At 44.3% G+C, this 63,472-nt stretch overlaps 4 protein-coding genes across 11 annotated transcripts; 1 reads left to right on the forward strand and 3 right to left on the reverse strand.

Annotated features, from left to right (window-relative positions):
- The first annotated feature begins 308 nt into the window (after positions 1-308).
- LOC124045488 (pepsin A-like) lies at positions 309-13,128 on the forward strand. Of its 2 annotated transcripts, none has more exons than XM_046364809.1 (9): positions 309-455; positions 2,105-2,249; positions 5,305-5,422; positions 5,831-5,949; positions 7,201-7,397; positions 7,614-7,730; positions 9,053-9,197; positions 9,498-9,596; positions 12,681-13,128. In XM_046364809.1, the coding sequence occupies exons 1-9, from the start codon at positions 397-399 to the stop codon at positions 12,816-12,818; spliced, it is 1,137 nt and encodes a 378-aa protein (XP_046220765.1). In that variant the 5' UTR covers positions 309-396; the 3' UTR covers positions 12,819-13,128. The 2 variants fall into 2 exon arrangements, with proteins under 2 accessions (XP_046220765.1, XP_046220766.1); XM_046364810.1 differs by lacking the exon at positions 309-455 and adding an exon at positions 1,846-1,864.
- A 1,120-nt stretch (positions 13,129-14,248) lies between these two features.
- On the reverse strand, positions 14,249-17,976 carry LOC124045489. Of its 2 annotated transcripts, none has more exons than XM_046364812.1 (6): positions 16,527-17,976; positions 16,169-16,375; positions 15,640-15,754; positions 15,394-15,503; positions 15,167-15,213; positions 14,249-14,910 (listed from the first exon to the last, which is right to left on the reverse strand). In XM_046364812.1, exons 1-6 carry the CDS (start codon positions 16,606-16,608, stop codon positions 14,725-14,727), a joined length of 747 nt encoding a protein of 248 aa, XP_046220768.1. In that variant the 5' UTR covers positions 16,609-17,976; the 3' UTR covers positions 14,249-14,724. The 2 variants fall into 2 exon arrangements, with proteins under 2 accessions (XP_046220768.1, XP_046220767.1); XM_046364811.1 differs by having other exon boundaries at positions 16,061-16,375.
- A 488-nt stretch (positions 17,977-18,464) lies between these two features.
- LOC124045491 (zinc finger protein 335-like) lies at positions 18,465-48,765 on the reverse strand. Of its 6 annotated transcripts, none has more exons than XM_046364816.1 (30): positions 48,631-48,765; positions 47,192-47,377; positions 46,533-46,673; positions 46,147-46,261; positions 45,905-45,988; positions 42,786-42,887; positions 42,539-42,672; positions 41,002-42,334; positions 39,665-39,808; positions 39,258-39,419; positions 38,788-39,043; positions 38,381-38,555; positions 38,049-38,161; positions 37,044-37,062; positions 36,600-36,740; positions 36,397-36,473; positions 35,703-35,863; positions 32,597-32,817; positions 32,333-32,432; positions 32,055-32,143; positions 31,828-31,914; positions 30,553-30,731; positions 30,196-30,322; positions 29,364-29,573; positions 28,985-29,127; positions 28,667-28,812; positions 28,302-28,474; positions 26,051-26,194; positions 25,801-25,906; positions 18,465-19,215 (listed from the first exon to the last, which is right to left on the reverse strand). In XM_046364816.1, the coding sequence occupies exons 2-30, from the start codon at positions 47,375-47,377 to the stop codon at positions 19,088-19,090; spliced, it is 5,196 nt and encodes a 1,731-aa protein (XP_046220772.1). In that variant the 5' UTR covers positions 48,631-48,765; the 3' UTR covers positions 18,465-19,087. The 6 variants fall into 6 exon arrangements, with proteins under 6 accessions (XP_046220772.1, XP_046220774.1, XP_046220771.1 ...); XM_046364818.1 differs by having other exon boundaries at positions 45,938-45,988; positions 47,165-47,377; XM_046364815.1 differs by having other exon boundaries at positions 36,600-36,716; positions 47,165-47,377.
- A 545-nt stretch (positions 48,766-49,310) lies between these two features.
- On the reverse strand, positions 49,311-57,843 carry LOC124045492 (matrix metalloproteinase-9-like). Its single transcript, XM_046364820.1, has 13 exons — positions 57,542-57,843; positions 57,004-57,242; positions 56,590-56,738; positions 56,134-56,262; positions 55,254-55,427; positions 54,550-54,723; positions 54,160-54,333; positions 52,957-53,112; positions 52,465-52,672; positions 51,340-51,479; positions 51,004-51,154; positions 50,451-50,554; positions 49,311-50,230 (listed from the first exon to the last, which is right to left on the reverse strand). The coding sequence occupies exons 1-13, from the start codon at positions 57,683-57,685 to the stop codon at positions 50,106-50,108; spliced, it is 2,067 nt and encodes a 688-aa protein (XP_046220776.1). The 5' UTR covers positions 57,686-57,843; the 3' UTR covers positions 49,311-50,105.
- Between the last annotated feature and the right edge of the window lie 5,629 nt (positions 57,844-63,472).

Genomic DNA, 63,472 nt, shown 5'->3' on the forward strand with positions numbered 1-63,472 from the left:
ATGTATTTATATAGCCCTTCGTACATCAGCTGATATCTCAAAGTGCTGTACAGAAACCCAGCCTAAAACCCCAAACAGCAAGCAATGCAGGAGTATATAGTGCACTACTTTAGACTAGAGTCCTATGGCACCCTATTCCCTATATAGTGCACAACTTTTGACCAGAGGCATATGGGTCCTGTTCAAAAGTAGTGGAGTAAGTTGGTGATAGCGTGTCATTTTGGGACGTATCCATTGCGTGATATTGTTTGCTAAGGGAAGTAATGGCATGGTCAATTGGCTGTGGATTTGAGTCTTTACTGGCAGTGGATTGGGTCCTGGTGTACAGGATAACTGTATATAAGGCCTTGGTTCTCCTACTTCGCTCCCTGAATCCAAGAAGAACAAGAAGCACCCATGATGAAGTGGGCTATCGTCCTGTGTGCCATAGTGTCCCTCTCCGAGTGTCATACCAGGTAAGTCCTGTTCCTCTCCGAGTGTCATACCAGGTAAGTCCTGTTCCTCTCCGAGTGTCATACCAGGTAAGTCCTGTTCCTCTCCGAGTGTCATACCAGGTAAGTCCTGTTCCTCGCCGAGTGTCATACCAGGTAAGTCCTGTTCCTCCGCCGAGTGTCATACCAGGTAAGTCCTGTTCCTCTCCGAGTGTCATACCAGGTAAGTCCTGTTCCTGTTCCAGGTAAGTCCTGAGTGTCATACCAGGTAAGTCCTGTTCCTCTCCGAGTGTCATACCAGGTAAGTCCTGTTCCTCTCCGAGTGTCATACCAGGTAAGTCCTGTTCCTCTCCGAGTGTCATACCAGGTAAGTCCTGTTCCTCTCCGAGTGTCATACCAGGTAAGTCCTGTTCCTCGCCGAGTGTCATACCAGGTAAGTCCTGTTCCTCTCCGAGTGTCATACCAGGTAAGTCCTGTTCCTCGCCGAGTGTCATACCAGGTAAGTCCTGTTCCTCGCCGAGTGTCATACCAGGTAAGTCCTGTTCCTCGCCGAGTGTCATACCAGGTAAGTCCTGTTCGAGTGTCATACCAGGTAAGTCCTGAGTGTCATACCAGGTAAGTCCTGTTCCTCGCCGAGTGTCATACCAGGTAAGTCCTGTTCCTCTCCGAGTGTCATACCAGGTAAGTCCTGTTCCTCTCCAGTGTCATACCAGGTAAGTCCTGTTCCTCTCCGAGTGTCATACCAGGTAAGTCCTGTTCCTCTCCGAGTGTCATACCAGGTAAGTCCTGTTCCTCTCCAGGTAAGTGTCATACCAGGTAAGTCCTGTTCCTCGCCGAGTGTCATACCAGGTAAGTCCTGTTCCTCGCCGAGTGTCATACCAGGTAAGTCCTGTTCCTCTCCGAGTGTCATACCAGGTAAGTCCTGTTCCTCTCCGAGTGTCATACCAGGTAAGTCCTGTTCCTCTCCGAGTGTCATACCAGGTAAGTCCTGTTCCTCTCCGAGTGTCATACCAGGTAAGTCCTGTTCCTCTCCGAGTGTCATACCAGGTAAGTCCTGTCCAGGTAAGTCCTCCTCCGAGTGTCATACCAGGTAAGTCCTGTTCCTCTCCGAGTGTCATACCAGGTAAGTCCTGTTACCTCCTGTTCCTCTCCGAGTGTCATACCAGGTAAGTCCTGTTCCTCGCCGAGTGTCATACCAGGTAAGTCCTGTTCCTCGCCGAGTGTCATACCAGGTAAGTCCTGTCCCTCTCCGAGTGTCATACCAGGTAAGTCCTGTTCCTCGCCGAGTGTCATACCAGGTAAGTCCTGTTTACCCTCTCCGAGTGTCATACCAGGTAAGTCCTGTTCCTCTCCGAGTGTCATACCAGGTAAGTCCTGTTCCTCTCCGAGTGTCATACCAGGTAAGTCCTGTCCCTCTCCGAGTGTCATACCAGGTAAGTCCTGTTCCTCTCCGAGTGTCATACCAGGTAAGTCCTGTTCCTCTCCGAGTGTCATACCAGGTAAGTCCTGTTCCTCTCCGAGTGTCATACCAGGTAAGTCCTGTTCCTCTCCGAGTGTCATACCAGGTAAGTCCTGTTCCTCTCCGAGTGTCATACCAGGTAAGTCCAGGTCAAATTCCTAGTACATGTAATTGTAGAATAACCGTGATTCAGATTTTGATTGTGTGTTTTCAGGATTTCTCTGATCAAGGGGAAGACTGCCAGAGAGACCCTGATGGAGAAAGGTATATGGGAGGAGACTAGGCAGAAGTACCCCTACAACCCTATGGCGAAGTTCATCCAGACTGGTGCAGATGAGGCAATGACCAACGATGCTGATGTAAGGCAGAGTCAGGAGCAGTATGGTCATATTCTGCATTAGCCTGGTGACTGATCTGTTTGTGCTATATAGCCAACGACCATGGGAGTTATATACCATTATATACAAACAGATGTGGTACCAGGCTAGTCACAAAGGCTGCATTGTAGGATTCTTCTGATTTATACTGAACAAAAATGTAAATGCGTCATGCAACAACTTCAAAGATTTTACTGAGTTACAGTTCATATAAGGAAATCTGTCAATTGAAATAAATGCATTAGGCTTTAATCTATGCATTTCACATGACTGGGAATACAGATAAGCGTCTGTTAGTCACAGATATATTTTTTTTAAAGGTATGTGCGTGTATCAGGAAACCAGTCAGTATCTGGTGTGACCACCATTTTCCTAATGCAGCGCGACTCATCTCCTTTGCATAGAGATGATCAGGCTGTTGATTGTGGCCTGTGGAAGGTTGTTGTCCCACTCCTATTCATTGGCTGTGTGAAGTTGCTGGATATTGGAACGTGCTGTCGTACACATCGATCCAGAGCATCCCAAACATGCTCAATTGGTGACATGTTCGGTGAGTATGCAGGCCATTAAAGAACAGGGACATTTTCAGCTTCCAGGAATTGTGTGCAGATCCTTGTGACATGGGTCTGTGCATTATCATGCTGAAACATGAGGTTATGGTGGCGGATGAATGGCACAACAATGGGCCTTAGAATCTCTTCACGGTATCTCTGTGCATTCAAATTGCCATCCATAAAATGCAATTGTGTTCGTTGTTCGTAGCTTATGCCTGCCCATACCATAACTCCACTGCCACCATGGGGCAGTCTGTTCACAACGTTGACATTAGTACACCGCTCACTCATATGACGCAATACAGGTGGTCGATAGTTGTGAGGCCGGTTGGATGTACTGCCAAATTCTCTAAAACTATGTTGAAGGAGACATTTGGTAGAGAAATTAACATTAGATTCTCTTGCAACAGCTCTGGTTGACATTCCTGCAATCAGCATGCCAATTGCATGCTGATCCACAACAAGGGGGCCCCTCAGGGGTGCCTGCTCAGTCCCCTCATGTACTCCCTGTTCACTCATGACTGCACGGCCAGGTACAACACCAACACCACCATTAAGTTTGCTGATGACACAACAGTGGTAGGCCTGATCACCGAAAATGATGAGAGCCTACAGGGAGGAGGTCAGAGACCTGACAGTGTGGTGCAAGGACAACAACCTCTCCCTCAACGTGATAAAGACAAAGGGGATGATTGTGGACTACAGGAAAAGGAGGACCGAGCACGCCCCCATTCTCATCGACGGGGCTGTAGTGGAGCAGGTTGAGAGCTTCAAGTTCCTTGGTGTCCACTTCACCAACAAACTAACATGGTCCAAGTACATAAAGACAGTTGTGAAGAGGGCACAACATAACCTATTCCCCCTCAGGAGACTGAAAAGATTTGGCATGGGTCCTCAGATCCTCAAAAGGTTTTACAGCTGCACCATCGAGGGCATCCTGACGGGTTGCACCACTGCCTGGTATGACAATTGCTCGGCCTCCGACCCCAAGGCGCTACAGAGGGTATTGCGTACGGCCCAGTACATCACCGGGCCAGAGGAAGGCCCTAAAAATGGTCAAGGACTCTAGCCACCCGAGGCATAGACTGTTCTCTCTGCTAACGCACGGCAAGTGGTACTGGAACGCCAAGTCTAGGTCCAAGAGGTTTCTCAACAGCTTCTACCCCCAAGCCATAAGACTCCTGAACAGCTAATCAAATGGCTACCCAGACCGTTGCATTGCCCACCCCCATGCTGCTGCTACTACTCTGTTATCTATGCATAGCCACTTTAATAACTCTACCTACATGTACATAATTACCTCAACACCGATGCCCCCCACACATTGACTCTGTACCGGTACCCCCTGTATATAGCCTCCACATGGACTCTGTACCGGTACCCCCTGTATATAGCCTCCACATTGACTCTGTACCGTAACACCCTGTATATAGCCTCCACATTGACTCTGTACCGGTACCCCCTGTATATAGCCTCCACATTGACTCTGTACCGGTACCCCCTGTATATAGCCTCCACATTGTACCGGTACCCCCTGTATATAGCCTCCACATTGACTCTGTACCGGTACCCCCTGTATATAGCCTCCACATTGACTCTGTACCGGTACCCCCTGTATATAGCCTCCACATTGACTCTGTACCGGTACCCCCTGTACATAGCCTCCACATTGACTCTGTACCGGTACCCCCTGTACATAGCCTCCACATTGACTCTGTACCGGTACCCCCTGTATATAGCCTCCACATTGACTCTGTACCGGTACCCCCTGTATATAGCCTCCACATTGTACCGGTACCCCCTGTATATAGCCTCCACATTGTACCGGTACCCCCTGTATATAGCCTCCACATTGTACCGGTACCCCCTGTATATAGCCCCGTTATTGTTATTTACTGCTGCTCTTTAATGATTTGTTATTCTTATTTCTGACTTTTTTAGGTGTTTTCTTAAAACTGTATTGTTGGTTAAGGGATTGTAAGTAAGCATTTCACTGTAAGGTCTACCTGTTGTATTTAGTGCATGTGACAAATAACATTTCATATGATTTGATGCTCCCTCAACTTGAGATATCTGTGGCATTGTGTTGTGTGACAAAACTGCACATTTTAGAGGGGGGGGTCTGATTGACACATGTAGGTAAAGTGACTGTGCATAGATAATAAACAGCGAGCAGCAGCAGTGTAAAAACAGAGGGAGGGGGGGGGTCTGATTGAAACATGTAGGTATTACAGACTCGGTCAGGGAGAGGTTGAAAATGTCAGTGAAGACACTTGCCAGTTGGTCCGCCCGTGTTTGAGTACCCATCCTGGTAATCCGCCCCGCGGCCTTGTGAGTGTTGACCTGTAAACGTTTTACTCACGTCGGCTCACATCTGTATAGAAGACTGTTCAGTATATCAACATACCAGACAAACGACTGTTCAGTTCATACTGCAGTACTCTTGACTTACAGTCCATCCCTGTTTCACCGTCTCCTTGCTGTTGTCCTACTATGGAGTGATTTCCATTGGAACACCTCCCCAGTCCTTCAAGGTCATCTTTGACACTGGCTCCTCCAACCTGTGGGTTCCCTCTGTCTACTGCTCCAGTCAGGCCTGCCGTGAGTATACTCCAGGGGTCTGCGTAGTCTCTGGGTAGTCTCTCTGGATAGTCTCTCTAGGTAGTCTCACAGTGTAGTCTCTGAGTTCTCTCTCTGAGTCGTCTCTTGTGACAGTGTTGCACAAACAGTTTCATATTAAGTACCTAGCCAGACAATGGGAGACTTGGTTATGGTTTGAGGTTTGTGTCTGAGGGGAGTACCTTGAGGTTTACTGCATAAGGGGGTTGGCTCGACACAATAAAACATGAAATTGGACAACGGTATTTACATTTTTTTCCCCTTTTATAGTGTGTATTGCAGAGAATAACTCAATGTTTGAAATACCAATGAATCAATTAAAGAATGTTCAGTTTTGCAATGGTATGGTATGTGCTTGATCTGTAATCAACATGTTCATAATTTGAATAGAGAACCATGACAAATTCAACCCTGGATTGTCCAGCACCTTCAAGTTGGGTAGCAAGACTGTTTCCATTCAGTATGGATCTGGCAGCATGACTGGAAAGCTGGCATACGACACTATTTCGGTAAGTATTGTGAATGAAGCTAGCTACCTATTATTGTCAGAAACGTCATGCCCATAGGGGGCACGTGCCCTCTCAGATTTGTCCTGCTTCAGTATATATATATATTTTATTTATTTATTTAAATAATCGCACTAGACTTTTCCCCCCCCGTACTAGCACTGACTTTGCTGATAGGTACTTTATTGAGGAAAAAAATGATTTCCTGTGAATGAGAAGTGGTTGTTCCATTTCATCTGAAGCTGAATGCACAAACTGCAAGTCACTTTGGATAAGAGTGTCTGCTACATGACTAAAATGTTAATGATAACATATGCCTTCTTCTCTGTAATACTACTAGCCACACATTTTAGCCACACATGTTATGAAGTTGGCTTTAGTTAGCCCAGACAGGTTCCCAACCTCAAAACTAGCTAATAAGAAGCCATTTCAGGTTATTAAACAAGTTAGAGTAGCTAGCTAGCCATCTTAGCTGGCATGCCTAATGGCAAGGTTGGCAGACTTTAGAAAAGCTAGCACCTCTGGCCTGCTCGCCTCCCTACCACTGAGGAAGTACAGCTCCCGCTCAGCCCAGTCAAAACTGTTCGCTGCTCTGGCCCCCCAATGGTGGAACAAACTCCCTCACGACGCCAGGACAGCGGAGTCAATCACCACCTTCCGGAGACACCTGAAACCCCACCTCTTTAAGGAATACCTAGGATAGGATAAGTAATCCCTCTCACCCCCCCCCCTTTAAGATTTAGATGCACTATTGTAAAGTGACTGTTCCACTGGATGTCATAAGGTGAATGCACCAATTTGTAAATCGCTCTGGATAAGAGCGTCTGCTAAATGACTTAAATGTAAATGTAATAACTAAATGTACTGAATAAGACTCACATTCCATTCAATATTTTACCCAGATTTGAACAGAGATACAGAGAAGCGTACATTACACCAGTTAGACAGCTTAGATATGCTGGGCATTTTTTACATGTCATTATTATGGCTCTAGTTTGCTGGAGAAAAAGCTGTTTCAGTTAAAAAAATGTATTACTAAATTATCCAATATGGCCGTAGGACCACACATCACAAAACAATTTAATTGGAATTTCCGTTCTAGTAGTTCTATATCCATGTTCCTCAGGTGCACTCAATATGGCAGACTCAATTTGGCCCATCACAGTACATTTGACTTAAATGGGGATAACCATTCTAGTGTAATTCTATTTCTACGGTGCCAAGTGACTGACGTCTGCTGTTGTGTGTTTCCAGGTGGGAGGTATCTCTGTCACCCAGCAGATCTTTGGTGCCAGTGAGACCGAGTCTCCCTTCATGTCCTACATGGTTGCAGACGGTATCGTGGGCCTGGCTTTCCCCAACCTGGCGGCCTCTGGGGCCACACCCATCTTTGACAGCATGATGACCCAGGGTCTCCTGTCCCAGTCCCTCTTCTCTGTCTACCTGAGCAGGTAACATAGTTACTGTACAAATACAACTGGACGGGAGGTGGCATTTGGATGGCGAGAGTGGCATTTTGTCTTAGTTGTGATAAAAATATCTAAGTACCAGTGCATTGATATTAAATACAATTAAACAATTACTTTAATGCCTTTGAAGGAGCCTCCATTTAAAAAACGTGTTGATGATTCAACAAACTTTTTTGACCATTTCTCCTCGACCAATAGAAACTCTGCAGAGGGTAGCGTGTTGTCCTTCGGTGTCATCGAGCCTTCCTACTACACTGGACAGATCACCTGGATCCCCCTGTCCGTTATGACCTTCTGGCAGATCACCATGGACAGGTAGGTACACTGGTCCACACAGAGCCTATATCCTTGTCCTTTTAGTCTCTACACAGAGCATTAAGTCCCTATATATCGCCTTTAGTCTCTACACAGAGCATTAAGTCCCTATATATCGCCTTTAGTCTCTACACAGAGCATTAAGTCCCTATATATCTCCTTTAGTCTCTACACAGAGCATTAAGTCCCTATATATCTCCTTTAGTCTCTACACAGAGCATTAAGTCCCTATATATCTCCTTTAGTCTCTACACAGAGCATTAAGTCCCTATATATGGCCTTTAGTCTCTACACAGAGCATTAAGTCCCTATATATGGCCTTTAGTCTCTACACAGAGCATTAAGTCCCTATATATCGCCTTTAGTCTCTACACAGAGCATTAAGTCCCTATATATCGCCTTTAGTCTCTACACAGAGCATTAAATCCCTATATATCGCCTTTAGTCTCTACACAGAGCATTAAGTCCCTATATATCTCCTTTAGTCTCTACACAGAGCATTAAGTCCCTATACATCTCCTTTAGTCTCTACACAGAGCATTATATCTCCTTTAGTCTCTACACAGAGCATTAAGTCCCTATATATGGCCTTTAGTCTCTACACAGAGCATTAAGTCCCTGTATATCTCCTTTAGTCTCTCGCAACCTTCCGGTTACTAGTCCAACGCTCTAACCACTAGGCTACCTATAGACCAGTAACCGGAAGGTTGCAAGTTCAAACCCCCGAGCTGACAAGGTACAAATCTGTAGTTCTGCCCCTGAACAGGCAGTTAACCCACTGTTCCTAGGCAGTCATTGAAAATAAGGATTTCTTAATAACTGACTTGCCTGGTTAAATAAAGGTAAAAAAAATAAAAATCATGGACAACTTTATCATTTTAGCTAATTATTAACTTTTCAACTACTTACTACTTTGCTACTACTTAGCATGTTAGCTAACCCTTCCCCTAACCTCAACCATTTGACCGAACTCGTAAACTTAACCTTAACCCCTAACCCAGCTAACGTTAGCCACCTAGCTTACATTAGCCACCTAGCTAGAATTCATAACATAATACGTTTGCAAATTTGTAACATATAGTATGTTTAGCAATTATTTTTTATTTTTTTACATATAGTACAAACGGCAAATTCGTAACATATCATACCATACGAAACGTAACATATCATACTAAATGGAGTGTCTCTTGGTACTTCCTGTCTGGAGCCTATGACTGAATCTTACTTACCAAGTTCAAGTTTATTTGCTCATTTAAAAAACACAATAACAGCAAGAAATGCATAGAACAACAGTTAAATCCAGCTAATATTTGTCCTTCCAGTGTTACCATCAACGGCAACACCGTGGCTTGCAATGGTGGTTGTCAGGCTATCATAGATACTGGCACCTCCATGATCGTCGGTCCAACCGATGACATCAAAAACATGAACTACTGGGCCGGAGCCACCATCAACCAGTACGGATATGTGAGTGACACGCACGCACACACACGCAAACACCGACCGGTACAGAGATGTGAGTCCAATTATAGGGCTTTTCAAACTACTGAGCCAAGCCGAGCCAAACTGCCTGGCCTTGTTAACTGTTGGAACTAACTGTGTTGTTGGAACGTGTTGAACAAGTGTGAACAGAAAATATCTGCGCAAGCATATTTAGGTTGGAGCCGGCATGGTATAAGTGTTTGTTGTTTTTCCTCAAATCACCGGCTCCCCTTTCATTAACCACAGAATGAAGTTTAAAGGGTAACGTTATTATTTCTCTCCTAGACCACTGTGAACTGCAACAACATCCCCAACATGCCCGAGGTGACCTTCACCCTCAACGGAAACACCTTCACCATCCCTGCCTCTGCCTATACCATCCAGGTAGAGTCTACTGAAAGACATGTGAAAGATTAGTGGAATCTGTGTGGGTGCTGGACAGGTAGGATGACTGACAGTGAAGGTGAACAGGTGGTCACGTGTCAGGTGACAGAGGAATGTATGAGACTGAGGCAGGAATTCCTTTAACCATAAAGTGGTATATTTACTGGTAGTGTGGATTCATGGACGCACAGAACTTCTGGATCAGATGGATTTAGGGAAGAGAAAGCAGCGAGATCAGGCGATGGCAATTTCCTCCTTTTATAGAGTTGAGATCTGTAGGACATTTCCACCTGACCTAATTAAAGCGCCCCTGGCCCAGCTGAGTAAATGGCAATTAATTAAAGGAGTATTCCACCAACTCCATGGGCCTTTTCTACACATGTTACAGACAATCTATTACATCCCAGGTAGAGTCTACTGAAAGACATGTTACAGACAATCTATTACATCCCAGGTAGAGTCTACTGAAAGACATGTTACATACAATCTATTACATCCCAGGTAGAGTCTACTGAAAGACATGTTACAGACAACCTATCACCTCTCAGGTAGAGACTACTGAAAAACATGGTGCTACATCAATCAAATTCAATCAAATGTATTTATAAAGCCCTTTTTACATCAGCCGATGTCACAAAGTGCTATACAGAAACCCAGCCTAAAACCCCAAGCGATGCAGATATAGAAGCACAGTGGCTAGGCAAAACTCCCTAGAAAGGCCGAAACCTAGAAAGAAACCTAGAGAGGAACCAGGCTCTGAGGGGTGGCAGTCCTTTTCGGGCTGTGCCGGGTAGAGAGGAACCAGGCTCTGAGGGGTGGCAGTCCTCTTCTGGCTGTGCCGGGTGGAGAGGAACCAGGCTCTGAGGGGTGTCCAGTCCTCTTCTGGCTGTGCCGGCCTGAGATTATAACAGTACATGGCCAAGATGTTCAAACATTCATAGATGACCTGCAGGGTCAAATAATAATAGTCACAGTGGTTTGTAGAGGGTGCAACAGGTCAGCACCTCAAGAGTAAATGTCAGTTGGCTTTTCATAGCCGATCATTCAGAGTTAGAGACAGCAGGTGCGGTAGAGAGGAGAGAGTTGAAAACAGCAGGTCCGGGACAAGGTAGCACATCCGGTAAATAGGTCAGGTATGTACGGCAGGACCAAATCGAAAAGATAGGAGCAAGCCCATGTAATACTTTGTAGGTTAGCAGTAAAACCTTGAAATCAGCCCTAGTCTTAACAGGAGGCTAGCACTGGAGTCAAGATTCTAGCAGCCGTGTTTAGCACTAACTGAAGTTAATTTTGTGCTTTATCCGGGTAGCCGGAAAGTACAACATGGCGGTAGTCTAATCTAGAAGTGGCAAAAGCATAGATACATTTTTCTGCACCATTTTTGGACAGAAAGTTTCTTATTTTTGCAATGTGACGTAGATGGAAAGAGCTGTCCTTGAAACAGTCTTGATATGTTCGTCAAAAGAGAGATCAGAGTCCAGAGTAACGCAGAGGTCCTTCACAGTTTTATTTGAGACGACTGTACAACCGTCAAGATTAATTGTCAGATCCAACGGAAGATCACTTTGTTTCTTGGTACTAGCATCTCTGTTTTGTACGAGTTTAAAAGTAAAACATTTTCCGCCATCCACTTCCAACACAGGCTTCCAGGATATAGGCTATAGGATATATAGGATATAGGCCAATAGTTTTTTTTTTTTTTTTTTTTTTGGGGTCAAGGTTTGGCTTTTTCAAGAGAGGCTTTTTTACTGCCACTTTTAGTGAGTTTGGTAATAATAATAATAATACACATCCGGTGGTTAAGGAGCCGTTTATTATGTTCAACATAGGAGGGCCAAGCACAGGAAGCAGCTCTTTCAGTAGTTTGGTTGGAATAGGGTCCAGTATGCAGCTTTTAGGTTTAGAGGCCAAGACTATTTTCATTAATGTGTCAAAAGATTTAGCATTAAAAAACTTGAGTGTCTCCCTTGATTCTAGGTCCTGTCTGTGTTGTGCAGACTCAGGACAACTGAGCTTTGAAGAGGAGTCAGTAATTTGCTTTCTAATGATCATGATCTTTTTGTCAAAGAGGTTCATGAATGTATTACTGCTAAAGTGAAAGCCATCCTCTCTTGGGGAATGCTGCTGTTTAGTTCGCTTTGTGACAGTATCACAAATACATTTTGGATTGTTGTTATTCTCCTCAATTAAGTTGGAAAAATAGGATGATCGAGCAGCAGTGAGGGCTCTTCAATACTGAATGGTACCGTCTTTCCAAGCTAGTCAGAAGATTTCGAGTTTGGTGTAGCACCATTTCTGTTCCAATTTTCTGGAAGCTTGCTTCAGAGCTTGGGGATTATTCTGTATACTAGGGAGCTAGTTTCTTATGACAAATGTTTTTTGTTTTTAGGGGTGCGACTGCATCTAGGGTATTACGCAAGGTTAAATTAAGTTCCTCAGTTAGGTGGTTAACCGATTGTTGTACTCTGACGTCCTTGGGTGGGTGGTGGGAGTCTGGAATGGCATCTAGGAATCTTTGGGTTGTCCGAGAATTTATAGCACGGCTTTCGATGATCCTTGGTTGGGGTCGCAGCAGATTATTTGTTGCGATTGCAAATGTAATAAAATGGTGGTCCGTTAGTCCAGAATTATGAGGAAAAAATATTAAGATCCACAATATTTAATCCACGGGACAAAACTAGGTCCATAGGATGACTGTGGCCATGAGTAAGTCCGGAGACATGTTGGATAAAACCTACTAAGTCGACGATGGCTCCGAAAGCCTTTTGAGGTAGGTCTGTGGAATTTTCAATGAGAATATTAAAGTCACCAAAAAAATGTGAATATTATCTACAAGGTCCAATAGGAATTACATACAACATATCACCTCCCAGGTAGAGTCTACTGAAAGACATGTTACATACAATCTATCTGATCTTTAATGATGATGTGTTTCAGAGCAAGTTCCTTCATCAGAGCTCCTGTACATCTGAGACTTTTCTTTCTTTAAGATCCTGGTGAAGCAAAGGGCCTCATATCTAAGAGGAAAAGTAATGGTATCAGAAAGAAATCCTGATCCCTCCCCCCTCTTCTCTCTCTCTCTAGGACTCCTACGGCTGCAGGACTGGTTTTAGTTACGGTGGATATCAGCAGCTTTGGATTCTTGGAGATGTCTTCATCAGGCAGTACTATGCAATCTTCGACAGGGACAACAACAGGGTTGGTCTGGCTAATGCTGTGTAAGAGATCTACTTCTCCCAGAGATCTTAAAAGATCCTTGAAATCCTGACAGCGGGAAAATCTGCGTAATAAGTGCGATTGAGCCGACATATACCATGAATGAAGTCTGGCGAATGCAGGAACATCACCTTTTACATTTATAGCGTGGTTTTCCACAGTCTGGATTTAATCGAGACCCTAGTTTTCCAGGTAATGACTAATATGTTGTATATGTGATTTATGCTCTTAACTGGTTGGGGAAATGTTGCAGATTGTTAAATGTAATCCAAGTTCTAATGTATTTTAACATTGCAAATAAAGCAGTTGTTTCGTTGTCAGTAGCTTTTCTTCCCTGAAGTGAAACTGTCCTCTTGTGGAGCCTCGTCATGTAAGAAAAGAATAGGGATAGAATATTGACCCACACATAGTGGATGCAGGTAGAACCCAGAGACATAGACCCAAACATAGTGGATGCAGGTAGGCCCAGAGACATAGACCCAAACATAGTGGATGCAGGTAGGCCCAGAGACATAGACCCAAACATAGTGGATGCAGGTAGGCCCAGAGACATAGACCCAAACATAGTGGAGGCAGGTAGGCCCAGAGACATAGACCCAAACATAGTGGATGCAGGTAGGCCCAGAGACATAGACCCAAACATAGTGGATGCAGGTAGGCCCAGAGACATAGACCCAAACATAGTGGATGCAGGTAGGCCCAGAGACATAGACCCAAACATAGTGGAGGCAGGTAGGCCCAGAGACATAGACCCAAACATAGTGGAGGCAGGTAGGCCCAGAGACATAGACCCAAACATAGTGGAGGCAGGTAGGCCCAGAGACATAGACCCAAACATAGTGGATGCAGGTAGGCCCAGAGACATAGACCCAAACATAGTGGATGCAGGTAGGCCCAGAGACATAGACCCAAACATAGTGGAGGCAGGTAGAACCCAGAGACATAGACCCAAACATAGTGGATGCAGGTAGAACCCAGAGACATAGACCCAAACATAGTGGAGGCAGGTAGGCCCAGAGACACAGACCCAAACATAGTGGAGGCAGGTAGAACCCAGAGACATAGACCCAAACATAGTGGAGGCAGGTAGAACCCAGAGACATAGACCCAAACATAGTGGATGCAGGTAGAACCCAGAGACATAGACCCAAACATAGTGGAGGCAGGTAGAACCCAGAGACATAGACCCAAACATAGTGGATGCAGGTAGAACCCAGAGACATAGACCCAAACATAGTGGATGCAGGTAGAACCCAGAGACATAGACCCAAACATAGTGGAGGCAGGTAGGCCCAGAGACAACCATCTCATATATGAATGGGTAGGGACTCTGTGTCTAAGGTTTTATCCAGAGGAAACTGATAAGGACATGGTGATTGGATGCCAGATAGTGTCTCTCAGCCAGCTTGTTGAAAGACAGTCAGAGTAAATCATGGTGTAGTTGAGTTATTTTATTTGTATAGTTCATAAGTCAAAAAGAATATTAGACAAATCAATCATCTTAAAGCTAGAAACCAAAGTTGAAACAAAGTGGCACCCCGCCGCTGTTTTGGTAAGAAGCGGAAGGATGGGCGTCTCTATCCTAGACAGAGCTATGGATAAAAGAACTGACCATCCATGATATCAACACTATAGTTTTAACCATGTGTTGAGGCTATAATGTGTTTGATTACATTTACTTTGTTTACAAACATTGGGAGTAAAACAAGCTTATATTTTGGGTTCTGATGGGGGTACGACAGATGAACTAAGCTCACGAGGCATTTATAAGTATATATCATTAATAATTTTTTTTTTTTAATGTAGCAACTGAGGATTATACAGATAGCCTGGTCATGACAGCATATCAAGACAGCACAAACAGATCTGTGACCACCAGGCTAAGAAAGATACAGATAAGTAACAATCCGGTTCAGCGTTGGTTGCTAGCCAACGTGGAGTACACCACCGTGCCAGCAGGCTCTCTGTGTGTGTCAGGGTCATGACCTCTGGGGCTGCTGAGTGTCTGTAGGTTAGCATACAGCTCTGTGGTATGGTTCTCCTGAGGTTTGAAGTCCACTGTGGCGTAGACAATACTGCTCTCCTTTTGAGGGACGTGCTGCAGGAGACATACATATTAAATATGATTTGGTAACACTTTATATTAAAGGTATATAACTATTATAATTTGTATTTATACATATGTATACGTGTCTTTAATAAACTGTTTATTACGGGGCCCACTGCAGAAGACATATCGACAGACATCACAGGGACGTCAAACTCAAACACTAGTATTACTCTTTGTTGTTTCTGGGACAAAACAGGACATTTGACAGTGAGTCACGGAGACAACGTCCAAGTTTAGCACTTACTGAGAGGACGTGGGCTGCTGAGTCACTGGAAGTTGCTTCACATTTCTCTGTGAAGAACATGAAAATGACATCCACTTAAAGAAAGGACACTGTGCGACAATGTCAGAAATCATCGAACGTCTACTGGCTAAAAGGTCGTAGCCTGTGTATTTGAAAGACGATTTAACACGAACAGCAAGTCATGTATGAAACACCGAAAGCTGTAACTGAAAAACGGGACCTCTTACTTTTTGCCCTGACTTTGCGATGAACCACAGCAACTATGATTGAACAGATAACGATCCCCATGGAGATGCAGAGACCTGCAGCCAGTGGTATACTAACACTCCGGGAAATACTAACAGGTGAATAGGACAAAGATGACAAAATACTGACATAAGCATTACACCACTCCCACAACTATTATCAACTACAAGGAATAATTAACCCGTGTGTGTGTGTGTGTGTGTGTGTGTGTATGAGAGAGATTGCACCTAGGGAAAAAAGGCCCAGAGGTGTCTGATGAGGATGATGATGAGGAGATGGAGGGTCTGATGGTTGATCTGACACGAGGGCGAGGGGGTACAGGACCGCTACGTCGACCACTATCTAAACAGAGACCGAATTTAATAAGCACTCATTTCAACACAGCGATCTGTTATTTTACAAGTTGACTTAGTGTAGGCCGTCATTGTAAATAAGAATTTGTTCTTAACTGACTTGCCTAGTTAAATAAAGGTTAAATAAACATAATCTTCCTCCTACTGTACATGCTTACAGATTTCCTTGGCCTTAACCCATTGGTTTACCTACAGTATGCATTCCAGTTTCTAATATCAGTTCCTAGAATAGAACAAAAATATTCTTTACTTCATTTTAAAAAGATGGTTTTGATTTATCTACGAGGGTTCTTACCAATCTGGAGGTGAAAGTCAGAGTAGATATGATTCACACTGCTGACAACACACCTGTAGTCGCCAGCGTCCACAGGTTTTAAATTCCATATCATAACGTACATCTCACCGTTGTATTCCGTTCTCGATATTCGTCCCTTGTACAAGTTGTTGACATATCCTCTGGTATTCACAACAGGAAATGGCCCAGGATATAGTTTAGAACATAACTTCTCATAACCATTGTAGAAGGGAGGAAAGATAAATCTCAGCAGAACGTGTCCGTGTACTTGTCCATTCACCTCCGTCCACTGTTGTGCTTCTATCTCAGGGTCATCTATCAAACAAACAAGCGGACACACACACACACACACACACACACACACACACACACACACACTTAGAAATGGCCAAATGTGGCACAAAGAAATCTCTTGCTACATTTATTTTTAATTTTTTATCTCAGACAAACCTGGATAAAATCTCACCTGATAGAAGAAGCAAGAGAAAGATAGTCATTTTCATCCTCAGTGAGATACTCACAGAGGCTGGGCAGCTGTCCCCATACATCTTTACTCACCCCCCCAAGTTGATAGCGGTTTGACTGCACTGTTCTGACACCAGCCTTGTGATTAACTTCCTTCATTTGAGGGAGGGGATCTCTCTAACTTGCAATTACAAGCATTTCGCTACACTCGCTTTAACATCTGCTAACCATGTGTATGTGACAAATTAAAATGTGATTTTTACAGGTTTTAGGACACGCTCATTATCGGCTTAGAGTATGAAGATGACAGGTTGTCACGGTACCAGCTCAGCCATCATGGGTCCAAGTAGTATCACAATACCTCTGTTTTGGTCTTTGAAAAACAAATGATCTGGACCAAAATAAAAACATTAAAAAACGAAATCACAAAATGAGAAGTGAAAGATCTTACACAATATATCAGTGATTTATTTGGTATCAGCTTTTAGTTATTCAGACATTTTCATTCAAGCATATCCTTGATCACTCTTTATCCACGAATCGCAATCAATCCTGTAGTCACACAGCCAGTCATCCGATCCTCCATAGGCATCGATTGGATGCTGTGCTCTATTCTGAATTATAAACTGGGTGGGTCAAACCCCTGAATTCTGATTGGCTGACAGCCGTGGTATTTCAGACCGTATACCACTCGTATGACAAAACATGTATTTTTTGTGCTCTAATTACATTGGTAACCAATTTATGTTAGCAATAATGCACCTCGGGAGTTTGTGATATATAGCCAATATACCACAGCTTACCGTGGTGTCGTGCCTAAGAACAGTCGTTAGCCTTTGTATATTGGCATAATACCACACCTCCTCGGGCCTTATTGCTTAAATATAAATCAGCCATTTAATTCCCTCTTCTTCTTCGTCTTGCAAGTCAAAGCAGGTATTGAGGCACACGCAGAAAGATCATTTTAAATAATTACAGAGTGGGGTTACGTACAAAATGGCAACCAGTAACTGATTTAGGGCACTACTTCTGACCAGGGCTCTGGTCAAAAGTAGTGCCCTATGTGGGGAATAGGGTGTCATTTGGGACTCACCCGAGACCAACCAACCTCTCGTGTAACTTTGTTCCTTAAAATGTACAGCAGCCCCTATGATCAACTTAGAATTTGCAACATTTTAGAATTTACAGAAGCTTTTTGTATACCGGTATGTATTTAACAGTGAGAGTTCATCTATTTGAACACTGAAAAGATGAGATAGCTAGCAGCCACTTAAATCCTCATTACTACGGTTCCTATCAACTCATATCTGAAGATACACCACATGACAAAAAAGTATGTGGACACCTGCTAGTCAAACATCTCATTCCAAAAATCATGGGTCTCTCTCTCTCTTTCTCTCTCCCCCCAAACCATTTCTGTATTGACCTCGCTCTGGGCACAGTCATGCTGAAACAGGAAAGGGCCTTCCCCAAAACAATTTTCACAAAGTTGGAAGAACAGAATCATCTAGAATGTAATTGTTGTATGCTGCAGCGCAAGTTTTACACCACTCCAGCTGACTCTGGATCTTAGGCTTGTGTGCGGCTGCACAGCCATGAAAACCCATTTCATGAAGCTCCCAACGAACAGTTCTTGTGCTGACGTTGCTTCCAGAGGCAGTTTGGAACTCGGTAGTGAGTGTTGCAACTGAGGACAGATGACTTTTACGCCCTTCAGAACTCGCCGGTTCCGTTCTGTGAGCTTAAGTAGCCTACCACTTCGCAGCTTAGCCGTTGTTGCTCCTAGACATTTCCACTTCACAATAACACCACTTACAGTTGACTGGGGCAGCTACAGCAGGGCAGAAATTTGACGAACTGACTTGTTGGAAAGGTGGCATCCTGTGATGGTGCCACGTTGAAAGTCGCTGAGCTCTTCAGTAAGGCCATTCTACTGCCAATGTTTGTCTATGGAGATTGCATGGCGGTGTGCTCGATTTTATACACCTGTCAGCAAAGGGTGTGGCTGAAATAGCCGAATCCACTAATTAGAAGGGGTGGCCACATACTTTTGTATATATAGGGTATCACAGATATCAGAGTAGAGCACCATGTTTGGTGGGGGGGGAATCAGCTTGAGCAAGGCGCTGCCCAGAATTGCTACTCCTGTTCATGTAATGTAGTTTTTTCGGATACAAGATGATTTGTAGCTTGGGTGCAGAGCCTTGCTCTGGCTGATCTTCCTAAACGATGGCTACTGGGGGGGGGGCGGCAGGTAGCCTAGTTGTTAGAGCGTTGGGCCAGTAACCGAAAGGTTGCTAGATCGAATCCAAGAGCTGACAAGGGGGGGAATAAAGCAGTTAACCCACTGTTCCTAGGTCAACATCATAAATAAGAATTTGTTCTTAACCGACTTGCCTAGTTAAAAGGTCAAATCAATCAAATAAAGTAAACAATGTATGTCACTGGCCCCACTGTCAGCTCATATGGTTCCATCACACTGGGTCCTGCACTGCAGGCCCGTCTCTCTGTCCTTTAAAGCAGTGGCATCACATCCAACATCAGTGTCTGAAGGTGATGACGTCATCTCTGCTCGTCGGTGAACGCGACGACGTCATACTGGATGCCCTGCTGTTGTAGCAGCTCCAGCTGTTCTTGTGTGGCCTCAGTGTAGACGGTCTGTGTCTGCTGCGTGGCGGCATCTGCTATGACTAGAACACAGATAGAGAGAGTAAGTACTGATTCAACTTATCATCTAGTCCAGGAGTGGACAACTCCTGCCCTCGAGGGCCTGATTGGCGTCACAGTTTTGCCCCAGAAAACACACCTGACTCCAATAATCACCTAATCATGATCTACATTTTAGAATGCAATTTGATTAATCAGGTGTGTTTGGATGGATGAGATGAGAGGGGTGGATAAGAGTGTGACACCAATCATGCCCCAAGGACTGGAGTTGCCCACCCATGATCTAATCCTTGATTAATTAATTTATTAAATGTTTATTTGAACGATGTACAGCGAGTGTACAGAACATTAGGAACACCTTCCTAATATGGAGTTGTGTGTGTTTGGATGATCGCCCTCAGAACAGCCTCGTTTCCTTGGGGGACATGGACATTACAAGCAAAGTTCCCTCTAAGCCGTGCACGCACAAGACTCCCCCCGGGACTGCAGCGAAGAAGAAATATCAGCCTGCGCAGAGAAACACGAGATTGAACACTCAACTTTCTATAGTTTTCTCCCTTCGTTGACACTATGAACGTTTCCCTTTACTGTGGGAATTGTGATCGATTCAACGCAATTAGTCTCTTTCAATGCAACATACCAAAACAAAACAAAAACTATGCAAGACTTATTAGTTTACAAGAGATTTTTTTGTGGCAGAACTTTTTTTATTTAACCTTTATTTAACCAGGTTAAAGCTGAGAACAAGTTCTCATTTGGAACTGCAACTAGGGTTGCAAAGGGTCGGAAAACATTCCGGTAAATTTCTGGAAATATTCCATGGGGCGTTAAGCCCGGGAATTGTGGGAATTTTTCTTAAATTCATAAAAAAATAAAAAAAAGTTTGCTTTTAACAGTGAACCTTTTTTGGGATACACATTAAGGTAATTCTAGGTCTTGGTTAAACTATCCCCAATTCAATGGAATTGCAACCCTCTGCATGCACAGTGCATGCACGGTGTGTTTACGGACATATTCAATCAATCCCTATCGATGGAACAGTAGTGGAGAGGGTAGTACGTTTTAAGTTCCTCTGCGTACACATCACAGACAAACTGAATTGGTCCACTCACACAGACAGCATCATGAAGAAGGTGCAGCAGCGCCTCTTCAACCTCAGGAGGCTGAAGAAATTCGGCTTGTCACCAAAAGCACTCAAACTTCTACAGATGCACAATCGCGGGCTGTATCATCGCCTGGTACGGCAACTGCTCTGCCCACAACCGTAAGGCTCTCCAGAGGGTAGTGAGGTCTGCACAACGCATCACCGGGGGCAAACTACCTGCCCTCCAGGACACCTACACCACCCGATGTTACAGGAAGGCCATAAAGATCATCAAGGACATCAACCACCCGAGCCACTCCCTGTTCACCCCGCTATCATCCAGAAGGCGAGGTCAGTACAGGTGCATCAAAGCTGGGACCGAGAGACTGAAAAACAGCTTCTATCTCAAGGCCATCAGACTGTTAAACAGCCACCACTAACATTGAGTGGCTGCTGCCAACACACTAACACTGACTCAACTCCAGCCACTTTAATAATGGGAATTGATGGGAAATGTAAATATATCACTAGCCACTTTAAACAATGCTACCTTATATAATGTTACATACCCTACATTATTCATCTCATATGCATACGTATATACTGTACTCTATATCATCGACTGCATCCTTATGTAATACATGTATTACTAGCCACTTTAACTATGCCACTTTGTTTACATACTCATCTCATATGTATATACTGTACTCGATACCATCTACTGTATCTTGCCTATGCTGCTCTGTACCATCACTCATTCATATATCTTTATGTACATATTCTTTATCCCCTTACACTGTGTATAAGACAGTAGTTTTGGAATTGTTAGTTAGATTACTTGTTGGTTATTACTGCATTGTTGGAACTAGAAGCACAAGCATTTCGCTACACTCACATTAACATCTGCTAACCATGTGTATGTGACAAATAAAATTTTATTTTATTTTCTTCCATCACATTTACAGCTGATTCTCAAGATCTTGTACACTAATGAGATGCTATTGAACCCACACTACTACACTGTCTGAGCAAAGGACTACATGCTTTCTGGGAAGTTTTGATTACAATACAGTGTGGCGTGAATATATTTTATGTGACATACATGATTATTTTGTTGGTAAATAGTAACCTATAGCAAAATGTGTTTAAATAATTTCTAACGTAACAATTTCTGCTAGTTAGTTTATGCTACAATGTGGGTTTGATCTTGTTTGAGCCTGCTAATGGAATAGTGTTAATTCACCTGTTTCCATACGTTTAATTTTAAAACAATTATCTTACAAAGAAGTTGTTTAATCTAACTGCTTAACTATTTATCTTGTACATGGAATTGTATTTGTTGTTTTTTTTACTCATTTTTCTCAAATCTTTACAAGAAAATGCCACCGGTAATATCTGATGTGTGGAGACTTTTCACTGCAGCTAATGTAGAAGGAAAAGCTGTGTACTTTTGAAAATACTGTGCCAAATCATATGTGAACAATGCAACAAAGATGCAGAATCATCTGGCCAAGTGCATAAAGTTCCCTCAGCGCTTACAACAAGCAACCTCTGACCAAAGTACCTCTACTTCTATTTGAGGTGAAAAGATGAATCAAGAAGACACCTTATCGATACCAACCGCTCATGGCCCTTCTGGAATCAGAAGTTTTTTTTGACTCAATGGAGGAATGAACGTAGTCAGAGAAATGCTGATGAATGTCTTGTTCGAGCTGTGTATGCAACTGGTTCATCTCTCATGACATAGCCAATAAGAGATGCTTTATCTATTCATTTGCTGGATGCAGAATTCAACAGAGATCAATTGAAGGTCTAGCAAATTATAGAGAAAGCAGACTGCATTGCAATCATCTCTGATGGATGGTCGAATGTTCCTGGGCCAGGAATAATTAACTACATTTCCGCCCCTCAACCAGTATTCTACAAGAGGACAGACACAAGGGACAACAAGGACACCGGTCTCTACATTGCAGACGAGCTGAAGGCAGTCATCATTGACCTTAGACCACAGAAGGTATTTGCACTAGTGACAGACAATGCTGTGAACATGAAGGGTGCTTGGTCTAAAGCGGTCTAGAGTCCTCCTACCCTCACACTACACCCATTGTCTGTGCTGCTAATGCATGGAATCTGCTTCTCAAAGACATCATGGCACTGATAACAATGGAAACACTCCACAAGAGAGATAAGGAAATGGTTAGGTATGTGAAGGGTTATAAAGTTATAGCAGCAATCTACCTCACCAAGGAAAGTGAGAAGAATAAGAGCACCACATTGAAGCTGCCCAGCAACACCCATTGGGGTGGTGTTGTCATCATGTTTGACAGCCTCCTGGAGGGGAAGGAGTCTCTCCAAGAAATGGCCATATCACAGTCTGCCAATATGGACAGCCTCATCAAGAGGATCCTCCTGGATGATGTATGTTGGGAGAGAGTGGTAACCATCCTGAAACTCCTGAAACCTATAGCAGTAGCCATTGCACGGATTGAGGGAGACAATGCCATCCTGTCTGATGTTCAGACTCTGCTTGCAGATGTAAGATAAGAAATCCGTACTGCCCTGCCCACTTCACTGTTGCTCCATGCTGAGGAAACTGCAGTTCTGAAATGCATCAAAAGTGTGAAGACTTCTGCCTGAAGCCCATACACGCCGCAGTGTACATGTTGGACCCCCAGTATGCTGGCAAGAGCATCCTGTCTGGTGCAGAGATCAACAAGGCCTATGGTGTCATCACTACCATGTCTCGCCACATTGGCCTGGATCAGGGCAAGGTTCTTGGCAGTCTGGCAAAGTACACTTCCAAGCAAGTGCCTTGGGATGGAGATGCAATATGGCAGTCGTGTCAACATATCTCATCAGCCACCTGGTGGAAGGGACTTTGTGGATCTGAGGCTCTTTCCTTTGTTGCCAAATCCCACCAACATCAGCCGCCTCAGAGTGCAATTGGTCCTTGTTTGGGAACACAAACACAACAGGCTATGCAATAGGAGAGTTGAAAAATTGGGGCTTTTTGAGCCTGACAACGAGCCATCCTCAACAAGGTTGGAAAGTGAAAGTGAAGATGGGACCTCAAGAGTCTGATATTCAAGAGGTGGACATTGAGGAGGTCCAGGGAGAAGACATGGAAGCCTGAGAGGGAGACAACCAAAGCTTTAGTTTCTAGACTATCATTTTACAGATGTATGTTGAAAATGTTTTTGGGAGATGCGATGGTTCATTGGGATCATTCAATATTCCCTGTCTTTTGTTGTTTAGTGAAATCATCCCATGTGAAGAGTCAAATCATTTAATTCAAGTTACATTCATAACAAATTATTGATATTTTTTTTCTATTGGAAGGATTTAACCAATTATGTCTACTTATGAAAAGGTTTATGTTTCTGTCTCCATATGATATGGTAAATATATCCAATGCAAAAAGCGTCTACATTTAAATGGTTTTAATATGCATATATTTCCGTTAATTTTCCCAGGCTTGAATAAGCCAAGTAGCCAATAGGCAGAGGGTAGCATCCTTTATCTGATTCTCTGTAATTATGGTATGGGAATAACAATGCATTTTATTTTGTAAAGTGGTTTCTTATGTCAAACAACAACACTTTCAGTCACTTCCTTGTCTGGAGGACAAGTGGATCGACAGGTTAATGTCAAGTCCTGCATGTTTATTTAAAAAGTCTCAAGGAATGTAGGCCTACATTGAACAGCACACATTGGCTGCTACTGTAGGCTGAATGATAGAACAGCTATTTCCATGTTAAAATGTTATGGGATGCATTTTCTCCATTGTTTTTGATGGTAGGCCACTCTAGTAGGCCTACATTATGATCAAATAGCCACATTAGCCTACTTTACTAATGTAAAGTGGGTACAGCCTCAGTGTTCAAAATAAACACATTCTGGAAGTCGCACAGAATTTTCACACCATTCAAGTTAGCGCTCAGCAGACTTGAAATTTGCTCAGTGACTAAAAACAATTGAGGGAACATTGCTTATAAGGTGTTGAAAGCGTTCCACAGGGATGCTGGCCCATGTTGACTCCAATGATTCCCACAGTTGTGTCAAGTTAGCTGGATGTCCTTTGTGTGGTGGACCATTCTTAATACACATGGGAAACTGTTGAGCGTGAAAAACTCAGCAGCATTGCAGTTCTTGACGCACTTAAACCGGTGCGCCTGTCACCTACTACCATACCCTGTTCAAAGCCACTTAAATCATTTGTCTTGCCCAATCACCCTCTGAATAGCACACATACACAATCCATGTCTCAATTGTTTCAAGGCTTAAAAAAAATCCTTATTTAACCCGTCTCCTCCCCTTCTACACTGATCGAAGTGGATTTAACAAGTGACATCAATAAGGGATTATAGCTTTCATCTGGATTCACCTGGTCAGTCTATGTCATGGAAAGAGAAGGTGTTCATAATGTTTTGTATACTCTGTGTACAACAAAAACACAAGTCTCAGTACAATTGAGAAATGATAGCTAAATCTGGTTTAATGTAACAGCTAATTTCCATCTGCAGTCCCCTGATAAGGTGAGCCAGGTGTCCTACCACTGTCATATCACATACTGCCTCTGATCAGGTGTCCTACCACTGTCATATATCACATACTGCCTCTGATCAGGTGTCCTACCACTGTCATATAGAACATACTGCCTCTGATCAGGTGTCCTACCACTGTCATAGATCACATACTGCCTCTGATCAGGTGTCCTACCACTGTCATATATCACATACTGCCTCTGATCAGGTGTCCTACCACTGTCATATAGAACATACTGCCTCTGATCAGGTGTTCTACCACTGTCATAGATCACATACTGCCTCTGATCAGGTGTCCTACCACTGTCATATATCACATACTGCCTCTGATCAGGTGTCCTACCACTGTCATATATCACATTCTGCCTCTGATCAGGTGTCCTACCACTGTCATATAGAACATACTGCCTCTGATCAGGTGTCCTACCACTGTCATATATCACATACGGCCTCTGATCAGGTGTCCTACCACTGTCATATATCACATACTGCCTCTGATCAGGTGTCCTACCACTGTCATATAGAACATACTGCCTCTGATCAGGTGTCCTACCACTGTCATATAGAACATACTGCCTCTGATCAGGTGTCCTACCACTGTCATATAGAACATACTGCCTCTGATCAGGTGTCCTACCACTGTCATATAGAACATACTGCCTCTGATCAGGTGTCCTACCACTGTCATATAGAACATACTGCCTCTGATCAGGTGTCCTACCACTGTCATATATCACACAGTGTAAGTGGAATGGTTGAAGACAGAGTAGAGCTTTGGGAAACACTGCTGTAATGTATGAAGCAGAAACTGGGTTAACATACCAGTCACAGCAGTGTTCAGCAACCTCCAATCTTCCAAGTGTTCAGGACTGACTATCTGCTGCCGCTGTTAATACCTACACCCTCCTGAACCTCCCAGGGAATACTTTATGCTACTGTCCTCCAGGCCCTCGACTGAAGCAGACGGTGTGTTATCATACCGGTGACAGCAGAGTGTTCAGCAACCTCCAAGTCTTCAGGTCTGACTATCTGTTGTTCTGAACTGACGGGAAGATACTGGATCTGGCTGTCATGACTCAGGGAAATCTGAAAAGAGAGCAGAGGAAGTTAAACACTTAACCTTCCATCTTACTAAAAACAGCAGTATTCTGGTTTGACTGTTTTGGGGGTTGAATATTTCTAGGAGTGATCGTTTTGTGATGGGAGTGTTCTTGGGATCCTCTCGCTCACCTGTTGCTCCTGTAGGAAGGCCCCATCATTCTCATATTGGATGATCTGTCCATCTGACATCTGGATGTGGTTCCCGTCTGCTAGCACCACGTACTCCTGGGGTAGGAAGTGTTGGACTCCATCCTGAGAGATGACATACTGGACCTGGGAGGGTGAAGGAGGAGAATTAGACCCCGGGAGGGTGAAGGAGGAGAATTAGACCCCGGGAGGGTGAAGGAGGAGAATTAGACCCCGGGAGGGTGAAGGAGGAGAATTAGACCCCGGGAGGGTGAAGGAGGAGAATTAGACCCCGGGAGGGTGAAGGAGGAGAATTAGACCCTGGGAGGGTGAAGGAGGGGAATTAGACCCCGGGAGGGTGAAGGAGGAGAATTAGACCCCGGGAGGGTGAAGGAGGAGAATTAGACCCCAGGAGGGTGAAGGAGGAGAATTAGACCCCAGGAGGGTGAAGGAGGAGAATTAGAACCCGGGAGGGTGAAGGAGAAGAATTAGACCCCGGGAGGGTGAAGGAGAAGAATTAGACCCCGGGAGGGTGAAGGAGGAGAATTACCACAATATCTTCACTGTCTGTCCAGCTTCTTTATAGTCAAAGTAAAACTTATTTGAATTATTATTCTATATTCTTTTAATCTACTTGAAAGTAATTTTATCTATAAGTATCTTTATTGTGGAAGGACCACTAGAGGGCAGGCTGGGCTCATGGATAGTAGCCCAACAAAGCATGGGAGATAAGGTAACCAGAGTCAATTAAGCACAGCTGACGGTACTAATGAGATACTCTCCTTCCCCTATAAAAGAGCGAATGGAACCAGCAGAGAGGGGGGGAAACTATCTCTGGAAGATGGCCACGAGAGAGAGAAGCTGTGCTGAAAGAACCACGAAGACAGTGACAAACCCGTGATTTATGTTTGTTGTAGTTTAAAGATTATCCTATTGTGTTCTTGTTTCATCTGGAGAAGAAGATGTGTTTTTTTCCTTGGAAGATTTTTCATTGATTATGTTAATGTTTTTGTTGACAAAATACCCTCAATAGAGAACCATGTTCAATCAGAAAAACCTACTCCTGACTCGTTTATTCCACCTTCCCGCTTTAGAGTGACGCCTAATTACTTGGTACGCTCACATTATGTTACTAATTGGAAATGTGAGGGGGATTGACGGGGGGTAGAGGACGGGGATGAGATCTTCATTGTTTACCTACATGGATCCATATTAAAAGTCTAAGTATCTGTACATCTCTGGCTCCCCGTGTACCTCAGTCGCCTGGTTGTCTCCTGTCATGTACCTCAGTCGCCTGGTTGTCTCCTGTCATGTACTGCAACGTCACCTGGTTGTCTCCTGTCATGTACCGAAACGTCACCTGGTTATCTCCTGTCATGTGCCGCAACGTCGCCTGGTTGTCTCCTGTCATGTACCGCAACGTCACCTGGTTGTCTCCTGTCATGTACTGCAACGTCGCCTGGTTGTCTCCTGTCATGTACCTCAGTCGCCTGGTTGTCTCCTGTCATGTACCTCAGTCGCCTGGTTGTCTCCTGTCATGTACCGCAACGTCGCCTGGTTGTCTCCTGTCATGTACCGCAACGTCGCCTGGTTGTCTCCTGTCATGTACCTCAGTCGCCTGGTTGTCTCCTGTCATGTACCTCAGTCGCCTGGTTGTCTCCTGTCATGTACCTCAGTCGCCTGGTTATCTCCTGTCATGTACCGCAACGTCGCCTGGCTGTCTCCTGTCATGTACCTCAGTCGCCTGGTTGTCCTGTCATGTACCGCAACGTCACCTGGTTATCTCCTGTCATGTACCGCAACGTCGCCTGGTTGTCTCCTGTCATGTGCCGCAACGTCGCCTGGTTGTCTCCTGTCATGTAATGCAACGTCGCCTGGTTATCTCCTGTCATGTACCGCAACGTCGCCTGGCTGTCTCCTGTCATGTACCTCAGTTTCCTGGTTGTCCTGTCATGTACCGCAACGTCGCCTGGTTGTCTCCTGTCGTGTACCGCAACGTCGCCTGGTTGTCTCCTGTCGTGTACCGCAACGTCGCCTGGTTGTCTCCTGTCGTGTAACGCAACGTCGCCTGGTTGTCTCCTGTCGTGTACCGCAACGTCGCCTGGTTGTCTCCTGTCATGTACCGCAACGTCACCTGGTTGTCTCTTGTCATGTACCGCAACATCGCCTGGTTGTCCTGTCATGTACCGCAACGTCGCCTGGTTGTCTCCTGTCATGTACCGCAACGTCGCCTGGTTGTCTCCTGTAACATCACCTGGTTGTCTCCTGTTATGTACTGTAACGTCTGTCCGTCCGCTGTGGTGATCTGCTGGATGTACGTGGCCTCCTCCTTGTCTTCCAGGCCCTGTTCCTGGGACACTTTAATGTGGTCCTGACCCAGGGCCTTCTGTAGCTGCTCCGGACTGATGGTCTGTCCTGCCTGCAGGGCTGTAACAAAGAGAGAAACAACAGCATCTCAGACAATGGCCAATAACAACACAAGTGGTTAACATTTCAAACAAACTGTAGCTGAAACAAAAATGTCCTCCAAATGGTATGGATGGAAATAGAGGACATCAGTGATTTATTCACCCAGTGAAATGACCTACAAGTTGGTGTAAACGTGTGTGTGTTCCTTACACTGTAGCATGGCGAGAGCCTCCTCGTCATTGCTGACTATAAAGGCCTGTTGCTGGGAGCCTCCTCCAGAATGGATCTTCTTTGTCGGAGGGTCCTGGCTGTGGAGTCGCTCCAAATGGAATTTGAGGTGGCCGTTACGATTAAACCTGATAGGTGGGACAGACCAGAATGGTTACCTAAGGTGCTTTCAAAACATATTCTGTACAACAAAGAACAAACACAAAACATTCTTAGCTGGCGTCACCATCCCAACACTTCATAACAAAGTTTATTCTCACAACCTCAAGATGCTCAAGATGTCAAGATTTGTTGAATTACCTCTGTCCACAGATCTGGCAGGTGAAGGGCTTCTCGTTGGTATGCGTCATCATGTGTCTCCTCAGGTCCTTCCTGTTTTTGGAGGCAAAGCTGCAGCTGGGGCACTTGTGAGGCCGCAGGTAGGTATGCATGCCCATGTGGGTCTGGGAAAGGAATGGTACAGTGATAACCAAATGATAGCATGCTTTGGATAGAGACAAACTGTAATTCGCTATTAGGGGTCAATGCTGCCTTTCAATACCAAAACGATGTAGAAGACCAGAGATCTGAGGGGAGGGTCCTCTACGCTTCCAAAGCCCTCCTCTAGAGAGGGCACAAGGAATCAAGGAAATATGGTTTTGAGATTTACATCCTGGCTGAGAAATGATAAAAGACCCACCTTGACGTCTGGCCAGGAGGAGGCAGTGAAGTCACAGTCAGGACACTTGAAGGTGGAGGGGTCGATATGGGCCCTCTTGTGGTTCTCCATGTCACTGCGGCCTTGGAACGACTCTGAGCAGATACGACAGGAGAACCTCTTTGGGTTGAGCTGGTTCTGGTCCAGGGGGGATGCCACCATGGAGGGGGAATCGGGGACCTCACTGCTTAGCTGAAGAGAGGGAGAGAGAGGGATGGAGGAAGAGACAGCAGATTACCTTCTCAGACATCTACAGTTCAACAGAACAGGGATGAGTTTCCCGAGAGTTTCAGAGCATTAACATCATCTTAGATACAGGAATTGTATTCCTGTGGAAACTGTTCTCTAACACCCCCTGCTACAGTATGTGGTATTCCTGTAGAAACTGTTCTCTAACACCCCCTGCTACAGTATGTGGTATTCCTGTAGAAACTGTTCTTTAACACCCCCTGCTACAGTATGTGGTATTCCTGTAGAAACTGTTCTCCACCACCCCCTGCTACAGTATGTGGTATTCCTGTAGAAACTGTTCTCCACCACCCCCTGCTACAGTATGTGGTATTCCTGTAGAAACTGTTCTCCACCACCCCCTGCTACAGTATGTGGTATTCCTGTAGAAACTGTTCTGTAACACCCCCTGCTACAGTATGTGGTATTCCTGTAGAAACTGTTCTCCAACACCCCCTGCTACAGTATGTGGTATTCCTGTAGAAACTGTTCTGTAACACCCCCTGCTACTGTATTTGGTATTCCTGTAGAAACTGTTCTGTAACACCCCCTGCTACTGCATTTGGTATTCCTGTGACTGGCTTACCTCTACCTGCTGTAGAACTCCATCCCCCACACCAGAGGTCAGGTAGTACTGGGTGTCTCTGTTCTCTTTGAGTGTTCTTGTTCCCTCCTGCTCTTCCTCCATGGGCTGGGGACTGCCCACGTCACTACTGAAAACACAACACATTGGAACACTGAAGTGGAAGTCAACTAAGTTGATTTATCTCCAAAAAAATGTTTGGTACTTTTTGTAATGGGAGAAGAAGCTTATTTCAGCGCTTCAAAAATCATGTTAAAATATCATCAACAAATGCAAATTGTATAGCAGATCAGACAGAATGTCGCTCATTAGCTAATGGCCAGTGCAGTGTTGGCCAGGTGAGGCCAGGTTCTACAGTACCTGTATCCAGGGCCAGTGCTTTGTTCCATCTGTTCCACCACACTGAAGCCCTCTGCCCCCTCATAGGCCTGGATGGCTATCTGAGTAATCTCTCCATTCTCATTGGTCCCAGCCTCATAGACCTCGTGGACCTCTTGCACCAGGGTCTCCCCATTCTCAGACATGTGGAACGTCACAACCTAAAGGACCACAGCAGAAATTAAAAAGATTTTACTTTTTACTCACAATTTTTATTTTATTATTATTATTATTACAAATGGTGGGGGGGGGGTACTTTTACATGTTTATTTATCCAGGGATGTCATTGAAAATAAGCGGGGAGATGGAGGGAAAAGGAAATGCAGGACAGTGGTGTGATTGGGATTAGTGCTCACACTGGGGGGGTTGGTACTGTATGTGCTTTAGGTGCGTCATTATCATCGCTGTGCGGTACGGGGGGGGGGGGGGGGGGGGGGGGGCGACTCAGAAACACATCCTTTTAGAAAAAGGAAAAGCTCTCGATATAGTGTTTTTTCAGAGACCCCATACTGCACAACAAGGATGGGGAAATTAAATAGCTGGGTGGGGTAAGTTGATACAACAACAACAACAAGTGTTGTGGGGCGGCAGGGTAGCCTAGTGGTTAGAGCATTGGACTAGCAACCGAAAGGTTGCAAGTTCAAATCCCCGAGCTGACAAGGTACAAAATTTGTCGTTCTGCCCCTGAACAGGCAGTTAACCCACTGTTCCTAGGCTGTCATTGAAAATAAGAATTGGTTCTTAACTGACTTGCCTAGTAAAATAAAGAAAAAAAAATGCAAAGTGAAATTTGGTTAAAAAAAAGAAAACACATTTCTCCTTTAATACAATTCTTCGGCAAAATTATTTGCAAGGAGATTCCTGCAAAAATACTATTTGAAGATGGGGTCATCTTTTTTGCTTTTTCCCCTTCTACTCAGACACTTGATTCAAATAATCAACTCTTCACCAAGCCTTTGATTCCAATCAGGTGTGTGAGTGCTAAGGCAATGACTAAAAACTTGCATCCCTTTGGTTACCCAGGACCAGGATTAAGAAATTCTGATCTACCGGGTAATGACGCTTCCTAAAGCACATATATACAGTACTAATCTCCTAAGTGTGCGTACGAAATTGTGTCTGGACCCTTCTATAACATGCAATTTACATACAGATTGGGATCTGGTTGTAAATAAGCCAAACATTATCCTTTAAAAAGAAACATTACACTACACCAGCCTCAAATAAATAAATAAAATAAATAAAAATAAAATAAACCTTTTGTGCTCCCCCAGTCGCCGAGGTAACCGCTGTCCAGGAGCCCGCTTTTAGAACCTCGGAGTCCGATGATTTCAACATCTGTACCTGAGGAGTACACACAGACAGACTGCTCATCCAATACACAACCTAGTCTGTCCCAATCACGCAGAGCTGTGTAGCAGTCCTGTAGGAATCATTACATAGGTCAGTAAAACCTATGAGCCAATGTGTGAACCAGCCAGTACCTGTAGTGAGTTTTCCACCAACTGTCTGGCGTTGCTCATATTCAACAGCAGATCCAGAGCATTCTGGGCTGACAGGTCCGAATTCCCGGCTGTGAAGATGGAAAGAGATGAAGACATTATTGTGTCATGCTTCTCAATGCATTATAAAACGTTACCATTGAGCTTGTTAGAGATCTTAGGCCATACGAAAGAGTCTGTTAATCTGTCCTTGGTGGGGCAGTTGGTCACTGAAGAAGGAAGAAAGAATATTGGAGAAGTGAAGACGAAAAATAACTGACCCTGTTCGTAAGTGATGGTGGTGTTTCCCATTGCATCTTGGGAGACTGAGGCGTTCTGCATTGTCTGCATGGCTTGTAGTGTGTCAGAATCCACTGCTACCTAACACGTGGGGGGAAAAACAGTCAAACACTCCCATATTATTCATTCCAAGTTACTAGCTTCTACTCTTCTTCCCTTAGAAGACCCACACAAACTCCTGTTCATCTCTGTATTTAGAGGCATATAGATATTTCAAGTACAATATATCTCTTCCCCAGGCGTACTATAGTGTTCTGTAGGCCCGCTGTGTCGTCGTGTTGCTGTTTGAGTTCCTCTATCTGTTGCTGGGTGAAGAAGGGTCTCCTCCTCCGCCTGACGGGCTCCTCAGGGTGCGTAGCGCTCCACTCCTCAAACGCCTCCGGGTGGCGACACTGGACGTGCAGACCCAGGTTCTTACGGTGCTTCGTCATGAAGTGGCACATCTCACAGGAGAACGGCTTTTCTCCTAGAGGGTGAAAGGAAGGCAGTGATCCTAAATGCTTCTGCTCCTAGTTACTCAACACCTTGAAGAGCTGAATAGGGGCGGCAGATATCCTAGAGAGGTTAGAGAAGAGAGCCATTGACCGAAGGGTCACTGGTTCAAATCCCAGGTTGTGGGGGGACTGGTGGAGAGTGAACCTGGCCTTGTGCTACCAACCCCTCAAGGGTGTGTTTGTCTCCAGGGGTTGAGTGGTAAACACTTGCAATAGCTAGTGAACTAAACTGATTACATTTACATCATTTACATTTAAGTCATTTAGCAGACGCTCTTATCCAGAGCGACTTACAAATATTGGGATGATTGGGATGGAGAAGATCATAGTGACATTACAGTAACTCACGTATGTGTTTGAAGGCCAGGTGAGAGACCAGGAAGTGCAGTATTTACAGTACTCACATTTAAAAGGGTTTAACCCAAATGAGTCCCACTGCAACGCAATTTGGAATTCTAATCCCTTTTAAACAGTGTGGCTTGTACCATAGGATTTGTATATTTCTTCTGCATCTGTACCATTAATCTGTGTGATTAAACGGAGGATGAGCTAGAGAGGTGTTTGTGAGACCCAAGGGCGGAACCCGAAGGGGCCCGGCGCCGTGTCTTTTTTTTAAATTACAAAAATGGCTGAGAGTCAAACACGCACATGTAACATGTCATGACGCTCACAAGCTACCGAGCTGTTAAACGTTAAAGGGGTTCTTCTACACAGAAGATCTTAAGAAATCTCATGTACATAGTCTATAATAAACTCACATAGTTGTCACCGACTAGTTAAGATTTTATGTCCTACTGAGCAAAAATGTCTGTACTTACAGCATTCATATAAATAGGTTTTTCCCTTTAGCGTTTAAAAAAATAAATACATTGACATTTGAATGTAACTGTTTATTATGGCTGTCCATGACTAAAAATGACTTGGTCGATCAAAAGTTGTCTGTTCTTTCGATCCAACCGACTGGTAGAAATTTAAAACGTGTATTTTTCCATACATAGACATACCCTATGTGTTAAGAAAATAAACCATGTATGCATTGAGCTTGTCTGATGCTTTAAGCGCACTGTTCGATGAAATAAGACAAATGACTCAAGAGGGAGCCAGAGATCTAGATAATCAGAAGAAAAACAATTTAACCCGACCCGGTTGTCACCCTCCTGCTCCTACTGGCTTTGGCAGATTCCGCCGTTACCCTCTCCTGAAGTTGCAGGTAATAGGCTACATGAGGAGTCTGCAACCTTTCTCATGTGGAATAACCATTTATGGTTTTATATATATTTTACATATGCACATTTTCCTGGAACAGTTTCATGTCATTTATAATAACATTTTCGTATCTGAAAAGCATTGTTGGGTGGTCAATCAAAATGTATATCCAAATCTAAATGAAAATGATGAACCTAGAAAAGTAACTTTTATTGCATTGCCAACTATGTAAAAAAATAGCCTTATAAAGCCAAAAATATATATATAATGTTAAACAGTGCAGCCTGCAGGTAGAAAACATCCCGATGAAAATAAATATCCTATAAATCACATTGGCTGCGCATGGCCTGTCTGCAACAAACTTAAAACATTGTATCAACTCTTAACTTGGATCTGGCTCAAAGCTCTCACTAGCAAACTTTATTTATTTTATTTTTATTTCACCTTTATTTAACCAGGTAGGCTAGTTGAGAACAAGTTCTCATTTACAACTGCGACCTGGCCAAGATAAAGCATAGCAGTGTGAACAGACAACACAGAGTTACACATTGAGTAACTTACAACATTGTATAAAATATTCTGGGCCTTCAGCATGTCCTGTGCCAGTGAGCTCAGGACAGACACAGCTGTAGGCTATTTGAGCAAAAGATCAGAAGTAATCAAGTAGGTCTATTTTATGACGTTTCCACTGGATCAGATCATTTCCCAACTTTTCACGCTGAGTGGTTATCGACAGGGGGAGAGAGAGATGGAAAGATTTTTATAATACATTGAGGAACTATTGTCATTCTCAATGGGATGTAAAAACAGACTTTGGTGTTTAAAATGAAGAAAACGTTACTTTTGAGAAGCTCCACAGCTCATTCGTGGAGATACGTTAGACCAATCAGAAATACTATCAGGGCACATTTATATGCCAAGATTTGCACGCAGGCTAGGTTAGCCTATAGGCCTACTGCTATGCGTAATCAGGTGTGCGTCCTTCCTCAACAAGTGTAGCATAAGTTGTGGGCTCTGTGAAAAACGTGTCATCTCCGACAAGGAGAACGATAAAAGACTGGAATAATAATACCTTGAATGCATTAACAGACATGAACGCAATCAAACATTGTAGATTAGAATTTATAGGAATTAACATGTAAATATACTACTGGTGATATATGGAATGGAGAATTGATAGACACGAACAATTCAAAAGCAAACAATTCACACAATAAGTTATGAAACGTGCACAAATTGGTCGGGAGAGAGCCCGTTCTGGAGAGTGAAGTACATTGTGCATCCACAATCCTCTTCTTCTTGGACTGTGCCGTCTCCGAAGCCTCCACTATGGATTAGTTCACTGACATGGGCGCTAATAAAACAATCTTGTGTGCCGTAAAAAAATAATATTTAAATAATAATAATATATACGAAATGTTGGTCGACAAAACAACTTATCCATCAAACAATCGACTAATTGGGGTCAGCCCTACTGTTTATGTCAAATTGTTTTGTAGCTAGCTCTGGTTGTCCTGAACAGAACATGGTAAAACACGTCATTGTGAGGATAAATATAAGGGCTGGACATGCAGATCAATGGAAGTCATAAATGACTTGGGGTCTCGGGACTGACAGGGTTTTAAGAGTCGGGATTAGGTGTAGAACTCACCTGTGTGTTTGATGGCCAGGTGAGAGACCAGGAAGTCCTCTTTAGAGGTTGAGTATTTACAGTAGTCACACTTAAAGGGCCGGTCGTTGGCGTGGGACAGCTGGTGGTTGAGCAGGAGCTTCTTGTTGTCACAGTCATAGTCACAGAACTCACACTTGAACCTGGTAGACAAGACACAGACAGGCATTAGAAAAGTTAGAGGATATTAACACTGTGTAGCGTATGATAAGGAGAAAACCTTTTGAAACAGGGAGGTACAAACTGAACTTCACAGTGCAAACTGATTTTGCTACAGTGTGTAATGAATACCACCCTGGTTTCACAGGACTGACTATGTCTATGTTCTGCTGAGACGCTATGTTCTGCTGAGACGCTATGTTCTGCTGAGACGCTATGTTCTGCGGAGACGCTATGTTCTGCGGAGACGCTATGTTCTGCGGAGACGCTATGTTCTGCGGAGACGCTATGTTCTGCTGAGACGCTATGTTCTGCTGAGACGCTATGTTCTGCGGAGACGCTATGTTCTGCGGAGACGCTATGTTCTGCTGAGACGCTATGTTCTGCTGAGACGCTATGTTCTGCTGAGACGCTATGTTCTGCTGAGACGCTATGTTCTGCTGAGACGCTATGTTCTGCTGAGACGCTATGTTCTGCTGAGAGGCCCAATGAAAATTGCGCGACTTCCTGTACTGACCTGCTGTTGTCAACACTCTGGATGTGTGTGAGGAGATGCATCTTGAACGTATATCTCTTCTTGAAGGACTTCCCACACTGGGAAGTCAAAGCACAAACAGATATTTATAAAGATTTCAAAGAAAATCAGGAGATTAAAACTAGAACCCTGATTGATTTGAGTGGATTATTGGAATTGTTAATCAAGGTCAGATGATGTGTTACCTTGTCACACATGTGTGGTTTCTCAGCACTGTGTGTCTTCATGTGCTGAGTGAGTCTCTTCTGCATGGGGTAGACTCTATGGCACACTGGACACGGGAACGACAACACCTTAGATACCTGCTGAGAGTCAGACAGACCACACTGGACACGGGAACGACAACACCTTAGATACCTGCTGAGAGTCAGACAGACCTGTGCAAATACATCTGGCTTGTACAGACAGACCATACGACTTCTATGGGCTAAAAAAACAAACAAGATATCTTACTGGTTTTAAAACCTTCAATACATATTTCATAAACCTGCTGTGGCATAAAAACAAGATATGGCACTAGGTTTATAACATGTTTTTACATGGGATGACCTGGATAGAAAAAGTCTATCTAGGGTGGCCAACTATAGTAACTCAACATTTTATAGATTTAAAAAGGTGAAAATACTTACAGACTCAGACTTTGTTTTCCTGTGAAAGAATGAAAAATAAGTTACTGGATCGAATGATTTGATTGATGAATTAAAATCGATTAAGCTTCGATCGGTCTCCAGCTTAAAAAACCCCCAAACAATTAAGGTTAATGTGCCATTTTGGTCTGGTGATGTGAGTTGTATGACGCTCACATGTGAATGTCCCACACATGGTGTCAGGAGAGAACATACTGCTCCTGGTTACATACTGCTGAGTGTATGATAACGTCCTGTGTGTGTGTGTGTGTGTGTGTGTGTGTACATACTTGTCCTTGTTGTGTATTGCAGAGTGTCTGATGATATCCTGTGTGTGTGTGTGTGTGTGTGTGTGTGTGTGTGTGTGTGTGTGTGTGTGTGTGTGTGTGTGTGTGTGTGTGTGTGTGTGTGTGTGTGTGTGTGTGTGTGTGTGTGTGTGTGTGTGTGTACATACTTGTCCTTGTTGTGTATTGCAGAGTGTCTGATGATATCCTGTGTGTGTGTGTGTGTGTGTGTGTGTGTGTGTGTGTGTACATACTTGTCCTTGTTGTGTATTGCAGAGTGTCTGATGATATCCTGTGTGTGTGTGTGTGTGTGTGTGTGTGTGTGTGTGTGTGTGTGTGTGTGTGTGTACACACTTGTCCTTGTTGTGTATTGCAGAGTGTCTGATGATATCCTGTGTGTGTGTGTGTGTGTGTGTGTGTGTGTGTGTGTGTGTGTGTGTGTGTGTGTGTGTGTGTGTGTGTGTGTGTGTACATACTTGTCCTTGTTGTGTATTGCAGAGTGTCTGATGATATCCTGTGTGTGTGTGTGTGTGTGTGTGTGTGTGTGTGTGTGTGTGTGTGTGTGTGTGTGTGTGTGTGTGTGTGTGTGTGTGTGTGTGTGTGTGTGTGTGTGTGTGTGTGTGTGTGTATACTTGTCCTTGTTGTGTATTGCAGAGTGTCTGATGATATCCTGTGTGTGTGTGTGTGTGTGTGTGTGTGTGTGTGTGTGTGTGTGTGTACATACTTGTCCTTGTTGTGTATTGCAGAGTGTCTAATGACGTCCTTCTTATACACACTGCTGTAGTCACACTCCTCACACTTAAAGGGCTTGTTCCCCTGGTGGTTGAACATGTGTTCCTGTTTAACACAGCAGAGACAACAGGCTCTTACCATTCCACTGTGGTTATTACAGACAGTACAGGGAATAGACCAGGCCTGAGATAAAAGAGAAAAACTGAAGACTGATTCAATGATAAAAAAAGCAGTGTAATTAATTTGCAATAAAGATGATTCTGTAATGAAGGCTATATACATTTGACTGACTGATCGGACTGTATGCCCTCGGGCCCCACTCACCTTGAGCGAGGACCAGCGTTTGCAACGGTAGTTACACTGCAGGCACTTGAAGCACTCTGGGTCGTTTCCTTGGTGAGAGTCTACATGGAACCTCAAGTCATCCTGGGACAGGAAGCGAGAGCCACAAATCCAACAGTTGTGAGGCCTCAGGAGGGGCTTCAGAGACGTGTAATATCTGGCGATACACACCGGTAGGGGGAGTGAAGGTATTTAGTTAGAAGATCTCTGTATGCGGCTACATCATGTAATATCCTTTCCAACAGTACAGATCTGTGCCATACACAATCACCATAGTTGCTGGAAGGGACAATGTAAAATGTTAAAATCCAGGCTATCCCAGGACAATACGATACAGGTATTCAGAGATACAGTAGTTCGTTTCAGGTGTCAGTAACAATGAGTCTTACTTCATGTACTTCTTGCATTTCTTGCGGAGAAACCTCTTGGAGGGTCGCCCTCTTTTCCTGGGGAAAAACTCTGCCTCCTCCGGCCTCCCATTGGGTGACGGGTCTTTGTTCTCAGAGTCTGACTGGCTGATGCCGGCTTCCACTGCTTTTCCATTGGCCAAGGAATCTGGTCCGTTGCCCAGGTCTGAGGAACTGGCTTCCTCGGAGCCTTGAGGGTCCACACTCTCGATACGCTGCTTGAATGCACCCTCAGCTTCTGCACTCAGCCGAAACAAGGAAAATGCAGAGCAGGGATAAGAAACCTATTCAATAACAGCTTAGTGAATGAAAACAGCACACAATTGTCTTCTTGCGGTGATCTTTGGAAAAGGCCTTCAATTAAAAATTGAGAAGACGTGCAGAAACAGCTGAGTGTATTTGTTCAGTGAATGTGAGCATGGTGAGTGTATTATTCCTATAGTAGTACCCACCCTTGCTGTTGTAGCTGCCCTCTGTGTAGGTGAACTTCCTGGGGCGTCCCACCCTGCGTCGGGGACGGTCTGTGGAGGAGCAGGGAGGAGGGGCAGGTTGTCTAAGCAGGGCAGGCTGTCTGCCCCTACAATCCTCATCTGCTGGGTTATAGTCACTGTCCTCTGGAGAGAAAAGAGGGAGAGAGCGAGTGTGTGAATCCCAAATCGACCACTAGCCGCTACACCCAAGTAACCAACCGACTGACTGACCGACTGCCCAGCTGACCGGCCGATTGACCGGCTAACCGACCGGCTAATGGGCTAACTGACCGACCGGCTAACCGTCCAGCTGACTGACCGGCTATCGGCTTCATGTGACAAGTGCTTATATATAAATAAATAAAAACTTGACATGGATCTCAACGTACTTTCAGAGTCATGGAGGGCCCCAGCATCTACGATGTCTTCGTCCTCTGGCTCCTCAGGCTGTGGCTCTGGTTTCACCTCAGCCTGCTGACGGGCCAACGTATCACTACGCCTGGGCCGACCACGCTTCTTAGGAGGGGGGCCACCTGGAAGTCACAGCACACCACCAATCAGATCATTGTATTCCATACAGGACCATCAATAAGCTCAATCAAATCCAATTTTTACCTTTGGGGATTGATTTAGGCATATTCATTTTAGTTTCTAGTGGAGCACAGAACCTCCGTTTAGGAGTTAATAAAGCACTCTTGTTTTATTTTATCATATTCCATACAGGCCTCGTTGGCAGAGCGCACGTTCGGTAAATGATAAAAGGGTTGTATTAGTCCATTTTCCCCAGGGGGATAAATAAAAGTTGTAACCTATTTTATTCAGCTGAGGATAAATAGTTTTAATATAATTGTTTCAATTGAGGATGAATAAAGTTTGATTCCATTTGAATTCAGTTTCTGCCCTCAGATGTGTCTAGGTCTAAACCGAGGATCAATACTAGTGATTCATTTATAGATGGCTGCCTCCTGCACTGTATGTTTATGTGTCTTTCTTCCCTCAGTTCTATCTAGATGGAATGGGGCTACTGTACCTGTGGGTTTGAAGTGCCCTTCTCTCAGTTCTCTCTAGATGGGATGGGGCTACTGTACCTGTGGGTTTGAAGTGCCCTTCTCTCAGTTCTCTCTAGATGGGATGGGGCTACTGTACCTGTGGGTTTGAAGTGCCTGTCTCTCAGTTCTCTCTAGATGGCATGGGGCTACTGTACCTGTGGGTTTGAAGTGCCTGTCTCTCAGTTCTCTCTAGATGGCATGGGGCTACTGTACCTGTGGGTTTGAAGTGCCTGTCTCTCAGTTCTCTCTAGATGGGATGGGGCTACTGTACCTGTGGGTTTGAAGTGCCTGTCTCTCAGTTCTCTCTAGATGGCATGGGGCTACTGTACCTGTGGGTTTGAAGTGCCTGTCTCACAGTTCTCTCTAGATGGCATGGGGCTACTGTACCTGTGGGTTTGAAGTGCCTGTCTCTCAGTTCTCTCTAGATGGGATGGGGCTACTGTACCTGTGGGTTTGAAGTGCCTGTCTCTCAGTTCTCTCTAGATGGGATGGGGCTACTGTACCTGTGGGTTTGAAGTGCCTGTCTCTCAGTTCTCTCTAGATGGGATGGGGCTACTGTACCTGTGCGTTTGAAGTGCCTGTCTCTCAGTTCTCTCTAGATGGGATGGGGCTACTGTACCTGTGCGTTTGAAGTGCCTGTCTCTCAGTTCTCTCTAGATGGGATGGGGCTACTGTACCTGTGCGTTTGAAGTGCCTGTCTCTCATGTGGTTGATGAGGGTGTCTTTGGAGACGCTTTTGTAGGGACACATCTTGCATTTGAACTGCTGAACGATCACAACCTCCATCATCTCCTCCAGTTCAGCCATGGTGTGGGGGACGGTGACCCCTGGTCCTCTTCCAGCCCCGGCCCCCCCCTCCACGGCTGAAGTTCTAGACCCCCCCACCACGCCACCCTCCTCTCCCCTGAAAGGCCTCCCCAGACTGGGGGACCACTGAGGCTCAGGGGCCCCCTCAACCTCAGGCTCCAGGCGGAAGGAGTAGGTCCCACTGCTGCTGATGTAAGGGCCAGGCTGGCTCTCTGTGCACTCCATAGCATCTGCTGAGCCCGCTGTGTCTGCCTGGGGGTGGTGGTGGACTGATCCTACAGTATCTGCCTGGGGGTGGTGGTCTGTGCCTGATCCCACAGTGTCTGCCTGGGGGTGGTGGTGGACTGATCCCACAGTGTCTGCCTGGGGGTGGTGGTGGACTGATCCTACAGTATATGCCTGGGGGTGGTGGTGGACTGATCCCACAGTGTCCGCCTGGGGGTGGTGGTGGACTGATCCCACAGTGTCCGCCTGGGGGTGGTGGTGGACTGATCCCACAGTGTCCGCCTGGGGGTGGTGGTGGACTGATCCCACAGTGTCTGCCTGGGGGTGGTGGTGGACTGATCCCACAGTGTCTGCCTGGGGGTGGTGGTGGTCTGTGGAGGAGCCCTCGCCTCTCTCCCCTATCCCAGTGTACCACCCCGGGGAGGCCTCTGGGCCAGTGCTGCTGCTGGTGGTCTCCATGTAGTGGGAGTGCTGGGGCTGCTGCTGGTCAGAGTGCTGTGGCTGGTCTGGGTCCTGGTTCTGGTCTGGGCTCTTGTTTGGGTCCTCCCTTTGCCCTTCCCGATCCTGGTAGTTGGAACAACCGGGCTGCTCTGAATCTGCAGCAACAAACTCCACATACTGCTGTAGGGTTCGGTGACCCTGGGAGTGGTTAGACAGGGTTCGGTGACCCTGGGAGTGGTTAGCTCTGCTGCTGCTGTCGATGTAGCTCTGAGAGTGCTGCGGCCTCAAATCCTCTTCACACTCCAGGTACACCTCCGTCCCCGCACTGCAGTCCACAACATAGTGATTGTGGCGTCGTCGAATGCCGGGGGACGAGGGGTTGGAGTCGGCGCCTCCGCTACCCTCCACGTACCCCCGCAGGTCCTGGTCAGAGTTGTCGACTACACCGTACTCCGGGAAGCGGGACAGAGACCGGGACGAGATCCTAGTCTGGTCAGATTCCTCGTCATCTACATACGAGGAGGACGACTCTCCAGTCTGGTCAAATCAAATAGTCAAACTTTATTTAAAACTGCATTTAAAAACACACTTTACCGTAGAACAATGGAATAAAAGAAAGTGAAAAGCCATAAAGGAGATAAAACAAGAACGATTTCTAAAATAACAATTAAATCCTTGATTGAAAAGGTGTGTTTTCAAACGTGACTAAAAAAAAAAAACTAAATTGTGTCTGCCCCTTACCTGGTCAGGTCCGTCTGCATCTCCACCGCTACAGTCCATGTACTGAGATGCGTGGGAGTGCTGGGGCTGGTTCTCCTGGTCCTCATGGTCTGGGTAATGGCTGCCAGAGGGCTGGTCTGGCTGGTCAGGGTTATCTAGCATGTCATAAAACATTTGATGAAAAAAAGAGGGACAGCGTTCACTTGAAATCTCTATGTTTCAATGTTCTGTCATGGCAACCCATTGGCATACGTTGCATATTTCATACCCTGCATGTCTCCCTGGTCGAGGCAGGTGGAGGTAGGACCCTCTCCCAGAGCCTCTATGGTGATGCGGTGATGGCTGGACAGGGCCGAGGACGACGTGTGGGCTACCATAGGAGAGGGAGAAACCACACTGGTCAGACCTGGATAACTCTAGTTTTAACTCTGCTTTGTGGAAAGTAACTCTCTGTCTGGGTCTGGTACAAACCTGGATAACTCTAGTCTTAACTCTGCTTTGTGGAAAGTAACTCCCTGTCTGGGTCTGGTACAAACCTGGATAACTCTAGTTTTAACTCTGCTTTGTGGAAAGTAATTATCTTTCCAGGGGACAAATAGTAACTAAAACTATCTGAATACAGATGTCAGGAAGTGACTCCTTTTCTGAAACTATTGGATTGGCTGCCTTCAACTAATGGCAGGGCTGTATCTGGAACTGCATGTTGGATTGGCTGTCTTCAACCAATGGCAGGGATGTGCCTGGAACTGCATGTTGGATTGGCTGCCTTCACTAATTGCAGGGATGTATCTGGAACTGCATGTTGGATATAGAAATAGAATGAATAGAGCACCTACAATCTCCCATCTTGACAGTTATAGTTGATCTACGCAATAAATGTATATCTGAACATTGTGTAAATGTCCATTCTCTTGAATGTCCATTGCCCCAGGTGTACATTATCAAGTCAAACCAATTAACTAATGATATTTTTGTACAGAGAAGAATAAATAAGTTGTGATGCTCAACTATTCCAATCTGACAGTCATTTCTTTAGCGCTTCTGTCCAAAGCGCAACATACACACATTCTTCCCATTTGTGTTTTTTAAATCAGAAATAATTGCTTATGCGTACCTTCACGTGTGTATGTGCAAAATACTACCGTACTGTTCTCAGATTCTTAATATGATAGATTTTAGATATAAACATGGGGTTTGGTTGCAAAACGCTATATATCAATTGTGTGCTGAAACGGAATGTGCGTGTCCTGTACACACACAAAACAATGGTTCTAAATAGTATCAGATAGGGGTTCTTCGGCTTGTAACTATAGCGGAACCCTTTTTGGTGCTTTATAGAACCCCTTTGAAGGTTCAATAAAGAACCATTCTCATAAGTTTATATATGGAACCTTTGATTTGTGGTTGTTTCACCAAGCTATCTTAAGATAAATGCACTAACTAAGTCGCTCTAGATAAGAGCATCTACTAAATGACTCTGTATTCATTTAAAAAAAATCTCATATATACACCGAGTGTACAAAACGTTAAGGACGCCTTCCTAATATTGAGTTGCATCCCCTCTTTTCCACTCAGAACAGACTCCATCCGTTAGGGCATGGACTCTACAAGGTGTTGTAAACGTTCCACAGAGATGCTGTCCCATGTTGATTCCAATGCTTCCCACAGTTGTGTCAAGTTGGCTGGATGTTCTTTGGGTTATGGACCATTCTTGATACACACGGGAAACTGTTGAGCGTGAAAAACCCAGTAGCGTTGCAGTTCTTGACACAAACCGGTGCGCCTGGCCCCTACTACCATACCCGGTTCAAAGCCACTTAAATTGTTCTTGCCCAATCACCCTCTGAATCACACACGTACACAATCCATGTCTCAATTGTCTCAAGGCTTAAACATCCTTCTTTAACCTGTCTCCTCCCCTTAATCTACACTGATTGAAGTGGATTTAACAATTGACATCAATAAGGGATCATGGCTTTCACTTGGATTTGCCTGGTCAGTCTATGTCATGGAAAGAGCAGGTGTCCTTAATGTTTTGTATACTTAGTGTATATTGATGTCACAAAATGTATCATTTGTACAGTTCTTTATTAAAAGTGTAGTTATTGTCACATTTGACTGTAAAATAAACCCATTTCTCTGCGAATGAGGTGGATATATAACGTTTTGCAACAAAACATGATTATTTGTCTCTGAAAGAAAACCATCAAGCGACATATTTCCAACTAACAACAACTTTGTCATTGAACAACACCATTTTTTACCTTTATTTAACTAGGCAAGTCAGTTAAGAACAAATTCTTATTTTCAATGACGGCCTAGGAACCATGGGTTAACTGCCTGTTCAGTGGCAGAACGACAGTACCTTGTCAGCTCGGGGGTTTGAACTTGCAAGTCCAACACTCTAACCACTAGGCTACCCTGCCGCCCCAGTCCATGATAAGATGGTGAAAAAACATCTCTTTCATAAGTTCTTTAAACAACAAAAGCTAATTTACCAACATTTCCTAATATATAGCTTTTTGAAATTAAACTTAATTTGATCTACACAATACATTTCTATCTTTACATTCTATAAATGTCCATTCTCCTGAATGTCCATCGCTCCAGGTGTACCTAATCAAGTCAAACCACTGACCCAAATATATTTTGTACAGATAAGTGTTCTTGATCCAAAAACACACTATACCATCTTCAAAGGGATAGTTTATTCAGATTACAAACATGATGTTCAACCTGCCTTGGCTGCGTCTGCTTCTGACTTCTTGACTTATGAAATATACTTATTAATTTCACTGAGGGAAAGGTGGGGAATGTATAACGTTTACATTCTGTCAGGATATGTTATTGTTAGCCATCAGGGATCCTCTGGGAGGAGAACAGACACAGTCTGGTATCAGTCACCATATCAGCCGTGAGTTGGGGAGGAGTGTTGCACTTTGGAAGTGAGGAAGAACGGATATCACGAAAGGTTCTGTCTAGCAACAGAGATGCATTGGCTGTTCAGACGTGTAAGGAGGAGACTCAGCATAGGAGAAAGGGTTAAATATCAGTGCTTGTGTGAATATGTCTTTTGTCTGTTCAGCTGTTCGACCCTTTGGGGTGAATAAACTTGATTTATGCTTTCATAGAGTCCGTCCAGTTCTTACTCTGACATTTAGACCCTAACAGCTGTATTAGCTGCACTCTCGCTAACACTTAACATTAAAACACTATTGTGTCTGTGTAAAAAAAAATGTATTTACTTTTGAAGCAACATTTTCTTAGCGTGTTCTTCCATAATACTTTAGTAATAGCATTTTAATTGTCGAGCAATGAGCGGAGAGTTTTTGTAACTACTGTACACAAGCGGAATTAGTTACTGTAGCCTGTGAGAGAAAAGCTCACCATCATCTGATCCTTGTAGTATCAAATACTGACCCTCACTGGTCTCTGCAGCTCCGTCCTCTGCACTGGTCACTGCTAAACAACCTGGAGAACAAGGATACATAGATATTGACTGATGGACAGACTACATTACCTGAATGGAGTATGTTGGTACTGACATTGCTTGTGTCTAATGTTTTATATATTTTCACGATTGACAGGAATCAAATTTCCTTCGGGGGAAAATATTTTCATTCCCTCACCATTCATGATGTCGGGTCCGATGGTAGACTCTATGATCTTGTCTATGGCTGATCCCAGATCTGAGGAGGTGGAGGCTGTCGAGTCAGACACCGCCGCGCTGGAGTGAACCATCACCTGTAATACAATATACGATATGACGTTTTTAAAAATGTATGTTTTAACCTTAATTTAACTTGGCAAGTCAGTTAAGAAAAAAACACATCATTCAACTAAAGTAGGTAAAAATAACCATATATCAGTCAATCCAAGTCAAACCTAAAAGAAACACCACAGCTATTAGCTAAATCAATGCTAGTAAGAAAAGAAAATAATGTTGTTGTTTTTTTTTTTTTGGGGGGGTACTATGGGCTGAACCAAGGTGTGCTTGAATATTAGAGATGCTCACCTGGGCTGACCCAGACACCAGGATGGACTGTGTTACAGTGGAGACGCTGGTGGACTGGGCCACAGAGGAGGAGTCTGGGAGGTGGACGGTGGCCCTGTGGTGGGTGACATCTGTACTGGAACTAGTCTCTGGTAGGAACACCTGGAAACAGAAACACGGGTGAGAGGCATGGACACGGTGACTAACTAAAACATTAAGGTCACTCTGTGGATGGTCCCATATAGATGCTCTACAGATGGTCATACTGTCAACAAACTATCTATTGATAAGCAACTGCTTGTTATGGCTACAGTTATAGGGTTAGGTTGAGAATAAGGGTTAGGATAAGGGTTAAGGTTAGTAGATAGTTAGTTGACATTTATTGAACATCTATAAACCATCTATTTGGAACTGTCCAAAAATAAAATTGTTACTAAAACACTAGAGCCCCTACCAGGACAACCAAACATAGACGTCTTTGGATCCTTGAAAAAGTGCTTTATAAAATGTATTATGATTATCATTACAAACACACAGGCTTTAAGTGTATTACTTTTGACTTTATTACACTGTACCATTAAGTATCTCTTGTATGTTACATAGCATTAAAGTTTGCTGATCCTGAACAGTTCAGATAGTGTTGTTGTTAATACCGGGACCCCCTCTGAGCTCTGTCCTACGTGGCAGTCTGACTCTGGGGCAATGCCGTGGTGGTGCTGGCTGTGATGGTGGGATGCTGCATCACTGCTGTCTGCCGACATGGCCTCTGAGGACTCCATGCCCATACCGCTCTCCGACGGCTCCTCCATTCCGGACCCCGACGGACCCACATCACTGCTGCTCTCCACCTCTATCTCCCCTTCCATCTATAGCATAGAAAATAATATGGTCCATAGCAGAGCTTTTAGAATAGAATGTTCATTTTCCCCAGAGGGAACTTCAGTATCCAAAGAGAGACTGGGTGACATGTTCAGTGTGTGAGGGAATCAAACCCACAACCTTGGCAGGTGTTGAGGGGCGACAGGGTAGCCTAGTGGTTAGCGTGTTGGACTAGCAGCCGAAAGGTTGAAAGTTCAAATCCCTGAGCTGATAAGGTACAAATCTGTCGTTCTGCCCCTGAACAGGCAGTTAACCCACTGTTCCTAGGCCGTCATTGAAAATAAGAATTTGTTCTTAACTGACTTGCCTAGTTAAATAAAATAAATTGTCAACATAATGCTGTAACTCTTGGGCCATCTGACCCATTTCCATGCTTAGGAATGGTCACACACTACACTAGAGATATCTATATTGATGATGGACACCAGTTTTCAACTGTCTATCGAATATCCATCCATCTTCTGGCATTAGCCTATTCTTTCACAGGGAGTGTACTTTTAATTGGATATTGATTGTGTGAAATGCCCTTAAAAAGTAATTGCAGTTTATTGCATATCAGTTTAGAGGTGTTTCTCTAGAGTAGCATTCGTGAGGGTGCTTTGTTGAACGGACTCCTTTCTGTGGGTCGTTGAGTTGTGAAGGTAAACAATACCACTGATGAACATACAGTAGCTATCGAGCTAGTTAGCTAGCTCCATGGCTAACTGTAACTTAACCACATTGGACGTGGTTTCTTCTTCTTTGTGCTTAGATAGCCAAAGTGAAAGCCAAGTTTACTAGCAAGTAGCTAAACTAGCTAATAATAGTAGCTTTGCTAGGAAGACAGCAAGGTTAGTTAGCCAGCTAACGTCGAAAAGCCAGTCAGATCCTGATAAAATAATACTGCTGACACGAGGTTGCACAACACATGCAACAAGGTCGGGTGGCATAAACAGGTCAAACATAGCCATTTATTATCGTTTTTTTTTTTTTGACGGCTATAGCTAAACACACCTGGAGTCGAGCGTGTAGCTAATAACGACCCCACTCTTTCTGATTTAAACAAGCCTAGCTGCCCTCCCTCTTGCCTGCTCCGCCATTTTCCCATCCTTGGTTTTGCATTCAGGCATTATAGAACCTACCAAAGCGTGGGGCCTCAAGGGCCTCAGCAAAAACAGATTGTCCAACGCTCGTTCCTGAAGAAAATGTAATTAATTTATCTCTATAAACACGAGATCCTGTGGGATATTTTTTCACTTACCGCGTATTGCGAGTTGAATTCGTTTATGACTTAGTAGACACGACAAACAGTATAAGAAGTTGTACGCGATAATTGCTACTCCATTCTAGTCGGGCGCCATCAGTATCTCCTCGCTTCCTGTTCGACAAAAACCGGATCTTATTTCTCTGTTTTGCTAAAGTGGAAGCCGCTTTAGAAGGTGCTCCTTGCATTTTTATTATGTTAAGGACAGCTTCCCCCTCCAATTAATCGTATTAAACGATTCTATTCAATAAAGAGAATGAAGAGTATATTTAGATGTTTGGGGAAAGTATATGATTATTGTTTCCAGAGGAATAATTACAGAATTTGACTACGAGCAGCGCAGTTCATTTTCAAGTGTAATATCGAGGTTCTTGCGATGTTGCATCAAGCTGCTTCTTACGATTGTAAAATAGCATCTTGATGATTGTATAACCATGGTTAGATGTTACAATGTATCTATTTACTTAGATTTCTTATAATGTGGCTGTGGCACCTTAATAACGCTGGATGTTTGGCTCTGTCAGCTGTGTGGACATTCAACAACGACCAAAAACCAGGCATAGCTCCCAACTATTATGCGGAACCTTCATTGTGTTGACAGCAGAGAGGAAGAGGCCTGGTGACCGCTGCACAATATGATTAGTTAGCTATATAGTTAAAATGACAACAACTAATAATGAAGTGCGATTTGTTTATTGAATTTCCAGTTCTAATACAAAACATTGATTTACTTACGAAATAACTTAAACGTGATGGAGACACCATTGCGTGACATCCAGTGCAAAAATACATGGCTTTTTGAGCCAGTTCAGAAATATAAAATAACACCAAATAAACCAACATTGCATTGTTGAACACAATAATAAGACTAGAGGGTAATAATACATACAAATTCATGGCTCATCAAAAAATATCTGCTCCAGGCAGATAGGCTTAAGCACCAACAGATTGTGAATCGGATCTGCTGGTGCTGAAATCGTTATTTCAGGGCAGTGGTTATGTGTCTCTAGACCCTACACTAGAGGACAATAAATCCATTTACTCACACAGTTAGAAGGAAATTGCCCGTACATGTGTATCATTTGGTTTGACCTGAATCAACTGGACGGGGGGCAATAATTTCACCGTCTTAAAAAGCACACAAAGTGGGGCATCGTTTCAACTTTACAAACGGCACCCCATACACCAACAGTACCACAATCACGCATCTGCATAATTCTCGCGTCAGATATCCCCTTTTATAGCCTCAGGAGAGACAGAGAGCATAGCAATACGTTGGCAAGACAGCACAAACAAATCTGTGACTCTAAGAATGAACATCCTGTTGGAAAGGTTCTTAAAATATTCAGCCCAGAAACAGTGCCATAGAAATATTTATACTAGAACCAAGATGGCCCCTTAGACCCGTCACGAAATACTGACTTGAATGGGGATACTCATTCTAGTACGTCAATTTCTATGGGTAAAGTAGCTCAGTAGCGGAAGTTGGAGGAGTCGGTACACTTCAGGATGTCATACTTCACGTATCCCACACGGTCTACCTGTCTCCTAGAGTTCATTCGCCAGTAGAAACGATCCCGACAGAAGTAGATGTGGCCTAGAGTAGGAACAATCACAATAGGTTATGAGGAGTTAAACATGATTGTGAGTTATATCGTGATTGTGAGTTACTACATGATTGTAATGTGTCTAACTTTGATAAGAAAGTACATACTAAACTGACAGTTGCTGTAATATTTTTTTGCTTTGTGTAGAATAAAATATAAGGCCCTTTTTAAAGGTCTACACACAGAGTAAATTAATAATTTAATATTTACCCTTGAAGTGGAAGACATCATGAGCATCATTGGGAACACCCCCGAAGACGATGTCTGTGAAGCGGGGATATCCCTTGTCGATATTCTGGCCCTTCACATCCAGCCTGTAAGGATCAGATACATTTGGTTTGGTTATTACAAAACATAGACCTACAGATACAGTAAATAGTTAGAGGTTGAACCTTGATCCTTGAGCTCTTCTGATCCTCTTCATCTTCTAGTTACTTTTCAGGTCAGTATTCTCTAGGTTATGATAATATATCTTACAACAATATTCTGCTGCTTAGCAGTCACTTTTATCCAAAGCAATTTACAATACAGTGAGTGCATGCATTTGACGCGATGACGATCCCTTCAGAACTTGAACCCACAACCTTATCTCAACACCCCCTACTTCCTAAACTCAGGCTTTTATTTCTCATGTGTTTTTGTTCTACCTTATGTTCTTTTTAGTACTACATTGATATTGATTACTGCATTTTTTTTGTGTGTTTTAGAGCTTGCAAGAAAGGTATTTCACTACTTGTATACGGGACATTGAAACTTGACTCACCTCCAGTAGTTCTCTCCACTGAAGAGCAACACCTTGCCTTTCCCTCTCTGCAGTGCTCCCTCCACCTTCTCTACAGTAGAGGGCAGACCCAGTTTGTCAATGCTGCGGGGTCCCAGGAGACTCTGTCCTGTATACACCCAGAACCTGGTGCCTGTGGGATAACAGAGACAAAGCTTAGAGTCTGTGTGTGTGTGTGTGTGTGTGTGTGTGTGTGTGTGTGTGTGTGTGTGTGTGTGTGTGTGTGTGTGTGTGTGTGTGTGTGTGTGTGTGTGTGTGTGTGTGTGTGTGTGTGTGTGTGTGTGTGTGTGTGTGTGTAAAAATCAGAATTCTGTTTACCTGAGAAGAAGTAGATTTTCTTTGTCACAAGGTCCTCAAAGGCCGTGTCAATGACGGCCGGCAGAGCTGGCCACCTCTCAGACATGGAGAACGGACCCTTCAGTCCACCGTCAGTCTTGCTTGACAACCTCCAATATTGCCTGTTGAATCAGCAAAAATAAATCACAATTATGAATTTAGCAACAATGTATATATATATATTTTTTTACATTGTAAGATAATGGGCTACAATTTCATAAGAAATTGTCACTATAATGATTCAATAAGTATTCATGAGCGCTTATGGTCCTTGTGGTGTAGCTGTTCTTAGTAGTGAAAAGGTGATCCAGTGTAAGGAATATGTGAATCCTTGGCTTGTTTATTTACATTCTGTCCTGTACTCTTTCATTGTATATCCTGTTTTTATCTCAGGTTATCTCTCCCTTAGCCCATAACTCTATCTTGTATCTCTCTCCAGTTATCTCTCCCTCAGCCCATAACTCTGTCCTGTATCTCTCTCCAAGTTATCTCTCCCTTAGCCCATAACTCTATCCTGTATCTCTCTCCAGTTATCTCTCCCTCAGCCCATAACTCTGTCCTGTATCTCTCTCCAAGTTATCTCTCCCTTAGCCCATAACTCTATCCTGTATCTCTCTCCAGTTATCTCTCCCTTAGCCCATAACTCTGTCCTGTATCTCTCTCCAAGTTATCTCTCCCTCAGCCCATAACTCTGTCCTGTATCTCTCTCCAGTTATCTCTCCCTTAGCCCATAACTCTGTCCTGTATCTCTCTCCAGTTATCTCTCCCTCAGCCCATAACTCTGTCCTGTATCTCTCTCCAGTTATCTCTCCCTTAGCCCAAAACTCTGTCCTGTATCTCTCTCCAAGTTATCTCTCCCTTAGCCCATAAGTCTGTCCTGTATCTCTCTCCAAGTTATCTCTCCCTTAGCCCATAACTCTGTCCTGTATCTCTCTCCAGTTATCACTCCCTTAGCCCATAACTCTGTCCTGTATGTCTCTACAGTTATCTCTCCCTTATCTCACAACTCTTGTTGTGAGGAGCACAACACCCATTTAACATCAAAGCCCTCAAAAAGGTTCTACTGTCGGACCGCAAAGCAAACTTCTTTTTTAAAAGGTTGCTCACCCATCCTTGAAGAAGTGCAGGTCTCCATCGATCTCTGTGATGGCGTCGAACTTGTTGATCTGGCAGGCGTCCTGGGATGGGTCCACAGGGTGTGTAGTGGTGGGGCTGGTAGTGGTGGTAGTGGGGGTGTTGGGCTCAGGCTCATCGCTGGGACCAGGTGTAGGGATGGTGGGCCCAGGGGGTGTGGGGTCAGGGCCTGTCTTGGATCCTGGGTGGGAAGATAGTGGGAAGGAATGCAATGAATTAAATGAATAACACTTAACTATTGTCATTGTTGTTCCATTACCAACGGGTCTCTGTTGTGATAGGGGGAAATACTGCGTTGTTGTATGTATGTTGTGAATTCTGTGGGATCACATGATATTGCAGCCTGGTGCAAGGTCTGTTTGTTTCACCAACTCCTATGGTAGTTGTCAGTCAAGAAAGCGTGAACAGATCTAGGACCAGACTAGGGATATTGTGTAATCATGTCATATTGTGATAATATCATACCATAGAGATACTGAATGCCCTCAACATCATCTTCATGCAGGGAGAAGTCTTCCACGTAGCTGTACATGGGATACATGAGGGCGTCTCTGATGTTGGAGTGGTCCAGACCCAGGGCATGACCAAACTCGTGGGCCGCAACCAGGAACAGACTGTAGCCTGAGAGAGGAGAGGGTGAGTAGAAACACATCATTAAGTCAGTTGTGGTGTGCACCTATGACCTGAGTGTCAGTCTGCTATCATGCCAACTACCCGTCAATCATTGTCACGTTTGGCTGTAAAATGACAGTAATGGAGTTGGCTCGAGCACAAACAGATCTGGGATTAGGCTATAGAAGGAGACAACAGATCTGGGACCAGGGTATAGAAGGAGACAACAGATCTGGGACCAGGCTATAGAAGGAGACAACAGATAGAGATAACTGGAGAGAGATACATGATAGTGTTATGGGCTAAGGGAGAGATAACCTGAGAGAAAAACAGGATATACAATGTAAGAGACCAGGCTATAGAACGAGACAACAGATCTGGGACCAGGCTATAGAAGGAGACAACAGATCAAGGACCAGGCTATAGAATTTGACAACAGATCTGGGACCAGGCTAGTGCACCTACAGTAATATACATTTTCCACACTATTGAACCAAGATGAGCTAAACTGCATTAGCCTGGTTATGTATATACCTAGAATCGTGCTTGAAAGGGCAATTTCAAAGTAAATGATCTGAGCCAGCAGTTTGAGTCAGCATGGTAGGTGCCCTGATGTTGTCTCTGACTGTCAGCCAGCAGTTTGAGTCGGCATGGTAGGTGCACTTACGCTGTCTCTGACTGTCAGCCAGCAGTTTGAGTCGGCATGGTAGGTGCCCTGATGTTGTCTCTGACTGTCAGCCAGCAGTTTGAGTCAGCATGGTAGGTGCCCTGATGTTGTCTCTGACTGTCAGCCAGCAGTTTGAGTCGGCATGGTAGGTGCCCTGATGTTGTCTCTGACTGTCAGCCAGCAGTTTGAGTCAGCATGGTAGGTGCCCTGACGTTGTCTCTGACTGTCAGCCAGCAGTTTGAGTCAGCATGGTAGGTGCCCTGATGTTGTCTCTGACTGTCAGCCAGCAGTTTGAGTCGGCATGGTAGGTGCCCTGACGTTGTCTCTGACTGTCAGCCAGCAGTTTGAGTCATCATGGTAGGTGCACTTACGCTGTCTATGTCACTCACCCCTATCTGGGCAGAAGCCCCATTTCGTGTCTGCGTCAAAGTCGCTGGTGGTAGCGCACCACAGCCTGCCGTCTCCCCGTCCCTCGCTGGTGCATGAGTCATACTTCTTCCCCAGGAAGACAAAGGGGAACTGGCACGGCTCTCCTTCAGAGTTTCCACCAATCACAGCCGTATCTGTCATAACACAGACACAACACTATTAGGGAACATGTGTTACTCTAGCTGTACTTGATTGTGGTTTCCTGGAGCAATGGAAACATTGGAATAGTCCCAAAAATGCAAACCCCGCCCATCTGACTCTCCAGACAGGATCAATAAAACATTCAAAGTATTTGAAAGAAAAATAATACTGTTTGAACCCAGGTCTGGTAGTGGTGACAGTGACCTCACCTCTGTTGGGACAGAAGCCATACTTCTTATCCTTGTCAAAGTTGTCTGTGGTGGAACACCAGCGGTATCCATCACTGCGACCCTCTGTCGTGCAACCTTCATATGTCTCCCCCAGGAACACGAAGGGGAACACACATTCTTTGCCGTTGCTGTTTCCGTCAAATGTGTACAGAACTGTGCGTGAGAAAAAGGAGAGAGGGAGCGAGAGAGAGAAAGAGGAGAGAGGGAGCGAGAGAGAGAAAGAGGGGAGAGAAAGAGGTATAGAGAGAGAGAGAGAGAGAGAGAGAGAGAGAGAGAGAGAGAGAGAGAGAGAGAGAGAGAGAGAGAGAGAGGGAGAGAGAGAGAGAGAGAGAGAGGGAGAGAAAGAGGGGGAGAGAGAAGAGGTAGAGAGAGAGAGAGAGAGAGAGAGAGAGAGAGAGAGAGAGAGAGAGAGAGAGAGAGAGAGAGAGAGAGAGAGAGAGAGAGAGAGAGAAATAGGAGAGAGGGAGCGAGAGAGAGAAAGAGGGGAGAGAAAGAGGTAGAGAGAGAGAGAGAGAGAGAGAGAGAGAGAGAGAGAAAGAGGAGAGAGGGAGCGAGAGAGAGAAAGAAGGAGAGAAAGAAGTAGAGAGAGAGAGGGGCATATGATTAGAGGCATGTCAAAGAAAACTCGGTCTAAAATACTTTCTGACCAATCATTCCTCTCAAGTATTAACTGTAAATCTTACGTTCACTTGGACAGAAGCCGAATTTCTTGTCTCTGCCGTAGTCGGCTGTGGTGGCACACCAGGGCAGGTTGTCAGAGCGCCCCTCTGTGGTGCAGGTGGAGTACTCTTTGCCCTCGAAGGAAAAAGGGAAGTGGCACAGAGCACCCTCTGCGTTGCCAAAGCTAGTCTTCACAGCTGGAACAAAAAAAGTGATGTTTTTATTGGGAGCAATTGTGAACAATGTGCTATGTCAAACATGATTAAATACATATAGGAAGATGGTTCACTGGAGCTCAAGATTTCAATCCTACAGATGACGTGGAGATGTTGGCAGAGGCACATAGTTCAGTTCAATCTCAGTCAATAAGATGCTTCAAATGGGCACTACGGGGTGACCTAGCACCATGAAGCACTGACTGACAGGGGTGACCTTGCACCATGAAGCACTGACTGACAGGGGTGACCTTGCACCATGAAGCACTGACTGACAGGGGTGACCTAGCACCATGAAGCACTGACTGACAGGGGTGACCTAGAACCATGAAGCACTGTCTGACAGGGGTGACCTAGAACCATGAAGCACTGTCTGACAGGGGTGACCTAGAACCATGAAGCACTGTCTGACAGGGGTGACCTAGAACCATGAAGCACTGTCTGACAGGGGTGACCTAGAACCATGAAGCACTGTCTGACAGGGGTGACCTAGAACCATGAAGCACTGTCTGACAGGGGTGACCTAGAACCATGAAGCACTGACTGACAGGGGTGAATTAGCACCATGAAGCACTGACTGACAGGGGTGACCTAGAACCATGAAGCACTGACTGACAGGGGTGACCTAGCACCATGAAGCATTGACTGACTGAAACAGCCAGGATTGACTATACAGCTCCATGCTGACCTGCTCCTTTGCCGAGGGTCCAGTTTTCGTCGTCGTCAAAGTGGGCGTCTCCCTGTATGCCCTCACCAGGGGGGAAGGCGTGGGCCAGAAGGCCGTCCTTACCATCGAAGGGGTAGCCGTCTCCATGATCTGGAAAATAACAAGGCAATGAATTAATGCCATTAATTTCATGCAGGGTTCGGGTTAATCCTATTTCAATTTGGTCAGTTCAGTTCCTTCCTTTCATGTTTCTTCAATAAAGATTAATTTGGATGTGTATTCTTCAACTTAGAGATATGTATTAAAAATGTAAATGTTTTGGGAGGCCCGAGGCTGTTTAATTGATGCTTTCAGAGATTGTATAGCCTTGAAATCCAAAACTGACATACGCCGTTTCACTGAAGTGAAACAATGGGTGAAAAACAGCGCGTCCGTTTGAATCTCAGGCTGCGTACAGTTCCTGCCGCCCTGCGTTACCTGCTTTTCCAAATGACACCATGATGTCAGCGGTGCCGTCGAAGAGTCGCGTGAAGGTGAGAGGGGTGACATCACTCCACACCTTGAATGCTCTGGCGAAGGCGTCGTCTATCAGAGAGGCTTCCATGTCTGGAGAGTAGTTCAGGATCCTAGAGAGAAAAGCAAATCACCTATGAAGGACACTGAGGCTTCAACGACCACATGTTTAGCTACTTGCTCTGTTTGCTATAAATCATATAGTATTTCCAGGCCATTGTTACACTGTGCACACCTGGCTTTAACTTCTCCACACACTATACTTGTAACCCTAACCTAGTCCACACGCTCAATTGCTACCGACTGGGTGGATGAGATTAGCCTCAACCCTAATGCTTAGAACCCTAAACCAGTCCCACATAATCCCCTTCACAGTACCTGTATGTAACATCATGATGATCCCATTTCAGGTCCCCGTCAAAGGTCTGGTAGGAGCGTATATCAGGGACCCCACAGCGAGGTGCCTTCATGGCTGCTACCGTAGACTTGTCCAGCGTCCCTGTCTCCTCCAACCCCATCTGCCTCTGCATTCTCATCAGAGCCTTGGAGGTGGACACCATAGACTGGAAACCACTGCGGTGCTGAACATTCATGTAGCCAAACCTCTTCAAGTAGCTCTGGAGGTAGGAAATAATGAATGCAATGAGATTTAATAGATAATTAGATCATTGTAAATAATGAGATAGCAACTGTTGAGATTATTGCATATAAATAGAAATGACTCCATTTAGATTGATTGACTTTAGGTTTATATTATGTCATGACAATGAGACACGATGGACAATTCGCCAAATGTATTTTAGCAATCCTCCACACACAGCCCAGGCTGTATGTTTTATTTTCAGGACAAATTCAATCTGTTTATAGATTTAAAAAGCTAGAACATTTAATGCGTCTCTATGCATCTGCTACTCACTTCTGCCAGCTCCATATCCGTCATGTTCTTGAGGACATCTCCAGGGAAGGTGACAGACACGGTTTTCTCCAGGGGAACGCACCATCCACCTACCGTGCACATTGCCAACACTAGGAAAACCAGAACTCTATGGTGAGATCTCATGGTGAGACCAAGGTAAGATGAAAGTTGCCCAAAGTAATAGAGAAGATACGATGTGATGTGCCAGACAGCCAATGAAGAGACTCTCAGTGACAGTAACAAAGCTTGCAGTGGATCACTGTTCCTTGAAGTTTAGTGGATAGGATGTTCTTTGGTGCTTTGTGCTTTGGGTTCAGTATTTATGCTCTCAGTCTTAGTCACCCTCTTAACCTCCACCCCCTTTCTCTCTCTCTCTCTCTCTCTCTCTCTCTCTCTCTCTCTCTCTCTCTCTCTCTCTCTCTCTCTCTCTCTCTCTCTCTCTCTCTCTCTCTCTCTCTCTCTCTCTCTCTCTCTCTCTCTCTCTCTCTCTCTGTCTGTCTGTCTATCTCTCTCCCAGTCATTACTCCTCCCATGGGAGTGAGCATTATGTTATTGTTCAGGGGGTTTCCAAAATGTAGTAATCTACAAATGTATCCCAATATCTAACTTTTTTTGTTCCGTTTTGACATGTACAAGGATCACAGGAGATTGGTGTAACCTTAATTAGGGAGGACGGGGGCTCGTGGTAATGACTGGAGCAGAAATCAGTGGAATGATATCAAATACATCAAACACATGGTTTCCATGAGTTTGATGCCGTTGCATTCACTCTGTTCCAGCCATTATTATGAGCTGTCCTCCCGTCACCAGCCTCCACTGATGAGGATAACATACACAGTTGACTCCTGAACAGGTAATCAAATGGCTACCCGGTCTATTTGCATTGTGTGCCCCCCTCACCCCCCCAATCTCTCTTTTTAAGCTGCTGCTACTCTCTGTTTATCATATATGCATGCATGTTTATCATATATGTGCTCCCGCACATTGGCTAACCGGGGTATCTGCATTGTGTCCCACCACCCGCCAACCCATCTTTTACGCTTCTGCTACTCTCTGTTCATCATATATGCATAGTCACTTTAACCATATCTACATGTACATACTACCTCAACCAGCCTGACTAACCGGTGTCTGTATGTAGCCTCGCTACATTTATAGCCTCGCTACTGTATATAGCCTGTCTTTTTACTGTTGTTTTATTTCTTTACTTACCTATTGTTCATCTAACACCTTTTTTTGCACTATTGGTTAGAGCCTGTAAGTAAACATTTCACTGTAAGACTGTACACCTGTTGTATTCAGCGCCCGTGACAGATACACTTTGATTTGATTTGATTTGAACAGGGTATGCCGTAATGTCCCAGAAATCCATTGTTTTCATTTCCTGTACGAGGTTTATGGGAAAAGCACCTGCTGACATGTTTATTCAATGGTCATATTCATCTGTGAGGTTTAACCAGAGGTTTGTGTAACTGTGACACATGTGGAAGATAAATGTAAAATGTAAAATAATACACACACTTCTGTTATCTAAAATAATACATTGTAGCCTCAAAAAAAAAAAAAAAAAATCGTCTTTAAATAAAGATTGCTTCCACTTTTCTATTTTCAGACTTGGAAAACTGTGACTGACTGGGTCAAGCTATAACTACTGCACTGTCTAAGATATACAGGTGTAGCCTAGTGGTTAGAGTGTTGGACTAGTAACCGAAGGGTTGCAAGTTCAAATCTCTGAGCTGACAAGTTACAAAAAATCTGTTGTTCTGCCCCTGAACAAGGCAGTTAACCCACTGTTCCCCTGAACAAGGCAGTTAACCCACTGTTCCCCTGAACAAGGCAGTTAACCCACTGTTCCCCTGAACAAGGCAGTTAACCCACTGTTCCCCTGAACAAGGCAGTTAACCCACTGTTCCCTGGTTCCCCTGAACAAGGCAGTTAACCCACTGTTCCCCTGAACAAGGCAGTTAACCCACTGGTCCCCTGAACAAGGCAGTAAACCCACAGTTCCCCTGAACAAGGCAGTTAAACCCACTGTTCCTAGGCTGTCGTTGAAAATAAGAATTTGTTCATAGCTGACATGTCTAGTGAAATAAAGGTAAGAAATAACATTCTCTGTCTTTCCCCACAGATCAATGAGGTAAGGGTCATCATGATATGACTGAAAGTTGTCATTGAACTAAATCCAAATAATATGATACAAACTTCATAAATTGTTACAGAAAGTCATGTTTTTTATATATATATATATATATATATATATATATATATAATACCCAAATAAAATGCTTCTAACAACACAATTAATTTCACAACACGGCTTACTAACCCACAGGCAGTTAACCCACTGTTCCTAGGCCGTCATTGAAAATAAGAATTTGTTCTTAACTGACTTGCCTAGTAAAATAAAGGTAAAATGTATTTATTAATTTTTTTAATTACTGAATATGTCCATGTAATAACGACGTTGCAATACGGTCTGTGGTCAATTTGTTTTAGGTAACGAGCTACATTAATGTCACCATAACAGGTGACAGGTCATCACCTAAATCATTGTGATCAAACTGCCCCATATTAGGTCATAGGAGTATCAGTAGTGTGTCTTTCCCAACTAAGGAGATCTTTCCTCATTCAAGAGTGGTTTTTATTTCCAGTCCGAGCATCCAATAATCTTACATAGGCCCATGTAGTCTCAGTGCAACAGCTTTACACATACAGAGTAGAGTATTGGTTTGGTCTTCTGCTCTCCAAAAGAAAATGGAGACAATGACCCCCGAAAGACCAGATACAACGTAACCTATTATTATGATGTGGTTATGTGGTTAATTTATTCTGTATATAGCAGCATTTCAGTGAAGCAGGAAGAATGACTCAAACCTGCATGAGGAGCTTTTTTTTCTATGAACACAGCTGACAACCCCCCCCCCCCCCCTCTGTCCCCATATACACTAGACCAGATGTGATGAGAAGCGGTCTACAGCGGGGAATGATCCAGGTGAGGATACAACTATAGACATTGAATCACATTCGTTCTAGTTCTGTAGGCAGGACGTGAGGCAAGGGACTGATGGGAAGCGTTGTCCTACTTTCTGCCAGTGGTTGGTGACAGGCTGGTTGTTTTTTCTCAGAATTATTGGTAAAGGGATATGACAAACAACACCAAAGAAAAGTTGCCATATCCCTTAGGATATTGTATGAGCATATCTTGTGTCTTATCTTGATAGCTGTCCAAGATGAAAAAATATATTTACTCGATCAACATACACAATTCACTTCAGTTTACAGTATATACAGTAGCTTTGATGCATCTGGTATACACATACAGTAACAGCCTAAAAAAAATATACTGCTCCAGTCAATATACTGCTCCAGTCAATATACTGCTCCAGTCAACATACTGCTCCAGTCAATATACTGCTCCAGTCAACATACTGCTCCAGTCAATATACTGCTCCAGTCAACATACTGCTCCAGTCAACATACTGCTCCAGTCAATATACTGCTCTAGTCAATATACTGCTCCAGTCAATATACTGCTCCAGTCAACATACTGCTCCAGTCAATATACTGCTCCAGTCAACATACTGCTCCAGTCAACATACTGCTCCAGTCAACATACTGCTCCAGTCAATATACTGCTCCAGTCAACATACTGCTCCAGTCAATATACTGCTCCAGTCAACATACTGCTCCAGTCAACATACTGCTCCAGTCAATATACTGCTCTAGTCAATATACTGCTCCAGTCAATATACTGCTCCAGTCAACATACTGCTCCAGTAAACATACTGCTCCAGTCAATATACTGCTCCAGTCAATATACTGCTCCAGTCAACATACTGCTCCAGTCAACATACTGCTCCAGTCAATATACTGCTCCAGTCAATATACTGCTCCAGTCAACATACTGCTCCAGGCAATATACTGCTCCAGTCAATATACTGCTCCAGTCAACATACTGCTCCAGTCAACATACTGCTCCAGTCAACATACTGCTCCAGTCAACATACTGCTCCAGTCAATATACTGCTCTAGTCAATATACTGCTCCAGTCAATATACTGCTCCAGTCAACATACTGCTCCAGTCAATATACTGCTCCAGTCAATATACTGCTCCAGTCAACATACTGCTCCAGTCCAGGAACATACATTGGCCAATGCTCACTGTAGGCCTGATGCCATAAAGGTCCAGTTAAGAAGAGCCGGTTGAGTAAAAGAATGTCTGTGTAAAATGGAGGTCAGGAAAAGGTAACAAGTACCATAAAACAAAGGAAATTTAGAAAACATGGAAACATCTCTTGAAAATCTCTTACTGTAAAACCACAACAGGAGTCATTGTCTGCATATATAAACTGGGTGGTTCGAGCCCTGAATGCTGATTGGCTAACAGCCATGGTATATCAATCGTATACTACGGGTACAACAAATCATTCATTTTTTTCCTGCTCTAATTATGTTGGTAACCAGTTTATAATAGCAATAAGGCCTCGTGGGTTTGTGATATATGGCCGAAATATACCACGGCTAAGGGCTGTGTCCAGGCACTCCGCGTTGCGTCGTGCTTAAAGAACAGCCCTTAGCCGTGTTATATTGGTCACATACCACACTCCCCGGGGACCTATTTCTTAAATTATGCCAGCAGAGTTAAGGGAAATTGTCAGAACCTTGTTCGCTTGATGTGTTAGAGAAAACCTGAGGACTTGTGTTGGCTCTCGAAGCTAATGCCATAGCCTTTAGCTCAGCGTAATTACACAGTCTTGTAAATTGTTCAAACCCAGTCAATCATACTAACTTGCTCCTCAAAAGTTGTTTGTCAGACTCAGCACAGTTGAGACTGACAGAGATCAAATATCAGATAAATAGACTGTTTTGATGAAGTCTGGTCTAATGGACCAGAAATAACAACTTCTGATTGGCTGTGGTCCTTGGGACTGATGAGTCAAATCAGTCTGGCTCCAGTTCTCTGTTAAGGGAAGTGTTTCCACCTGCCTGCAGGAAGGTCTTATACAATACACATGACTCACCTTCAGCAGGTATGTTTTTCTGTATGTGTGTGTACTTGACATACTGTTACAAAAGTATGTGGACACCTACTCGTCAAACATCTCATTCCAAAATAATGGCCATTAATACGGAGTTGGTCCCCCCGTTACTGCTATAACAGACTCCACTCTTCTGGGAAGGCTTTCCACTAGATGCTGGAACATTGCTGCGGGGATTCGCTCCCATTCAGCCACAAGAGCATTAGTGAGGTCAGTCACAGATGTTGGCCCGACCTTCCCCGTAGCGTTAAGATTTCCCTTCACTGGAACTAAGGGGCCTAACCGGAACTATGAAAAACAGCCCCATACCATTATTCCTCCTCCACCAAACATTACAGTTGGCACTATGGATTGGGCCAGGTAGCGTTCTCCTGGCATCTGCCAAACCCAGATTTGTTCGTCAGACTGCCACATTGTAAAGCATGATTCATCCCTCCAGAGAACGTGTTTCCAATGGTGGCGAGTTATACACCACTCAAGCCGACATTTGGCATTGTGCATGGTGATCTTAGGCTTGTGTGCAGCTGCTCAGCCATGGAAACCCATTTCTTGAAGCTCCCGACAAACAGTTCTTGCTTGTGCTGACGTTGCTTCCAGAGGCAGGTTGGAACTCGGTAGTGAGTGTTGCAACCGAGGACAGACGATTTTTACTCGCTACACGTTTCAGCACTGGGAGATCCTGTAATGTGAGGTTGGGCGGCCTACTACCAATGTTTGTCTGTAGTGATTCCATGGCTGTGTGCTCAATGTTATAACCTGTCAGCAACGGGTGTGGCTGAAATAGCTGAATTACACTAATTTGAAGGGCTGTCCACAAACCCCTGGTAAGAGGAGAAAAACACACAGAACCTTTTCAGGTGTGTTCTAAACAATGTAAATCAATTCAGATTT

Source organism: Oncorhynchus gorbuscha, linkage group LG10 (genome assembly GCF_021184085.1).
Source record: "Oncorhynchus gorbuscha isolate QuinsamMale2020 ecotype Even-year linkage group LG10, OgorEven_v1.0, whole genome shotgun sequence".
In the NCBI taxonomy this organism is placed as follows: domain Eukaryota; kingdom Metazoa; phylum Chordata; class Actinopteri; order Salmoniformes; family Salmonidae; genus Oncorhynchus; species Oncorhynchus gorbuscha.

Bases quoted from the DNA above. Each gene is read 5' to 3' on its own strand.
- LOC124045488 (XM_046364809.1), top strand. From the start codon at position 397: ATGATGAAGTGGGCTATCGTCCTGTGTGCCATAGTGTCCCTCTCCGAG. The intron at 2,250-5,304 runs GTAAGGCAGAGT...GTCTCCTTGCTG, and splicing joins CAATGACCAACGATGCTGAT to TTGTCCTACTATGGAGTGAT. The intron at 5,423-5,830 runs GTGAGTATACTC...TAATTTGAATAG, and splicing joins CTGCTCCAGTCAGGCCTGCC to AGAACCATGACAAATTCAAC.
- LOC124045489 (XM_046364811.1), bottom strand. From the start codon at position 16,608: ATGTATGGGGACAGCTGCCCAGCCTCTGTGAGTATCTCACTGAGGATG. The intron at 16,376-16,526 runs GTGAGATTTTAT...TTTGTTTGATAG, and splicing joins TCTCTTGCTTCTTCTATCAG to ATGACCCTGAGATAGAAGCA. The intron at 15,755-16,060 runs GTAAGAACCCTC...GTCTCTGTTTAG, and splicing joins TGACTTTCACCTCCAGATTG to ATAGTGGTCGACGTAGCGGT.
- LOC124045491 (XM_046364813.1), bottom strand. From the start codon at position 47,377: ATGGAAGGGGAGATAGAGGTGGAGAGCAGCAGTGATGTGGGTCCGTCG. The intron at 42,673-42,785 runs GTATGAAATATG...ATGACATGCTAG, and splicing joins CGACCAGGGAGACATGCAGG to ATAACCCTGACCAGCCAGAC. The intron at 35,864-36,396 runs GTCAGTACAGGA...CTTGTCTACCAG, and splicing joins CAGAGTGTTGACAACAGCAG to GTTCAAGTGTGAGTTCTGTG.
- LOC124045492 (XM_046364820.1), bottom strand. From the start codon at position 57,685: ATGAGATCTCACCATAGAGTTCTGGTTTTCCTAGTGTTGGCAATGTGC. The intron at 54,334-54,549 runs GTGAGGTCACTG...GTGTTATGACAG, and splicing joins TGGCTTCTGTCCCAACAGAG to ATACGGCTGTGATTGGTGGA. The intron at 50,555-51,003 runs GTGAGTCAAGTT...TGATCCTTACAG, and splicing joins AGTGGAGAGAACTACTGGAG to GCTGGATGTGAAGGGCCAGA.